Genomic DNA, 70,755 nt, shown 5'->3' with positions numbered 1-70,755 from the left:
TGCTGGTGTGTCTGATACTTGGTTTCTAGTCCCCAGATCAGGAGGGCAACTAGTATGCCCATACCCACCCCCATTATAGTTTTCTTCCCACATCCCACCCCTTTCCAGGTGAAGCGCTGCCGACCTCGGTCGGCGGGGTTTGCATAAGGGTCCCCTGGACAACGCCTAAGTTCCCGATGCATTTTCCAAATCAGTGCGAATTTCTCCCAGTGTTCTGGTTGGTACCGGTGCTGGGACACAGTGTGTCAGGTGGTGCCAAGGGGCGCCTGATTTGCCCTTGACCTGAACCGAGTGTGAAGTAACCTCCTTCACCTCGTACGGCCCAGTCCACCTGGGGTCAGTCCACTTGCGCTTGTGAACCTTGACCCTGACCCAATCACCTACTTGTATCTGCTTTCCAGCTGCCGCTGCTTCAGGTACTGCTAGAGTCCTCTCGATCTGCTTGGAGAGAGCTTCAGCAAGAGAAGTTAGGGCACTCATATAGTCAGACATTTCAATCTGCTGTACATCCAAAGGTGGCATATGACCTCCATCTCTGGGTGGACCTGGCATCGACCGGCCAGTCATGATCTCGTGTAGGGAGAGATGTGTTTCTCTCCCTTTTCCGGACCTCATGGCCATAAGGGCCAGGGGCAGGGCCTCAACCCATGTTAATTTGGAGCCCGCGCAAACTTTGGCAATCTTGGCCTTAAGAGTCTGATTCGCTCGTTCCACCAGGCACTGAGATTGCGGGTGATAGACTGACCCGAATCGGTGTGTGATTCCCAGAAATTGCTCTACCTGTGCGAGCATGGTGTTGCTAAAGTGTGATCCATTATCGGAGCGGATGCATCTCGGTACTCCGTAACGGGGAATCAGTTCTGTCTGCAGCCACTTTACAACTGTCTGTGCGTCTTCTCTCTTGGTGGGAATTGCTTCCACCCATCTTGAAAATCTGTCTACCATTACCAAGATGTACCTCTTTCCCTGCACTCTGTTCTCTGGTCATATCTGTATAATCTATGCTGATGTCTTGGAAACAGGCTGAGGGCACGGGATAAGATCCCATCGGTGTCTTGAATAGTTTTCTTGGGTTGTGATTGCCACAAATTTGACATTCATCGCAGAAGAGGAAAGATATCGCTTCCATGTGCGGATGCCACCATAGTTGTTTTAAATTTTCCAATGGCCGTTTCTTTCCCTCGTGTGTAGGTCCGTGGGCCCCTGGTAGGAGTGCTGCACACAGTTCTGCCGAGGCAACCACTCTGCCGTCGTGGGCTCTCCACAGACCTTCTTTGTCTTTTGAGGCTCCTTTTCGTGTCCATTCGGACCATTCATAAGGTCCTGCTTTCTTTTGATGATCTTTGATGTGCTCGATGGTGAGTTCAGGTGGGCCGGATGTTGGCTTCATAACCATTTGGCGAGGTGTGTAGCCTCCCGGTTTCTTGGCTGCTCTGTCTGCCGCGTCATTACCGGCGCTGATTCGTGATCTGATTGTGTCATGTCCTTTGCATTTCATGATGGCCACCCCCTTTGGTAGTTGGATTGCTTCTACCAGCCTTCTCATAGCTGCTTCGTGTTTTATGGGGTGGTCATTTGAAGTGGTGAAGTTGCGTCTTCGCTATACAGGGCCATCGATGTGGGCCGCTCCATGGGCGTAAGCCGAGTCTGTGAAGATATTTACAATTTTGTCCGTGCTCCACTTCAGAGCCTGGATCAGTGCTTCCACTTCCGCTAGTTGTGCCGAAGCGGGTTGTGGCAGTATCCCTGACTCCACTGTTTGGTGATAGCCTTCACTCTTCTGTTCCACCACTGCATAGGATGCAATGTTCCCTTCTTCTCCTTTGTAGCAGCAACCATCCGTGTACAGCCAGGCCTCAGCTGTGAGGTGGGGAGTGTTCTGGAGATCCGGTCTCAATTTGTTTTCTTGTACTGCAACTTCCTCGCACACGTGGTTGTCCATCCGTAAAGTTAGCAGTCATATTTCTTGTGGCTGGCACAAAGGTGATGTGTGGCATGGTGCAAGTGTGTTGAATCTTCGTTTTTCTTGCGGCACTGAACGTGAATTCTTTACTCATCAGGAATGCCGCCACGCCATGGTGCGTGTGTACTTCCAGTGGATGGCCCATGACAATATGAGAAGTCTTTTCAATCGCTTTTGCCACTGCTGCAACATATCTTGCGCATGTGGATTGACCGTTTTCCACAGCGTCAAGTTTTGATGAATGATACATCAGTTTCACCCCCCTTTTTCTGGAAGAGTACCGCATTGAGTAGGCTGTGTCTTTCAGAAACATCAAGGTGAAATGGTAGGGAGTAGTCTGGGGACATGAGTGCGGCGGCATGTGCAAGTGCTTGCTTCAAGCGGGTGAAGGCTGTTTCACCCTCTGCTGTCCATGTGAGGTTGGCAGTAAGATTTCTGGTGCCCACTTCCTTCAACATCTCTCTGAGAATGGTGGTGTGGTTGGTGTAGTCTGGGATATGGGCTCGTGAGTAGCCTGTTAAGCCCAGAAATGAGAGGAGAGCGGCAACAGTGAGCGGTTGGGGATGTTGCAGGATGGTGGCCCTGTGCGTGTGTGACAGGCCGATCCCGTCTGATGAAACATTGCGACCCAAAAACAACACTTGGCGTCTGGTGAACTGCACCTTTGAACGTTTGACCTTGTAGCCCTTTTCGGCCAATAGAGTGAGGAGTCGGACAGAGGAATCAAGACAGAGAGCTGCTGACGTTGCTGCCAGAAGCAGATCATCAACATATTGAATCAGAACCACGCCTTCTGGGAGGGAGAGGTCAGCAAGATGAAGGCGTAAGTGGTGGTTGAATAGACCTGGGGAGCACCTGTAGCCCTGGGGTAGGGAGGCATACGTATACTGCTGATCATTAAAGGTGAAGGCGAAGATAGGCTGAGAGTCTTTGTGCAGTGGGACACTGAAGAAAGCATTGGCCAGATCCACTACTGTGAAGTGGGTGGCCTCTCTCTGCTGTCTCAGGATCTTCTTCGTCTGTGGGGACTCTTGTCATAGCTCTTTCCAATGTTTTCACCCTCTCCATCATGCCTCTCATCGCTCGCTCTGTTGAGGTGGAGCTCGTGTCGATGGTGCACCCTTCATCCAGGGCCATCTGGAATGCTCCTGAGAGCACTCCTCCCTTTACTTTTCTGATCGGTGCTTGTATAAAAGGATTATTAGGGGAGTATGGGGGAGGAACCGGAGGAAGTGCTGGATACAGGCCAGTTGAGGGCGGCCGAGGCCAGAGATGCCTGGGCCGAGGCCAGAGATGCCTGGCCCGTTTCCTGTGCAGTCTTTTCCAGACCTACCGGGGCTTGAGTGGTAGGGGTGACGTCAAGGGGGGTAATGTCAAGTGACAGATGGGGCCTGGTTTTTTCTTTTCCGGTCGGCATGTCCACCTGCATCCGATCCGTCATGGCCATTCCTAGTGCCATCATTGCCACTCGCTGTTCCTCTTCTCTGTCTTTGCGGGCTTGATTCAGTGGGTTAGCGAACCCCCATCGCTTGGTTTGATTTGTCGTTTGATTTCTCACTGCAGTCTGTGCTTGAGCCACTTGTTTTGTCAAATCGTTGGTAAAGAGCCAGAGGTTGTTGACTGATGGAGGTAGTGAACTGGCCGCCTTCCACCATCCCTCCTCTTTCCATCGTTTCATGCAGTTATCCCAATGCATCTTGTCTCTTTTCCATGCAGTCTTGCCTCCAGTCTCTGTGACTGCTTTTTTGAATTCTGCACGCAGTTCTCCTGAATAGCCACCAGATGGAGCCACAGCTCCAGCCATGTCTTCTTGTGTTTTTTTTTTTTTTCAATTCAAATTTTTCTGGATGAAGTACTTCCGAATGTCCACCAGATGGAGCCAAAGCTCCTGTCAAATTTTCTTCTTGCAGTTCCTGAAGTGCCACCAGATGGAGCCAAGGCTTCTGCCAAATTTTTCTTCTGCCTGCAGTTCCTGAAGTGCCACCAGATGGAGCCAAAGCTTCTGCCAAATTTTCTTCTGCCCTGCCGACCTTGAACGAGACTCTAACTGTCCCTAGCTACAATCTTTCACACTCCCTACAGCTGCCCCTGGTCCTTATCTACAATTTTCACTCCCTTGTTCAGTGTCTCTGCCTGACTGTCTGCATGCTCTGTTTTCGCTTCTAAATTTTCTACGAACCCTAACCAACACAATTCCCAATAAATCTGTAATATGTCTAACACTACCAGTACAACTGACACGTATATTAGCGCAAATCAGAGCCGTTCTCTATCTTGTCCTCAGCTGTCTTTAGTCTAACCTCTAGTGTTTGTGTTTCTGTGGTGAGTGCAAGGCTTGTGTCTCATGCTTGTACTGCTCCACTGACCGTCAAAAACTGACAAGCACACGAACCTGGTGGAAACACTTCAACTCCAATTCTCAGCTGTCTCTAACACATGTACGCTTCACGCAATCACTCATCTATCATACCAAATTGAAACCATACACTGCCGTTTCTGCAACACAAACAAATCACGTATGGATCTGTTTTTATAGCGTTTGCACGAAACCGGTAAATAGCTGTCTCCCAGAGCACTTTACACCACACTCAATCAACCACACACTGCCGTGATTCTACAAATACTCGCACGCAAACCACGTCTGGAAGATCTGTTGATCTTATTGTTTTACAGAGTACGCCTTGTAGTAACTCGGTCCCGAAGGAAGTGGCGATATATCTTGTGCTACAATTGAATCGATGTCTTCCCAGAGCTCATCTATGCTGCACACAGACCCATACACTGCCACTTCTGAAATACTCGGACATCAGACCACGTATGGATCTTCGTTAGTGTCCGCTTCCACGAAGCTGGTCCCTTAAGGAAATGACGTTGTGCAGTCTCCTGTCACACTCCTTTTCACATCAGCGTATTTCAACAACAATTTCTATATACTTGATCCAAACTTTAGCTTGCTACGTCGCATAAATCAACAGTGTGGCCCGGGATTCAGTCTTTTCAGACCGTCATTGGTCAGCGAACCGAAGCTTTCGCCGCGGCTGTGTAACCTCCGAACAGTTATCGAAACTTACGCGGTGAACACAATGTCAGCCTATGCAATTTCACAATCGTCAGTTTCTGTGAGATCCACACACACACACATGTACATTCTATGCTAAAACCCTCACTGCTGTCATAACAATTCTGTCACAATGATACGTAGTTTATCTTTAGCAATTTAGTCAATGCAATTCATACTCACAACCCAGTACTCCTGATCAATTCAATTTAGTACCTATAGACAATCTGCAGAATTCATTTAAATAGGCTCTGCTTACCTTTTGATTGCAGCTGCTTTGATCAGTTTCCCGAGGTGGTAAGAATTGCTCCGGTCGGCAGCCGGAATCCCCAGCCTCTCGGGAAAACACCTGTTGTTTTGTCTGTGGACAGAAGAAAAAGTCTGTCACGAGATGTATCTCCTACTGATCATTAAAACCATTCTCTGCTCCATGTTGAGAATAAAACTCATGTTGAGGAGAAAACTCAGGTGAACAGACTTAGGTCGAGGCGTTTAGCTCAATTCAAGCAATAAGGTTTGTTTGTAACAGAAGTATTATGTCCAGCAGTTAAACGTGCATGGACCTAGAAAAGTTCACTCTGTAGGAGCGAATGAAAAGCTAAAAAAGGCGCTGAGACAGAGTGCGCATGCGGTGTATAGGTTCCCCTGATGGAGCCTATTGGTTAAGGCAAAGTCACAGGCGGAGCTGTGTTTAGCAGAACAGCAGCCTGGTTGGAGCGCTGGGCATCTCCACCCACACTGGCTCACGTCCGGATCCCGCCTTCTCTGGAATGTCAATGTGTATGCATATTGTTAACACTTAAGGTGCCGGAAAAGGGTGCAGTTCTAAGCTATTTCGAAGTCTCTGTGTTAATAGATAAAGAGAACTCTTCTCCTACTCTAAGATGGCAGTTTCCGCCCTAATCTGGTGGTTTAAGCAAGTGTTTCTTTCAGGTCCACTGTATCTGTTTCTATCGTGCGAACAGGCGACAGAATGCCCTGCTCGGAGTTTTTGACCTACTTACAGTGACCTCACAACTCCGCAATATAAGCTTACAAGTATAGCGCATATTATTTAACATTGAATGAATATATTTTTATTTACAGTATTGGGGCGATTCAAGAGAGGTGATGTTGGACATGAGATTAGAGGAACAAGAACTTGGGAACTGCATTGCCTGCTGTGTCGAATATCACCTGACACGACCCAAAAAGCCCAACACCGTCTGCAAGTTCTTCTTGTCTGTGGGCAAAGCCATCTCCAACATCTTCATATGTGGAAAGGAGGTTCGGGAAACAATCTCCATGGATAGAGCAGAAACATCACAGACAGACGGGGTGTGTTCAGCTGATGAACTTTATGAACCTTGGCCAGGTGCAACGGCACAGGAAGAACTAAAGAACGATGGTTCTGATTCAGCAACTGGCTCAGTACATCAGGACGAACTTTCTGAACCTTGGCCAGGTGCAACGGCACAGGAAGAAATAAAGCATCCTGTCTAGCTGCATCACTGTGTGGGGCGGTAGCTGCACCCAACACAGCAGAAAAGCACTACAACGCATTGTAAAGACAGCCGGAAAGATCATCGGTGCCCCACTCTCCTCGTTACAGGAAACATACACCACCCGCCTCACCCGGAAAGCCACTCAAATCGCAAGCGACACCAGTCACCCTGCACATAGTCTGTTCAGCCTCCTACCCTCTGGAAGAAGGTACAGGAGCCTCCGCTGCCGCACCACCAGACTAAAGAACAGCTTCACCCACCAAGCTGTCAGGACACTGAACTCTCTCCCCTCACTCCCCCCAATCATATCCTCCAGCCTGACGGGAAGCTGAAGCTGACCCCCCCCCCCCCCCCCCCAGTACAGAAGTACTGTAAATATGTATCCATATTTATATTATATTAATTGCCCACTTTTCACACACACACATACACACACATTATTATATTAATTGCCCATTTTTCCCATTATTATATCAATTGCCCCTACATTATTAATTATTATATTAATTGCCCACTTTTCCCGTTTTTATGTGTATTGAACGTTCCTATGTGTATTGAATGTTTTATTGTAGTATAGTATATGTTTTAACTAGGATATCTGTCTTTACCTAGCCTAGGAAGTGTTTTATGTGTCGTGCTTGCACTTTATGTTCCACCGTGGGAGAGTGGGAAACGTAATTTCGATTCCTTATATGTCCTGACATGCAAGAAATTGACAATAAAAGCTACTTTGACTTTGAGAACGCAGGTTCTGATTCAGCAACTGGCTCAGTACATCAGGACGAACTTTCTGAACCTTGGCCAGGTGCAACGGCACAGGAAGAACTAAAGAACGCAGATTCTGATTCAACAAATGAATCAGTATATGCGGACGAACTTTCTGAACCTTGGCCAGGTGCAACGGCACAGGAAGAACTAAAGAACGAAGATTAGTTCAGGTATTCGTGGAGGAGCTGGTTTCGCGGATATCAAAAAAAACAAATCTGAACTGGACCAAGTGAAGAGCCTGTAATTAATCTGGGCATCACTCCCCTTCACAGAGGTCCAACTTCCTTATTAGGACATCTGATAACTTCTACTGTGATCGTAGAAGTTTTAATATTATTAGAACATCTGATAACTTCTCCTGTGATCGTAGAAGTTTTATTATTATTAGGACATCTGATAACTTCTACTGTGATCGTAGAAGTTTTATTATTATTAGGACATCTGATAACTTCTACTGTGATAGTAGAATTTTTATTATTATTAGAACATCTGATAACTTCTCCTGTGATCGTAGAAGTTTTATTATTATTAGGACATCTGATAACTTCTACTGTGATCGTAGAAGTTTTATTATTATTAGGACATCTGATAACTTCTACTGTGATCGTAGAAGTTTTATTATTATTAGAACATCTGATAACTTCTCCTGTGATCGTAGAAGTTTTATTATTATTAGGACATCTGATAACTTCTACTGTGATCGTAGAATTTTTATTATTATTAGAACATCTGTTGACTTCTACTGTGATAGTAGATGTCCTGGCATCCCCAGGACATTTCCTTCTGGTCTCTCCCCCGCACATCCCTGTCTCTCTATTTAAACACACTTGTCACTTTTAACATTTCATACACTTCACTTGGTTTACAGTCCTGTTATCTGTTTTTGTGTGCACTTTATTCCATATCCTATATTCCATATCTTATTGTACATTTCAAATGTTTCTATTTCCTGCACTGTGCTGACTGTTTTTGATAGTTAAGTGTTATTTGATAGTTTTATGTTATTTTGACAGTTAAATGTTATTGTTGAATGTTATGCCTTCCGCCACGACAAATTCCTTGCAGGTGAAAACTTGCAAAATAAATGTGTGATTAAAAACACAAAACTTCAAAGCGCGCACGCACACACACGCGCACACACACACACACACACACACTGAATATATATTCAAAGTGTGTGTGTATGTATATATATATATATACACACACACACACACTTTGAATATATATATATATATATATATTCAAAGTGTGTGTGTGTATATATATATATATATATATATATATATATATATATACACACACACACTTTGAATATATATATATTCAAAGTGTGTGTGTGTATATATATATATATACACACACACTTTGAATATATATATATTCAAAGTGTGTGTGTGTATATATATATATACACACACACACTTTGAATATATATATATATATATTCAAAGTGTGTGTGTGTATATATATATATATATATATATATATATATGATAGGCTTGGTAGGGCCATCTTATCAATTTCAGCAAACATCCAAGTATGATTTAATGCAAAAAAATATAAGTGTCAAACATGCATTATTACTTGGCAGTTAAATATTTAACATGTATTCCAACACGAAAACAATCAGTAAATAACACTTATACAATATAATATAACATGTTCATTCATTGAGATGCCCCTATGGACCTTGTTATAGGAGGTAAAGATCAGGAGAAGTAAACATGAAGTGTAATTCTGAATACTGATGTTAAGGATCACCGTGTGTCTCACTTTACATGCATTTCCGGAACTCCCGTATAACCCCCAGTATATGCGCAAGTGCGTATGTGACAGGAGCTGCCATTTTTTCCGGGGGAGTGACCAGCTTATCCAGCTACCTTCACTGAGCCTGCGCTGGAGCAGGTTCAAGCTTTTGGATGCGTTGCCATGGTGATTTTGCCGAACTTGCATCGTGGAACCGAAAAGCCTGATCTACATCATCTTATCCTGAAAAGTATCCGGCTAACTAAGTTAGACACGTACGTGGAACGGGGCCCAGACGTCATTAATGAATGCTGACAGGTCTCCACCTCACAGAAACACTTGTTGTATTTGAGCATTCATAACTTTTTACATCCTACCAATGGTCTGAATCCAGTTGAAGACATTTAACCTGAAGCTAAACACACACAGTCTCTCCCAGCTGAAGGATACAAGCCACCGTCGTCTTCCTCCTCCTTCGTGCAGCGATCGTCACCTCGTCATCTCGAACCACCGGAGACAGCAGCTCACCCTGACCCCTGGAAGGAAAGACGAGTACGCAAATACACACGCAACACATACTACTTCTTACCACTGAAAGTATCATGTACCATTCTTCGTTTTATTCAATACCTTTCATTGCAGCACAAAAACTTGAATCAAATCCCTATATTTCATATTTTAATGTTCATTATATGATGAAACGTTATGGTAAAATAAACTTAATTTCTGAGTTTCTTCTAGATGGAAGACCGTAAAGGACTCGAGTGTTTTAGTCAAAGAACCCTTTATTGTGGCAGCGTTTACGTATTGAGCTTGAAGCAGAAGAAGTTCTTTGCTTGTAATGAAACGTAAGAAGTTCTGTTGATGTGAGACAAATGTTTCACCACTGAAACTGTACTTTTGTACGTTTCTAGCAGTCTCGTATGTGTTCGACCAGCTGGAAGACGTACTTTAGTAGAAGTAGTAGAGTAACTCTGTTACAAGTCAATTCTACTTCAGTGAAAAGTATCTAAGAATACCTATAGTCATTATGCAGAAAGGCTCATTTCTAAATCATAAACAATATCTTGATAGATTTTAAATATGAATGCAGTAATGTGTTCATCACTAACCGTGGAGCTACTTTTAAAGAATACTGCTGAGTATCTTAAACTATAATAATACATCATAATATATTTGTTAATTTGTATTTTTGAATGAATAATCTGTGTAACAAACTACGACATTTCCCTCTGAAGAGTAGTGGAGTAACGTTAGAAGTATACAGTAGCAGAAAATGGAAGTACAAGTACCTCAAATTGTATTGTACAATAGTAAATGCACTTAAGTACTAATACATAACGTAACTAACTAGTTAACTAACTATTCATTAACAGCTGAAAGCACTCCCTGATAGACAGTAATACCAACTGTACTAACGACAATAAACAGCTGTTTGTTGATAGTTCATTCAGCGGTGATAATTTAAACTTTGTGTAATCAATAACAGATCATACATATATATTATCTCCAATAACTGACCGAGAACCACGTGTTTAGCGATGGTTAAAACATGTCAATAGTACACAAACCAGCATTTATCCTGATTAGCATCAGCATGGATTATGAACGGTTTAGTTAGCCACCAGCTAACACAGTAAAATAGCCGCAATAGCAGGCTAAATAACAAGCTAACGGTTCGACGGGAATAATTAAAAATATAACAACATGTGTATAAGATGATTCATGTTCAAAACCCAGTGAAATGTAATTTACCAGTCCATGATAGTGGGCTACAAATTCCCGCTTCACGAGGATTGACAGGCTTCTTCTTCGTGATAATTGATTCTTCTTCGTCTTCTTCGTCTTCTTCTTCTTCTTCTTCTTCTTCTTCTTCTTCTTCTTCTTCTTCTTCTTCTTCGTCGTCTTCTTCTTCTTCTTCTTTTGCTTTCTCGGTAGATTGGATGCCGTGAGACACTATGCTGCCCCTATAGTTCAGTGCTTATATACTGCATTCCCACTGATGTAAACATGTAGAAATATTGTAAAAATTTAAAACAAAACTTCAGTAAAAGGATTTAAGCATAATCAGGAAAATTACACGTTTTATTTTAAACGTTTTTTTTTTTTTTTACACGTTTTGTACGCAAACAACGGACGTGCATCACGTGTCGTTCACGTGATGTCACAAAGGCTTGAAATAGAACGATGCGCTGCGTCCGTTGTTTGCGTTCTGTCTCGGGATTGTGTTATGTCACGTGATCGCCTTTGATGTCGCTGAGTCCGCTGTTTGCGTTATAGAACCTCTGTGCGTCACCTCTGTGTTCTAGAACCTCTGTGTGTCATCTGTGACGTCACGTGATCGCCGTTGATGTCTTTCACAGACACTTGTCATAGTACCCCAGTGCCTGAGTTTAGAGTGATAATCACAGACCTTTACCTGAGATCCTTACAGAGAGTTAGACTACAATGACATTAGCAATGGATAAACAGAAACCTCATCATTTGAATGATGAACTGATAATCATGTTGTTGTGAAAAAATGTGATGTTGTTGTCTTTCACACTTAGAGCAGGTTTAAGAATGAAACAGAAGCTCTCAGAGGCGTATAGTTAAATCAAAGCAATAGATTTATTTATCAACAGAGTCATTCAGCCCAGCTATCAAAAACAAGCTTGGGTGCTAATGGATGAACTTCGCAGAGATTCACCATGAGACACGCTTAAACACATCAGCGTGAAACGTAATATAGGGGTTCCACCCCTTGCTACACATTGGCCAAAGTCAAAGATGCAGGCGTGGCACGTTTGTACGTTATGGCGCCTGGATGGAGGCCGTGGATGTCCATCCACCTTGGCCCCTCCCAGTAGGCGTTGGTTTCCATCAGTGTGAGTGAGGAGTTCCATGCGAGAGGTCCTAAGAAGGAGTGTGTGAAGAAGCCGGGCTCAGCTGGGGCGGTGGCCCTCGCTTGAATCTCACTATCTATTGTGTCTTTCTTATCTTCTCTAAGGATGGCGTCCTGTTCCTTGTGTCGCAGTTAAATAAGTAACCTTTCACCTGCTTCTCTCTGGCCTTGCTGTGTTGTGAGCACTGTATAAGTGGTTAATAGAGCTGCATAAGCTAATGGTTATTTAAAACTACCAATATGCTAGTGATTAATTAAACTGTATATAAGTCAATTGCTACTTAAAGCTGCATATAAGCTAGCTGTTAATTAAACTGTATATAAGCTAGTTGCAAAGCTGCATATAAACTAGCTGCTGATTAAGCTGTATATAAGCTAATTGCTGATTAAAGCTGTATATAAGCTAATTTTCTCAACAAATCCCTCTCTTGACGTCTGAAGGACGTCACTTTCTTTACTTTCCTGCCCTGTTCTCACGCTGGTGTCTTCCTCTGCCTCTCCTGACCCTACCAGGCTGTTCTGCTCTTCCCCTACTGGGTAAGCTCCATAAGGAGGGGGTGGTAATGGTTCCTTGGAGAGGGCAGTGGTGATAGGACGGCCAACCAAAGAACGAATACAGGGTATTATACAACATCCACATGAGACCAGTATTGCAATGAACACACCCACTGACACTGCTATTGACAAGATCAGGTGCTTCCATTTTCCAAACATGTTTTCCATCCAATCTCCAAATGGATTGTTTACACCTGATGCTTCCTGCATTTCTTTTGACAGTGCCTTCAGACTATTCAGTGCTTTTGTGACTGAACCGTCCGGCGCAGTATTGTTGGGGATGTTAGTGCAACACAGATCTCCAAACATTGAGCAAAAGCTCCAAAGCCATTTTGTTTTGCATAGAAATCAAAGAAGTTAGGGCCAGCTGCTCAGCCAGACCCTCTATTGCATCCCTAGTATGATTAGCCAAACGAAGAACATTGTAATGCACATAATTGATACGATCAACATTTTTATTCACAGTTATCCATGGAATAATACTTGCGATACTCTCAAAACCTACTGCAATTTGATATACCAATTTGCATTGATTAGGCACTCCTCTGGTTCACTCTGATTGTATCTATGTAGGTTGGACCTTTGTCCAGACTGAACTCAGCTGCTCTTTTTGCTAAGATATGTCTGCGTCTGTGTTGGGTCAGGTTTTGTACTTTAAATATGGATGCCAGAGTAGTGCAATTTGGTGGAGTAGCCATTTTAGTCATATTTGTCATGCATGCGTATCCTGTTGGGTCAGATTCAGGATATAGTGGTGCTGGTTCGGTGAACCTAGCTGGTCTAGCTGCAGCACAAGCTATACAGCCACCCATTTTTTTTATTAGCATTATCAACAATTCAATTTAACCAAACATTGTCGTTTCCATGTCCTGTAGCTAATTGTATCACCTGTTGGTGGTTGCTGAAAAGTCAAATTACAAATTACAAAACAAATTATGCATTTTGCGTCAGATTACCTCGGACCTCTGCTAGAGGTCTGGACGGCTCAGATGCTGGGGCACAGTGTGACAGGTGGTGCCAAGGTGCTCCTGCTTTACCTATGACTTGGACCGAGTGTGAAGTAACCTCCTTCACTTCGTACGGCCCTGTCCACCTGGGGTCAGTCCACTTTTCTTATGAACTTTGACCCTGACCCAGTCACCCTCTCGGATGAGATTTTTACCTTTTCCTGGTCAGCTGCACTGGTTCGCTGGACCTGTTTGGAGAGAGCCTCCGTGAGAATGATTAATGCAGTCACATATGCCTTCATTTCAACTTGCTGCACATCTAAGTATATGTACATCTATGTATCTATGTATATCTATGTATATGACTACCGTCTCTTGGAGGACCAGGCATTTGCCTCCCTGTCATTAACTCATGTGGTGAAAGATGCGTCTTATTTCCTTTTGCGCTCCTCACTGCCATTAGAGCTAATGGTAAAATTTCAACCCATGTCAGCTTTGATGCTACACATGTTTTCGCTATTTTCGATTTTAGCGTCTGATTGCCCTCTCTACCAGTCCTTGTGACTGTGAATGATACACTGATCCATATCTACTTCCTGCAAATGCTTATTACTGAAATGTGAACCATTATCGGAGTATCAGCTCTGTCTGCAGCCACCTCATTACTGTCTGTGCGTCTTTTTTTTTTTTAGTTGGGATTGCCTCCACCCACTTTGAGAATCTGTCCACCATTACCAAGATGAGTAAAGTCCATGCTGATGTCTTGGAAGCAGGCTGATGGTACAGGATAAGAGCCCATAGGTGTTTTGTACGGTTTCTTCACATTGTGATCCCCACAGGTGGTGCATTCGTCGCAGAAGAGGCACAGTGCTTGCATTCTTTGCAATGTTCCTTTCTTTCCTTCGTGCGTGCCTCTGATATCAGTGAGACACACAATTCTGCTGGTGCTACCACTCTGCCATCATGAGATCTACAAAGTCCACTTTCTCCTGTTGTTGCTCCTCTTCTTTACCATTCGGACCATTCGTATGGTCCAGCCTTCTTCTGTATCTCAATCAGTGTTTCTTCAGTGATTTCTGGTTCTTGTATGGCTGTTTTCAGAACCATCTGTTTTGGTCTGTATCCTCCTGTTTCTTTAGCAGCTTCATCTGCCATGTCGTTTCCCGCAGTTATTCTGGTTCTTGCTGTAGTGATGACGCCATATTGATTCCTCCTGTTTCATAGACAATATGTGCTCTTGTGCATTCTTTTTGAATTTTCGATTTTCTTGCAGCTCCGAATGTGAATTTCTTTGCTTAGGAGGATTCTTTGATGCAGCTCCTTCTCCCCCTTTTTTCTGATACAAAACTGCATTAACATCCCTCTTTTTGTTCAGAAACCTCTAGGTGCAAAGGGAGTTAATAGTCAATTCTTGAAGTGCCGATGCATGTGACAGAGTCTATGTGAGAATGGTGAACACATCTTCTGTTTCTTGTGTTCAAAGTAAAGGGGCTGAGGTGTTTCATGATGGAGGATGCTTTGTCTGTGGGCTGTGGGCTGTGGGTTGTAACTGGATATGACGCAGGTATTGTGGCTAATAGTTGCAGCAGTGTCTCTGTTGTTGCCAGGTATGTGAAAGATATTGCTGTTCAGCGTGATTCTGGCTTCTTGGATGCTGATTGCCTGTCTCTCTCTGATAGTTTCCTCTTCTTCCATGTGGTGAGCCTTGTTGTTGTTGACCACGCGTGCGACAGTTACGTGAATAGTGACCAGGTTTTCCACAGTTGTAGCAGTAGAAAGTTCTTCCGTGCTGTTTATTTTTGTCTTTAGCAGGCTTAGGAGCCACGTCAAGCTTTGCCAGCTGTATTGACACTTTTAGTGCTTCGAGCTCCATATCTGTTCTTTCCACAGCAGCTCTGTATTCATCATAAGTGTGTTCTTCGCTTATTTGTTGCAGCTTCTCTTCAGTGAGAGGACAGTTCAGCAGTTCTCCATCCCAAATGTCTTTATCTTTCCATCTCTTTATCATTCTTTTGTACGCTTGTTGTTCCACCGGCCAATGTTTGATTCTTCCATTCATCCTGCTCTGATCCTGGACATCATTCTCCAAGTTGCACAGACAAGATGAGTATTTCGCAGCCATGACGTCTCTCTCTGCAATAATCAATAAAAAGTCTGAAATCAGTATTCCCAAATGTCCACACGATGGAGCCAAAGCTCCTATCCACTGTTCCTGTTGCAGTTCTTGGAGTGGCCACAGTTTTTTCTTCCCAGGTTGTGAAGTGCCAGCAGAGGGAGCCAAACCTCCTCTCATGCCTTCAATTGACATGTTTGCTCTCTGAATTCACACTGGCCCTCGTTCACAACCTTGCCTTCTCTGGAATGTGTGTGTGTGAAATGATGATCTATTTTATTATTAACACTTAGGGTGATGAAGACGAAAACAGTAATGTTCTAAACATATTTCGAAGTCTCTGTGTGGATAGATAAGCAGAACACTCTGTTCCTGCGTTAAGATGGCAGTTTTCTGCCCTAATCTGATGGGTTTAGCAAGCGTTACTTTCAGGGTTACTGTTATCTGTTCCTGTCGTACGAAAGGATGACGGAGTGCTCCTCTCGGCGTTTTAAACCTTCATACAGTGACCTCACAACTCCGCAATATAGCTTTACAAGTATAACGTGTATTATTTAACAGTGTATGAATATATTTTATTTATAACTCTCCCTATATACCCCTGCTAGGTGTGAAATGCTATGTTTTAATTACACATGCAATGGATGTAACTTAATGTTTTATAAGGCCTCTAGTGTGCACCAAGCCCCCACCTTTTTAATTGTCTTCTCTCTGTCCTTTCTTATCAGGAAAGCTTTTTCCTCCCTTATTTTCCCACCAGCGTTTGTCTGACTAAATGAATGGATGCTTTGTTACAGCATTTAACCTTGTACATTCCTAATTTTTAGCGACTGTCTGGCTGGAAGAATAGAAGCTGTGTATCGGCTTTAAAACTATTTTTTATTTTTATTGCATGAGTGACTGCTGTGTTTCCGCATTACACTTTGCTAACAGTTCCTGGGGAACCCAATTTTCCAATAAATTTAACTACGCCAGTAAAACTGACACTTATATTAACCCTCAGCTGTCTCTCAGCATATTCTAGTGATTTATGTGTGTGTGTGAGTGCAACGACTGTGTCTAATGTGTGTTTTTTCTGCTCTAGACACCAAACTTTGAAACAACGCACGAACATTCAGCCACAAATCAACTCGGCTTCAGCTCTCAGCTCTCAGCTCTCTCTCTCTCATATTTACGCTACAAACATTCACTTTCATTCAAACAAAATTGCAACACACTGCCATTTTTGAAATGCGCAGAGATCACCAATACGGTAAAGGAATATCTTTAGAAATACAGTCAAACAAATAAACAAAAGTTAAAACGTACGCCTCAGCATTAGCTCTCTGTAGGCAACTAATAAACACAGTTAAAACATGCTCTTGTGTCTCTGAAGGCAAAGCATAAACACAAGCTCAAAACGTACACTGCCATTCTCTGAAGTAAAATCATAAACACAAATTAAAACAGGCACTGCCATTTTCTGAAGTTAAATAAGTCACAAGCGCGCTGTCTTCAAAGGAGATGGACAGCTCTTTTTCTCAAACTAAGCAAACTGCTTCTCAGCAAACAAACACAGTACGGTCTAGAAGGAAATTAATATCTTTACAAATGCAGTGAAACAATGAACACACATTAGAACATACACGGCTGTCTCTTTAAATATAAATCAGTCAGAAGCGCAGAAAACAGCTCTTTTTCTTTTAGACACACTATTTTATATTCCAACAGCAATTTCTTTTTCTCAACCTCATCAAACAGACTGTGTACCGCTGACCTCTCGACCACGATACAAATGAAAAACAAATGCTTTTTAGCAAACAATCAGTCAAAGTATAAAGGATTCTTTCCCTCTCTTGCACACAAAAGAAAACAGCGCTATTTTACAATATCTGCTTTGGCTGGGCCGCGATCACGGCTCTTCCGCGTGGAAGTCCGCGGTGCTACCAACCACACCACCAACACAATACATCAAACAATACAATTTAATACACTTTTAAGTAACCTAGGACTCTGCGGGTCCTTTTCGCTTTAGGTTACTTTATTACACAACGTCCATTATCAACGACACATCAATTAACGTAAATTTTGTGCTCTCGCCCAGAAACTCCGTCGAGGATTCTCTAAGCAGAGATATCATGGTTTTCCACTAAGCGCCGCACACAAATCTAGATCCGGAGATTTGATGATCTCAATAAGGTAATTTTCTCTTGGTCCGCTATCAATGATACATCGGCTAACTTAAAACTTGTGCTCCCATGCAGAAACTTTATAAGAGTTACTCTAAGCAGAGTTAACTTGGTTTTTACACCACACGTAACACACTCGATGTCTTGATACGAATATTTCACGGTCAATTCTCTCAATACAATTTACCAATGACATCAATAACATATACATATATCCCCGTCATATTATACAATTTCTTCGTCATTCACACATATGTACAAGCACGCATATGTACAAAAAAACCCCAAATGCTGGGCTGAACAACCCTGCTGCTGTGTTTTTAATCTTTACAATACTTTTATGACTACGCAATACTTACAGTTCGGACAGTCGGATCTAATTTAGTTCATGTCTATAATACAATATGCAGACTTCAGTTAAATAGGCGTCTGCTCACCTTGAGATGTGCCGGCACAATCAGACTGTCTCCCGAACTGCAAGCTCGCTCCGATGGCAATTATCGGTTCCCAGCCTCAGGGGGAGAGATGCGCCGTTATCTGGAATCACAAATAGAGAGGTCTGTTAACATTCCAACCCGAAGCTCTGTATCATATAAATCACGTCGGGGTCACCAAATTGTTGTGAAAAAATGTGATGTTGTTGTCTTTCACACTTAGAGCAGGTTTAAGAATGAAACAGAAGCTCTCAGAGGCGTATAGTTAAATCAAAGCAATAGATTTATTTATCAACAGAGTCATTCAGCCCAGCTATCAAAAACAAGCTTGGGTGCTAATGGATGAACTTCGCAGAGATTCACCATGAGACACGCTTAAACACATCAGCGTGAAACGTAATATAGGGGTTCCACCCCTTGCTACACATTGGCCAAAGTCAAAGATGCAGGCGTGGCACGTTTGTACGTTATGGCGCCTGGATGGAGGCCGTGGATGTCCATCCACCTTGGCCCCTCCCAGTAGGCGTTGGTTTCCATCAGTGTGAGTGAGGAGTTCCATGCGAGAGGTCCTAAGAAGGAGTGTGTGAAGAAGCCGGGCTCAGCTGGGGCGGTGGCCCTCGCTTGAATCTCACTATCTATTGTGTCTTTCTTATCTTCTCTAAGGATGGCGTCCTGTTCCTTGTGTCGCAGTTAAATAAGTAACCTTTCACCTGCTTCTCTCTGGCCTTGCTGTGTTGTGAGCACTGTATAAGTGGTTAATAGAGCTGCATAAGCTAATGGTTATTTAAAACTACCAATATGCTAGTGATTAATTAAACTGTATATAAGTCAATTGCTACTTAAAGCTGCATATAAGCTAGCTGTTAATTAAACTGTATATAAGCTAGTTGCAAAGCTGCATATAAACTAGCTGCTGATTAAGCTGTATATAAGCTAATTGCTGATTAAAGCTGTATATAAGCTAATTTTCTCAACAATGTCCCTGACACAACCCAAAAAGCTGGATAGAGCAGAAACATCACAGACAGAGGGGGTGTGTTCAGCTGATGAACTTTCTGAACCTTGGCCAGGTGCAACAGCACAGGAAGAACTAAAGAAAAGGTCAGTTCAGGTATTCGTGGAGGCGCTGGTTTCGCGGATATTCAAGAAAACAAAACTGACCTGGAACACTGAAGACCACGAGGCCATCACTATGCGTCTGTTTGACAGAACGTGGATCGAAGTCCAAGATATCGATTTTGATCCAACAACATTAAAAAATCTTGACAAGGCCATTTTCAAGAAACTTTCTTGGTATTGGGGCGATTCAAGAGCGGTGATGTTGGACATGAGATTAGAGGAACAAGAACTTGGGGACTGCATTGCCTTCTGTGTCAAATATCACCTGACACGACCCAAAAAGCCCAACACCGTCTGCAAGTTCTTCTCGTTTGTGGGCAAAGCCATCTCCAACATCTTTATATGTGGAAAGAAGGTTCGGGAAACAATCTCCATGGATAGAGCAGAAACATCACAGACAGACGGGGTGTGCTCAGCTGATGAACTTTCTGAACCTGGGCCAGATGCAACGGCACAGGAAGAACTGAAGAACGCAGATTCTGATTCAACAAATGAATCAGCATATGAGGACGAACTTTCTGAACCTTGGCCAGATGCAACAGCACAGGAAGAAATAAAGAATGAAGGTTCTGATTCAGCAACTGGCTCAGTACATCAGGACGAACTTTCTGAACCTTGGCCAGGTGCAACAGCACAGGAAGAACTGAAGAACGCAGATTCTGATTTAACAGCCGCCTCAGTATATTGGGACGCACTTACTCCACCTTGGCCAGGTGCAACGGCACAGGAAGAACCAAAGAACGCAGATTCTGATTCAATAAATGAATCAGAATATTATGACGCACTTTCTGAACCTTGGACAGGTCACAGGAAGAACTAAAGAACGCAGATTAGTTCAGGTATTCGTGGAGGAGCTGGTTTCGCGGATATCAAAAAAAACAAATCTGAACTGGACCAAGTGAAGAGCCTGTAATTAATCTGGGCATCACTCCTTCACAGAGGTCTAACTTCCTTATTAGGACATCTGATAACTTCTACTGTGATAGTAGAAGTTTTATTATTATTAGGACATCTGATAACTTCTACTGTGATAGAAGAAGTTTTATTATTATTAGGACATCTGATAACTTCTACTGTGATAGAAGAAGTTTTATTATTATTAGGACATCTGATAACTTCTACTGTGATAGTAGAAGTTTTATTATTATTAGAACATCTGATAACTTCTACTGTGATAGAAGAAGTTTTATTATTATTAGAACATCTGATAACTTCTACTGTGATAGAAGAAGTTTTATTATTATTAGAACATCTGATAACTTCTACTGTGATAGAAGAAGTTTTATTATTATTAGAACATCTGATAACTTCTACTGTGATAGTAGAAGTTTTATTATTATTAGAACATCTGATAACTTCTACTGTGATAGAAGAAGTTTTATTATTATTAGAACATCTGATAACTTCTACTGTGATAGAAGAAGTTTTATTATTATTAGAACATCTGATAACTTCTACTGTGATCGTAGAAGTTTTATTATTATTAGGACATCTGATAACTTCTACTGTGATAGTAGAAGTTTTATTATTATTAGGACATGTGAACTTCTACTGTGATAGTAGAAGTTTTATTATTATTAGGACATGTGAACTTCTACTGTGATAGTAGAAGTTTTATTATTATTAGGACATGTGAACTTCTACTGTGATAGAAGTTAACAGATGTTCTAATAATCTGATGACTTCTACTGTGACAGTAGAAGTTTTATTATTATTAGAACATCTGATAACTTCTACTGTGATAGAAGTTTTATTATTATTAGGACATGTGAACGTCTGCTGTGATAGTAGAAGTTTTATTATTATTAGGACATGTGAACTTCTACTGTGATAGAAGTTTTATTATTATTAGGACATGTGAACTTCTACTGTGATAGAAGTTTTATTATTATTAGGACATGTGAACTTCTACTGTGATAGAAGTTTTATTATTATTAGGACATGTGAACTTCTGCTGTGATAGTAGAAGTTTTATTATTATTAGGACATGTGAACTTCTACTGTGATAGAAGTTTTATTATTATTAGGACATGTGAACTTCTACTGTGATAGAAGTTTTATTATTATTAGGACATGTGAACTTCTACTGTGATAGAAGTTTTATTATTATTAGGACATGTGAACTTCTACTGTGATAGAAGTTTTATTATTATTAGGACATGTGAACTTCTACTGTGATAGAAGTTTTATTATTATTAGGACATGTGAACTTCTACTGTGATAGAAGTTTTATTATTATTAGGACATGTGAACTTCTACTGTGATAGAAGTTTTATTATTATTAGGACATGTGAACTTCTACTGTGATAGAAGTTTTATTATTATTAGGACATGTGAACTTCTACTGTGATAGAAGTTTTATTATTATTAGGACATGTGAACTTCTACTGTGATAGAAGTTTTATTATTATTAGGACATGTGAACTTCTACTGTGATAGAAGTTTTATTATTATTAGGACATGTGAACTTCTACTGTGATAGAAGTTTTATTATTATTAGGACATGTGAACTTCTACTGTGATAGAAGTTTTATTATTATTAGGACATGTGAACTTCTACTGTGATAGTAGAAGTTTTATTATTATTAGGACATCTGATCACTTCTACTGTGATAGAAGTTGACAGATGTCCTCATAATAATACCTTAATATGAATAAATTTGCAGTAATAGTAATATTTCCATTGTTTTTATTTATTACACGCCATATCATAAGATACATCCATGTTTAATATATATACACTTCATGTAGTGTGTGCCTATTACAATTACATGATATACATTACCTTATTATATTGTGTATATTGTATTCATTCAAGGTACTGTAATTGCTCTTTTAATGTATTGTCATAGCAGAAGCCAGCATGTAACTCAGGTAATTTGAAAACAGGGATTTTAAAAGTGATCAATAATGCTTTTCCTGCTGTGAAAAGCCTAAATGTTAAGACTCAAAATATGTAATTTCTTCTCGAAATATTGTGATGGTTTCCCCCCTAACAATTCTGACTTCATTCACAAAATGACTTTTTTTCCTTGACAAATATACTCTTAAAATCTAACTTCTTACTGTAATATTTATGACTTAACTCTCGTCATTTTTCAGTAGCCCGAATACCGTGGCATTACATTAAAGGCTCTCTGTGCTCTTATCATGAACCCATGTCCATTTATCATCCGTAAACAACTCTGTAGTCCTCACAATTTAATTAGATGGAAGCCACAAAACACCAACAACATTGAACTGTTTGCTCTGGCGTTTAGATCATTCACAGCTCTATAGCACCAGAATCATTAAGACCTTCAAATTCAATTTACACAAAACCATTGCAGGAAAACACAGGCTTTTATTGAGGGAAAAAGATCAACAAAAAACAACAGTGATTCAAACACTGCTCAGTGTGTGTGTGTACACGGCTGTAACTCGTAGCCCAGCGGGTCGAGTCCTCGGTCCAGAAGAGAGAGCGACGACTCCCTCAACTTCTGGAGAAACCTCCTCAGCTCCTCTTTGGAGAAAACCTGAATTTGTGGGCAGAAACATGAACTCACTGTTCCCATAACTCAACGTACAGGGCCGATCAAATCTCTCCAGCTACCTGGTAGAGGCGGTGCTGGTCCGATGAGATGATGTCAGCGAGGCGCAGCGCCTCCTGGTCTCTGGAGGAGTTCTGCAGAACGCTGAGCAGCAGGAAGTTGAGGCGAGGGAGACACAGAGAGCGCAGCGCCGCCATCTGGTGGCTGCGCTCGGAATCCGGCTCAGAGTCCTGAAAAACACAAAACAAACAATTTACGAACCAAACAAACGTGCAAACAATCGCAACTTATTGCTTCTATAAGTCAATTAGACAAAATAAATCCCATGATTTCAGATGTTATTAAGGCCTATTAAGAGGTGATTTTAACATTTCCTGCCCCGCTAATCGAGTTTAACCGCGTCTAGATTGCATATGTGCATCCTTTTGCGACTGCAGCTTTATATTGAATGCATAGATACAGAGAACTCTCCGCCATGAAGGGAACAAGCGATATTCCCAAAATGGCAAACTATTCCTTGAAATTTTAGACCCAGGAACTGTGGAACCAGAGGCGCTAAACCAGGAACATAAAGGGCCTTTTTAAGCAGCTGTCGATATCGTACAGAAACTAAATTTAGTTTCTGGTTCCTTTGGTTGAAACACAGGTTTAGTTTCTGGTTCCCTGAGAGAGAACGTTTGGTTCTCACGCGTGGCGTCGTAAACACTTACCTGTCTGTTGTCGATCATCCAGCCTCCGTCTACGAACAGCAGCACGTTGTAGATTCTTTCTTTCACATCTTCAGTTAAAACGTCCAGACGGCACGACCAGGCAGACAGAGCGGCCTAACGCACACATAAGAAGTAGTTTTACAGTGTGTGTGAGCGTGTGTGTGCGTGTGTGTGTGTGTGTGCGTGCGTGCGTGCGCTTGTGTGTGTACCTGGTACTCCTTCTCTCTCATCTCATTGGCTACTCTCTCTGTGAATTTGGCCTCGGAGGCCGGCACTGGCTTCTGGGGGGCCGAGCTGCTGTGGCTGAACCAGTCAGTGAACGCCTCGTGGGCTTCCTGTAAAATAATTACAAAATAAAAATAAAGACACATCCAGATGAATAAACCTCATTGATGAGAAACAGGTGACAGACCAGGTAGGCTCTGATACACAGGTGTTCTCTGATGGCGTTCTCGTCCTCAGCAGGTAGAGCCGTGGTCTGACCGACCCCCGACCACTGGCAGTAAATCTCCCTCATAGAATCCTCCGGAACTTTAGAGAAGACCACCTTGGCTGCGTCATGTTTCTGCAGGGCTGAGAGAGAGACGGTCAGATAGAAGCGATGCACCGCGGTCCTCTGACACGAGGCCATGCACCGCGGTCCTCTGACACGAGGCCATGCACCGCGGTCCTCTGACACGAGGCCATGCACCGCGGTCCTCTGACACGAGGCCATGCACCGCGGTCCTCTGACACGAGGCCATGCACCGCGGTCCTCTGACACGAGGCCATGCACCGCGGTCCTCTGACACGAGGCCATGCACCGCGGTCCTCTGACACGAGGCCATGCACCGCGGTCCTCTGAAGCCATGCACCGCGGTCCTCTGACACGAGGCCATGCACCGCGGTCCTCTGAAGCCATGCACCGCGGTCCTCTGACACGAAGCCATGCACCGCGGTCCTCTGAAGCCATGCACCGCGGTACTCTGACACGAGGCCATGCACCGCGGTCCTCTGACACGAAGCCATGCACCGCGGTCCTCTGAAGCCATGCACCGCGGTCCTCTGACACGAGGCCATGCACCGCGGTCCTCTGAAGCCATGCACCGCGGTCCTCTGAAGCCATGCACCGCGGTCCTCGGACACGGAGGCAGTCGAGATGAATAAATGAATAAGAATTACCCAGAAACTTCCTCATGATGGCATTGGACTGTTTCAGGGACTCTGCTCGATGGGCGGGGTCAAACAGCAGCCAATCGATGACATCGATCTTTCTTAGGTCCTCCTATCAGAGCACAGCATCACAGTAACTTCCACACTTCCACATTTGCAACAAACTATGTACATTGAACAGTTTATCAGTTAAATCTTGTCTCAATCATGCATTTCAAGGCTGTTTTTCAAAATACTCGTCTGAAAATACTTTGCATACGTCTAGGGCTTTTATTGTGAAAAGTAGGAACACTATAGTTTGGTTATCAGTCTGTACCTTTGTGGTTCCCATCTCCAGCGTCTGGTTGTGGTGTGTAAACTCAGTTTCATTTGTCTCTCTCACAGTCTCCACTACCAGCTTGGTTATCGCAGCAACATCCAGACCTACACAGACAGCAGGTTTAGTATTCACTCATCAAACCGCCGTCAGTTGTGTTTTTGGGTTGTTTTCCGCGTCTCACCGGCGTCGCTGGCGAGCTGCAGGCAGCGGGGACGCATCTCCGGCTGGCTGACCGTCTCCAGGAAAGCGGCGTACTGGACGGTGGCGAGCTCGGCGGGCAGCTGGCTCACGTAGCTCGCCACCAGATCGGTCTGTCGATCCCGGATCAGGAGGGAGACGTACGCCTTCAGGACATCCACACACACCTCCTCCTTACAGAGAGACAAACAGGTCAGTCTGAACTGTTCCTGAAGCCAAATAAACCTCAGTTGTTGATTTTTACCTTCAGGGCCAAACCCAGAGAGCGGTAAAACAGCAGCAGGTGAGTCATGAAACGCAACAGGTGGGAGGGGAGGGGCTTAGAGGCTGTGAGCCAATCAGAAAACTCCTCCAACAGACCTGGGAGAGAGGGGGCGAGAGAGAGAGAGAGAGAGAGAGAGAGAGAGAGAGAGAGAGAGAGAGAGAGAGAGAGAGAGAGAGAGAGAGAGAGAGAGAGAGAGAGAGAGAGAGAGAGAGAGAGAGAGAGAGAGAGAGAGAGAGAGAGAGAGAGAGAGAGAGAGAGAGAAGTATTCATGGGAAGTTGATTCTGAATAATAATATTATTATTTTCCTTCTTGTTTGTCACAAATTGAATTCCTCTTCAGAGGTCAGAGGTGTCTTACCGTCCAGGTCTCCGAGGATCACAAACTTCTGGATGACGTGGTAATGCTCGTTAGTCTCCTCAAACACCCTCTAAACACACACAGAAAGAAGCTGGTTTAATGTGTGCGTGTTCAGTCATGTGACTCAACAATCACATTCAGTTTGTGTGAGTTTTACCTTCAACTCCGAGGCTTGAAGTTCCTCAAACACCTTTTCCATCGTCCAACTGAAGAGAGAGAAATGACGTTATCCTCACTACTGCTACTGCGTTTACGCGCGTGTGTGTGTGTGTGTGTGTGTGTGTGTATATGTGTGTGTGTGTGTCGTACTTGGCCTCCAGGTATTCCCGCGGCAGGGTCTCCACTTCCTGGTGGGCCATACCCGACGACATCAGATCCTTTTCAACCAGCGAGTCCACCATCACTCTGAAGTGAGCCCACACACAGTCCTCCCATGACTCACACACTGCCAGGATCTATTAAAGTCAAATATAGGAACATTAAATACTGAGCTCTTCAACAGAGGCCACTGCTTGCGGTTAGTAACATATTAATATATATTTATGTTAACAAACACACAAACTCATATCGTTACCGGTTTGAGGTTTCCACTGAGAGCGGCGTAGATGGCTCTCTCGTATCTGTTTAACTGCTCCTAAAAACAGACAAACACACAGAACGTTCATGTTTCGTTCTATTGTTTTATGTTCACATGTCAGCACGATGAACAAGTAAAGCAACAAAGTCTATTCGTTGTGTGTTGTACCTCCTCAGCCATCCTCCAGCAGCAGACCTTCCAGATTCCTCTCTGAGGGTTTCCTTCCACCGCCTGCAGCTCTGCACTCGCTGCAGAGAGACGAGACTCTGGGTCGGTCACGGGTTTGTGAGCAACATCATAACGTGTGTGTGAGTGTATCTCTGTTTATCACACAGGTGGTATCAGGGTTTGGAGATTACCTGAGGTCCTGTTGGGGTCGTGGTAGAGTTTCCAGCCTTCCAGAGTTGCTGCTCTCCAGGCCTGACCACAGCGCTTACACAGCCTCTGAGCCTACACACACACACACACACACACACACACACACACAAAACATGTCTCTTTAAATACAGTATGAATCAATGTGTCCCAGCTAGAACATACGATATTTAGATTCTCAAAAACAAAACTATAAATCCTTCTGAACTTCAACATACACTCCTTTATTACTGTCTGTCTCTCCACCTCCCCGTCTGTCTCTCCACCTCCCCGTCTGTCTCTCCACCTCCCCGTCTGTCTCTCCACCTCCCCGTCTGTCTCTCCACCTCCCCGTCTGTCTCTCCACCTCCCCGTCTGTCTCTCCACCTCCCCGTCTGTCTCTCCACCTCCCCGTCTGTCTCTCCACCTCCCCGTCTGTCTCTCCACCTCCCCGTCTGTCTCTCCACCTCCCCACCTCCCCGTCTGTCTCTCCACCTCCCCGTCTGTCTCTCCACCTCCCCGTCTGTCTCTCCACCTCCCCGTCTGTCTCTCCACCTCCCCGTCTGTCTCTCCACCTCCCCGTCTGTCTCTCCACCTCCCCGTCTGTCTCTCCACCTCCCCGTCTGTCTCTCCACCGCCCGTCTGTCTCTCCACCTCCCCGTCTGTCTCTCTGTGTCTCTACCTCTTCGGTCATCCCGGCTCTGATCAGGGTGAACAGGTTCTTCAGCAGTCGGGCGTCGTCCTCTCTGTCCAGGTTCGCCAGAGGACGCTGCTGCCGGAGAGGAGCGTCTGGGTCCTGAACACACACACACACACACACACACACTCTCTGTGAATTCAGACAGACTAGGGACGAGGATGTGTTGGTGTCGTCATGTTAACAGGCCTCACCAGCTCAGTGACCAGAGGGATGGTGAAGGAAGCGCCGCTCTTCCTCCTCAGCTTCAGAGCATGAAGGGTGTTCTCCCTGAAACACACACACACACACACACACACACTTTAGCTAACGATCTTAAAACACACGACTGTAGACGAGATATTCAAAAACTCACCAGCAGACGTTTTTGGCGTAGTATTCTATATTATCAGAGAAATCTCCAATCTGATCCTTAGCGATGCTCTCCAGCCAATCAACGACCAGCTGCAGCACAAGACAAACATTTAATCAGCAGATCCAGAAGGCCTGTGTTCATTTCATCTGATGTTTACAAGTGTGTGTGTGTGTGTGTGTGTGTGTGTGCGTGTGCGTGTGTGCGCGTTACCTGACTCTGACGTATGACGGCATCCCGCTGAAAGAGCTGCTCCACCACGACCTTCTCACTCTCACTGGGAACCTTCACACACAAACACAACTTCACCTTCACAGCGTCCGATTCATGCTTCTGACTCGTGTATTCAGGAGAAGGCCTGAAAGCTGGTTAGTGTGTGTGTGTGTGTGTTTGTCCAACAAATAATCAGTTTTTGCAGCTTTCAGGGTGCGTGTGTGTGTGTGTGTGTCCCTGCGTCACTCACCACCATGTCTGTCATGATGTCATCTCCCAGCGCCAACTGGACCCGGTCCCTGTAGAGACAGACAGGTGATCAATCAGAGGTAAAGAGGACAGACGGACGGACAGACAGGTGCAGGTACGATGAGGTGTGTACCTGTACAGCGAGGTGATGAGTCTCCAGGAGCAGTTCTCCTGCTGCAGCAGCCAGCGGACTCCTGCTGTCTTACTGTCCCGTCCCGCTCTGAGGACCACGGACTGCAGCACGTCCACCTGCAGGTGAGTGATCGAAGCGAGCATTTCATCAGAATCTATGAGCTTTAGGAGGTTCATTTAGGACATTTGGAGAGAGCCAGGGCTAGCTGTTTCCCTCTACTTTCAGTCTTTATGCTAAGCTAAGCTAACCACGTCTTAAAGGAATTGTTCGACATTTTGGAGAATATACTTATTTGCTTTCTTACTGAGAGAGTCTGATTAGGACATTGACAGCATTCTCATGTGTATGTGTGCTAAATATGAAGCTACAGCCAGCGGCCGGTTAGCGTAGCTTAGCACAAAGACTGGAAACGGAGGGAAACAGCTAGCCTGTGCAAAGTTAACACAGACACACACAGCTTACCTTGTCCTGTAAGAGCAGCTGGTAATCCTCAAGCAGCTCAAAGACCGCAGTGGAAGAGTTTTTCAGGAAGGATGTGAGGAATTCTGGGAAAAGACTGGCAGCCGCTGAAAAAGAGATATATATAGATATAGATATAGATAGATAGATAGATAGATAGATAGATTTAACAGGAGTGCTTGTAAACTTGCAGAGCGGGATTTGAGGAGCGTTCGTTTCACTCACCGGCCTCGCCGGGGTCATCCTCCTTCAGCAGGGCGGAGCTAAGGTTGGTGATGTCGTCTGTGAAGAAGCTGGTGTTCTCCAGCCCCGAAACGGGGGAGATGTACATGCTGTTGGTCCAGTCACTGTCATCCAAATTCTAGACACAGAGACGGCGTTTTAGAGCAAATCCTGGAGGTTTTATCACACGACTGAGAGATGTGTTGCTCTGTAAGAGTCAGACTCACTCAAGAACGACTCGTGGCAGTTATATAGCGATATGTCAGTTATGCAAACGATCAAATCCCATTCATGCAAACGTCCTCGTGAACAGATTGCAAAATGAAATGAGCAATTTTCGACATGTTTGTCCAGAAAGTTTGTACACAGCAAGATAAGAAAACTGTAAATGTTCCAGCATGATGTCCAATGACCGTGTGTGTGTGTGTGTGTGTGTCTCACCATACTGCTGAGGGCGTTTCTGGGTGTGTATCGAGGCGTTCGGCCTCCTGGAGCCAAAATGGAGGAAACATCTGGAACTCTGGGAGTTACTGAGAGAAACAAAAGACATGAGGCGAGAGAGGGGAGTTAGTAAAATATGGAGATGTTTGATGTTAGAAGATCAACAATAATCAGCTGTGGGTGTGTGTGTCGTACCAGCCTGTCTGAACAGAGGAGTGTTCCTCAGCAGGGAGCGTGCTGGTGTTATGGTGGACAGGACGGGGCTGCTGGGCGACGGGACTGAGACCAGCAGTCAGGAAAACAACAACAACACTGGCAGCTCTGGGCCCCGTTCCACGTAAGTGCTTCAGCAAAGTCGATCAAATGTCCTATGAGCCAGAAAGAGCCTCTTTTTACTCCGCTGACGAGCAGGAGATGATCATGAACGCATATGAGGATTTCAAGACCGTAATCACGGCAAAATCTAACACCGCCACCGCTGCGAGGGCGAGACAGGAAGCACGGCAAAACATCACAGACAAGTTAAATGCGTCAGTGTTGGGAAAATGTATCAGCTAATTTTAATGCCTCATCACCCCAACCAATCACATGACATGTCTTTAATGTGCTGCTGGCAGTAGACTTCATGATGCATCATCCAGTGAGATCTACAGCGACAATAATGATCTCAACTCTTTCAGAATAAGTAGAGAAAAACAAGCCCAACGAGGATCTGATACTCATTAATATGAGGATATATGTACTGTATGCCCTTATGTATCATGTAGCCTACTATATCTATGTATATATATATTACATATATACATATATATGTGTGTGTATATACATGTATGTGTAGATTACCATATAGAACTAGTTTGAATATGTGTGAGAGAGAATCTGTTTATGGGCGGATCAGTATGTGTATTATTCATAATCAGACATTCAATCAATTGCAGCAGTGAAAAGAAATAGTGTGTGATTCTCTCTATTCTTATCATGAGTCCACCTTCATCATGTTCTACAGTAATGATGTGCTGTGTACTAATAACAGTCATATCATTATGAGTGCTTTAACCTCATGTATGCAACCAGCCATCAAGAGGACATGAGAGCAAGTACACACTAAGCACACACACAATTCAGAATGCTGAGTCAGCACAATATGTGCCATAATGTAATGAACACATCCATAAGTTTATTAAGCGCCAAATGAACTGTACGAACAGCACGGCATGCAGCGGCTTTCCCCATGTTCTCCGCATCGCAGACACTGTACTAAAATGTAGCACTCGCAGAACAGCACAAGGCTGCATCCAGTCTGAGACAGTCAGTGCTCGGCTGGGCGTGTGGTGTTCAATGTCTGCTCCAGAAGCTCTGTAAATAAATGATTCCTTGTGGGCAGAATGGATAGCGCTCGTATAGGAAGTCATCATGATGTGATGACGGATCTTGGCGATGTGGAAGAAGTCTCTCCCTATAAAACGCTCATCTAACTAATATCCTCCTTCATCAGTGGATCTCTGAGGAAGGAGCTGCACATTAATGCAACAGAGGCTTCTTAGTTTGCTCCGCTGGTTTTAAGGATCACCGTGTGTCTCACTTTACATGCATTTCCGGAACTCCCGTATAACCCCCAGTATATGCGCAAGTCCGTATGTGACAGGAGCTGCCATGTTTTCCGGGGGAGTGACCAGCTTATCCAGCTACCTTCACTGAGCCTGCGCTGGAGCAGGTTCAAGCTTTTGGATGCGTTGCCATGGTGATTTTGCCGAACTTGCTTCGTGGAACCGAAAAGCCTGATCTACATCATCTTATCCTGAAAAGTATCCGGCTAACTCAGTTAGACACGTACGTGGAACGGGGCCCAGACGTCATTAATGAATGCTGACAGGTCTCCACCTCACAGAAACACTTGTTGTATTTGAGCATTCATAACTTTTTACATCCTACCAATGGTCTGAATCCAGTTGAAGACATTTAACCTGAAGCTAAACACACACAGTCTCTCCCAGCTGAAGGATACAAGCCACCGTCGTCTTCCTCCTCCTTCGTGCAGCGATCGTCACCTCGTCATCTCGAACCACCGGAGACAGCAGCTCACCCTGACCCCTGGAAGGAAAGACGAGTACGCAAATACACACGCAACACATACTACTTCTTACCACTGAAAGTATCATGTACCATTCTTCGTTTTATTCAATACCTTTCATTGCAGCACAAAAACTTGAATCAAATCCCTATATTTCATATTTTAATGTTCATTATATGATGAAACGTTATGGTAAAATAAACTTAATTTCTGAGTTTCTTCTAGATGGAAGACCGTAAAGGACTCGAGTGTTTTAGTCAAAGAACCCTTTATTGTGGCAGCGTTTACGTATTGAGCTTGAAGCAGAAGAAGTTCTTTGCTTGTAATGAAACGTAAGAAGTTCTGTTGATGTGAGACAAATGTTTCACCACTGAAACTGTACTTTTGTACGTTTCTAGCAGTCTCGTATGTGTTCGACCAGCTGGAAGACGTACTTTAGTAGAAGTAGTAGAGTAACTCTGTTACAAGTCAATTCTACTTCAGTGAAAAGTATCTAAGAATACCTATAGTCATTATGCAGAAAGGCTCATTTCTAAATCATAAACAATATCTTGATAGATTTTAAATATGAATGCAGTAATGTGTTCATCACTAACCGTGGAGCTACTTTTAAAGAATACTGCTGAGTATCTTAAACTATAATAATACATCATAATATATTTGTTAATTTGTATTTTTGAATGAATAATCTGTGTAACAAACTACGACATTTCCCTCTGAAGAGTAGTGGAGTAACGTTAGAAGTATACAGTAGCAGAAAATGGAAGTACAAGTACCTCAAATTGTATTGTACAATAGTAAATGCACTTAAGTACTAATACATAACGTAACTAACTAGTTAACTAACTATTCATTAACAGCTGAAAGCACTCCCTGATAGACAGTAATACCAACTGTACTAACGACAATAAACAGCTGTTTGTTGATAGTTCATTCAGCGGTGATAATTTAAACTTTGTGTAATCAATAACAGATCATACATATATATTATCTCCAATAACTGACCGAGAACCACGTGTTTAGCGATGGTTAAAACATGTCAATAGTACACAAACCAGCATTTATCCTGATTAGCATCAGCATGGATTATGAACGGTTTAGTTAGCCACCAGCTAACACAGTAAAATAGCCGCAATAGCAGGCTAAATAACAAGCTAACGGTTCGACGGGAATAATTAAAAATATAACAACATGTGTATAAGATGATTCATGTTCAAAACCCAGTGAAATGTAATTTACCAGTCCATGATAGTGGGCTACAAATTCCCGCTTCACGAGGATTGACAGGCTTCTTCTTCGTGATAATTGATTCTTCTTCGTCTTCTTCGTCTTCTTCTTCTTCTTCTTCTTCTTCTTCTTCTTCTTCTTCTTCTTTTGCTTTCTCGGTAGATTGGATGCCGTGAGACACTATGCTGCCCCTATAGTTCAGTGCTTATATACTGCATTCCCACTGATGTAAACATGTAGAAATATTGTAAAAATTTAAAACAAAACTTCAGTAAAAGGATTTAAGCATAATCAGGAAAATTACACGTTTTATTTTAAACGTTTTTTTTTTTTTTTACACGTTTTGTACGCAAACAACGGACGTGCATCACGTGTCGTTCACGTGATGTCACAAAGGCTTGAAATAGAACGATGCGCTGCGTCCGTTGTTTGCGTTCTGTCTCGGGATTGTGTTATGTCACGTGATCGCCTTTGATGTCGCTGAGTCCGCTGTTTGCGTTATAGAACCTCTGTGCGTCACCTCTGTGTTCTAGAACCTCTGTGTGTCATCTGTGACGTCACGTGATCGCCGTTGATGTCTTTCACAGACACTTGTCATAGTACCCCAGTGCCTGAGTTTAGAGTGATAATCACAGACCTTTACCTGAGATCCTTACAGAGAGTTAGACTACAATGACATTAGCAATGGATAAACAGAAACCTCATCATTTGAATGATGAACTGATAATCATGTCCCTGACACAACCCAAAAAGCTGGATAGAGCAGAAACATCACAGACAGAGGGGGTGTGTTCAGCTGATGAACTTTCTGAACCTTGGCCAGGTGCAACAGCACAGGAAGAACTAAAGAAAAGGTCAGTTCAGGTATTCGTGGAGGCTCTGGTTTCGCGGATATTCAAGAAAACAAAACTGACCTGGAACACTGCAGACCACGAGGCCATCACTATGCGTCTGTTTGACAGAACGTGGATCGAAGTCCAAGATATCGATTTTGATCCAACAACATTAAAAAATCTTGACAAGGCCATTTTCAAGAAACTTTCTTGGTATTGGGGCGATTCAAGAGCGGTGATGTTGGACATGAGATTAGAGGAACAAGAACTTGGGGACTGCATTGCCTTCTGTGTCAAATATCACCTGACACGACCCAAAAAGCCCAACACCGTCTGCAAGTTCTTCTCGTCTGTGGGCAAAGCCATCTCCAACATCTTTATATGTGGAAAGAAGGTTCGGGAAACAATCTCCATGGATAGAGCAGAAACATCACAGACAGACGGGGTGTGCTCAGCTGATGAACTTTCTGAACCTGGGCCAGATGCAACAGCACAGGAAGAACTGAAGAACGCAGATTCTGATTCAACAAATGAATCAGCATATGAGGACGAACTTTCTGAACCTTGGCCAGATGCAACAGCACAGGAAGAAATAAAGAATGAAGGTTCTGATTCAGCAACTGGCTCAGTACATCAGGACGAACTTTCTGAACCTTGGCCAGGTGCAACAGCACAGGAAGAACTGAAGAACGCAGATTCTGATTTAACAGCCGCCTCAGTATATTGGGACGCACTTACTCCACCTTGGCCAGGTGCAACGGCACAGGAAGAACCAAAGAACGCAGATTCTGATTCAATAAATGAATCAGAATATTATGACGCACTTTCTGAACCTTGGACAGGTCACAGGAAGAACTAAAGAACGCAGATTAGTTCAGGTATTCGTGGAGGAGCTGGTTTCGCGGATATCAAAAAAAACAAATCTGAACTGGACCAAGTGAAGAGCCTGTAATTAATCTGGGCATCACTCCTTCACAGAGGTCTAACTTCCTTATTAGGACATCTGATAACTTCTACTGTGATAGAAGAAGTTTTATTATTATTAGGACATCTGATAACTTCTACTGTGATAGTAGAAGTTTTATTATTATTAGGACATCTGATAACTTCTACTGTGATAGAAGAAGTTTTATTATTATTAGAACATCTGATAACTTCTACTGTGATAGTAGAAGTTTTATTATTATTAGAACATCTGATAACTTCTACTGTGATAGTAGAAGTTTTATTATTATTAGGACATGTGAACTTCTACTGTGATAGTAGAAGTTTTATTATTATTAGGACATGTGAACTTCTACTGTGATAGTAGAAGTTTTATTATTATTAGGACATGTGAACTTCTACTGTGATAGTAGAAGTTTTATTATTATTAGGACATGTGAACTTCTACTGTGATAGAAGTTAACAGATGTTCTAATAATCTGATGACTTCTACTGTGACAGTAGAAGTTTTATTATTATTAGAACATCTGATAACTTCTACTGTGATAGAAGTTTTATTATTATTAGGACATGTGAACGTCTGCTGTGATAGTAGAAGTTTTATTATTATTAGGACATGTGAACTTCTACTGTGATAGAAGTTTTATTATTATTAGGACATGTGAACTTCTACTGTGATAGAAGTTTTATTATTATTAGGACATGTGAACTTCTACTGTGATAGAAGTTTTATTATTATTAGGACATGTGAACTTCTGCTGTGATAGTAGAAGTTTTATTATTATTAGGACATGTGAACTTCTACTGTGATAGAAGTTTTATTATTATTAGGACATGTGAACTTCTACTGTGATAGAAGTTTTATTATTATTAGGACATGTGAACTTCTGCTGTGATAGTAGAAGTTTTATTATTATTAGGACATGTGAACTTCTACTGTGATAGAAGTTTTATTATTATGAGGACATGTGAACTTCTACTGTGATAGAAGTTTTATTATTATTAGGACATGTGAACTTCTACTGTGATAGAAGTTTTATTATTATTAGGACATGTGAACTTCTACTGTGATAGAAGTTTTATTATTATTAGGACATGTGAACTTCTACTGTGATAGAAGTTTTATTATTATTAGGACATGTGAACTTCTACTGTGATAGAAGTTTTATTATTATTAGGACATGTGAACTTCTACTGTGATAGAAGTTTTATTATTATTAGGACATGTGAACTTCTACTGTGATAGTAGAAGTTTTATTATTATTAGGACATGTGAACTTCTACTGTGATAGAAGTTAACAGATGTTCTAATAATCTGATGACTTCTACTGTGACAGTAGAAGTTTTATTATTATTAGAACATCTGATAACTTCTACTGTGATAGAAGTTTTATTATTATTAGGACATGTGAACGTCTGCTGTGATAGTAGAAGTTTTATTATTATTAGGACATGTGAACTTCTACTGTGATAGAAGTTTTATTATTATTAGGACATGTGAACTTCTACTGTGATAGAAGTTTTATTATTATTAGGACATGTGAACTTCTACTGTGATAGAAGTTTTATTATTATTAGGACATGTGAACTTCTGCTGTGATAGTAGAAGTTTTATTATTATTAGGACATGTGAACTTCTACTGTGATAGAAGTTTTATTATTATTAGGACATGTGAACTTCTACTGTGATAGAAGTTTTATTATTATTAGGACATGTGAACTTCTACTGTGATAGAAGTTTTATTATTATTAGGACATGTGAACTTCTACTGTGATAGAAGTTTTATTATTATTAGGACATGTGAACTTCTACTGTGATAGAAGTTTTATTATTATTAGGACATGTGAACTTCTACTGTGATAGAAGTTTTATTATTATTAGGACATGTGAACTTCTACTGTGATAGAAGTTTTATTATTATTAGGACATGTGAACTTCTACTGTGATAGAAGTTTTATTATTATTAGGACATGTGAACTTCTACTGTGATAGTAGAAGTTTTATTATTATTAGGACATCTGATCACTTCTACTGTGATAGAAGTTGACAGATGTCCTCATAATAATACCTTAATATGAATAAATTTGCAGTAATAGTAATATTTCCATTGTTTTTATTTATTACACGCCATATCATAAGATACATCCATGTTTAATATATATACACTTCATGTAGTGTGTGCCTATTACAATTACATGATATACATTACCTTATTATATCGTGTATATTGTATTCATTCGAGGTACTGTAATTGCTCTTTTAATGTATTGTCATAGCAGAAGCCAGCATGTAACTCAGGTAATTTGAAAACAGGGATTTTAAAAGTGATCAATAATGCTTTTCCTGCTGTGAAAAGCCTAAATGTTAAGACTCAAAATATGTAATTTCTTCTCGAAATATTGTGATGGTTTCCCCCCTAACAATTCTGACTTCATTCACAAAATGACTTTTTTTCCTTGACAAATATACTCTTAAAATCTAACTTCTTACTGTAATATTTATGACTTAACTCTCGTCATTTTTCAGTAGCCCGAATACCGTGGCATTACATTAAAGGCTCTCTGTGCTCTTATCATGAACCCATGTCCATTTATCATCCGTAAACAACTCTGTAGTCCTCACAATTTAATTAGATGGAAGCCACAAAACACCAACAACATTGAACTGTTTGCTCTGGCGTTTAGATCATTCACAGCTCTATAGCACCAGAATCATTAAGACCTTCAAATTCAATTTACACAAAACCATTGCAGGAAAACACAGGCTTTTATTGAGGGAAAAAGATCAACAAAAAACAACAGTGATTCAAACACTGCTCAGTGTGTGTGTGTACACGGCTGTAACTCGTAGCCCAGCGGGTCGAGTCCTCGGTCCAGAAGAGAGAGCGACGACTCCCTCAACTTCTGGAGAAACCTCCTCAGCTCCTCTTTGGAGAAAACCTGAATTTGTGGGCAGAAACATGAACTCACTGTTCCCATAACTCAACGTACAGGGCCGATCAAATCTCTCCAGCTACCTGGTAGAGGCGGTGCTGGTCCGATGAGATGATGTCAGCGAGGCGCAGCGCCTCCTGGTCTCTGGAGGAGTTCTGCAGAACGCTGAGCAGCAGGAAGTTGAGGCGAGGGAGACACAGAGAGCGCAGCGCCGCCATCTGGTGGCTGCGCTCGGAATCCGGCTCAGAGTCCTGAAAAACACAAAACAAACAATTTACGAACCAAACAAACGTGCAAACAATCGCAACTTATTGCTTCTATAAGTCAATTAGACAAAATAAATCCCATGATTTCAGATGTTATTAAGGCCTATTAAGAGGTGATTTTAACATTTCCTGCCCCGCTAATCGAGTTTAACCGCGTCTAGATTGCATATGTGCATCCTTTTGCGACTGCAGCTTTATATTGAATGCATAGATACAGAGAACTCTCCGCCATGAAGGGAACAAGCGATATTCCCAAAATGGCAAACTATTCCTTGAAATTTTAGACCCAGGAACTGTGGAACCAGAGGCGCTAAACCAGGAACATAAAGGGCCTTTTTAAGCAGCTGACGATATCGTACAGAAACTAAATTTAGTTTCTGGTTCCTTTGGTTGAAACACAGGTTTAGTTTCTGGTTCCCTGAGAGAGAACGTTTGGTTCTCACGCGTGGCGTCGTAAACACTTACCTGTCTGTTGTCGATCATCCAGCCTCCGTCTACGAACAGCAGCACGTTGTAGATTCTTTCTTTCACATCTTCAGTTAAAACGTCCAGACGGCACGACCAGGCAGACAGAGCGGCCTAACGCACACATAAGAAGTAGTTTTACAGTGTGTGTGAGCGTGTGTGAGCGTGTGTGTGCGTGTGTGTGTGTGTGTGTGTGTGTGTGTGCGTGCGTGCGCTTGTGTGTGTACCTGGTACTCCTTCTCTCTCATCTCATTGGCTACTCTCTCTGTGAATTTGGCCTCGGAGGCCGGCACTGGCTTCTGGGGGGCCGAGCTGCTGTGGCTGAACCAGTCAGTGAACGCCTCGTGGGCTTCCTGTAAAATAATTACAAAATAAAAATAAAGACACATCCAGATGAATAAACCTCATTGATGAGAAACAGGTGACAGACCAGGTAGGCTCTGATACACAGGTGTTCTCTGATGGCGTTCTCGTCCTCAGCAGGTAGAGCCGTGGTCTGACCGACCCCCGACCACTGGCAGTAAATCTCCCTCATAGAATCCTCCGGAACTTTAGAGAAGACCACCTTGGCTGCGTCATGTTTCTGCAGGGCTGAGAGAGAGACGGTCAGATAGAAGCGATGCACCGCGGCCCTCTGACACGAAGCCATGCACCGCGGTCCTCTGACACGAAGCCATGCACCGCGGTCCTCTGACACGAGGCCATGCACCGCGGTCCTCTGACACGAGGCCATGCACCGCGGTCCTCTGACACGAGGCCATGCACCGCGGTCCTCTGACACGAGGCCATGCACCGCGGTCCTCTGACACGAGGCCATGCACCGCGGTCCTCTGAAGCCATGCACCGCGGTCCTCTGACACGAGGCCATGCACCGCGGTCCTCTGACACGAGGCCATGCACCGCGGTCCTCTGAAGCCATGCACCGCGGTCCTCTGACACGAGGCCATGCACCGCGGTCCTCTGACACGAAGCCATGCACCGCGGTCCTCTGAAGCCATGCACCGCGGTACTCTGACACGAGGCCATGCACCGCGGTCCTCTGACACGAAGCCATGCACCGCGGTCCTCTGAAGCCATGCACCGCGGTCCTCTGACACGAAGCCATGCACCGCGGTCCTCTGACACGAGGCCATGCACCGCGGTCCTCTGACACGAGGCCATGCACCGCGGTCCTCTGAAGCCATGCACCGCGGTCCTCTGACACGAGGCCATGCACCGCGGTCCTCTGACACGAAGCCATGCACCGCGGTCCTCTGAAGCCATGCACCGCGGTCCTCTGACACGAGGCCATGCACCGCGGTCCTCTGACACGAGGCCATGCACCGCGGTCCTCTGACACGAAGCCATGCACCGCGGTCCTCTGAAGCCATGCACCGCGGTACTCTGACACGAGGCCATGCACCGCGGTCCTCTGACACGAAGCCATGCACCGCGGTCCTCTGACACGAGGCCATGCACCGCGGTCCTCTGACACGAGGCCATGCACCGCGGTCCTCTGACACGAGGCCATGCACCGCGGTCCTCTGACACGAGGCCATGCACCGTGGTCCTCTGACACGAGGCCATGCACCGTGGTCCTCTGACACGAGGCCATGCACCGCGGTCCTCTGACACGAGGCCATGCACCGTGGTCCTCTGAAGCCATGCACCGCGGTCCTCTGACACGAGGCCATGCACCGCGGTCCTCTGACACGAGGCCATGCACCGTGGTCCTCTGAAGCCATGCACCGCGGTCCTCTGACACGAGGCCATGCACCGCGGTCCTCTGACACGAGGCCATGCACCGCGGTCCTCTGACACGAGGCCATGCACCGCGGTCCTCTGAAGCCATGCACCGCGGTCCTCGGACACGGAGGCAGTCGAGATGAATAAATGAATAAGAATTACCCAGAAACTTCCTCATGATGGCATTGGACTGTTTCAGGGACTCGGCTCGATGGGCGGGGTCAAACAGCAGCCAATCGATGACATCGATCTTTCTTAGGTCCTCCTATCAGAGCACAGCATCACAGTAACTTCCACATTTGCAACAAACTATGTACATTGAACAGTTTATCAGTTAAATCTTGTCTCAATCATGCATTTCAAGGCTGTTTTTCAAAATACTCGTCTGAAAATACTTTGCATACGTCTAGGGCTTTTATTGTGAAAAGTAGGAACACTATAGTTTGGTTATCAGTCTGTACCTTTGTGGTTCCCATCTCCAGCGTCTGGTTGTGGTGTGTAAACTCAGTTTCATTTGTCTCTCTCACAGTCTCCACTACCAGCTTGGTTATCGCAGCAACATCCAGACCTACACAGACAGCAGGTTTAGTATTCACTCATCAAACCGCCGTCAGTTGTGTTTTTGGGTTGTTTTCCGCGTCTCACCGGCGTCGCTGGCGAGCTGCAGGCAGCGGGGACGCATCTCCTGCTGGCTGACCGTCTCCAGGAAAGCGGCGTACTGGACGGTGGCGAGCTCGGCGGGCAGCTGGCTCACGTAGCTCGCCACCAGATCGGTCTGTCGATCCCGGATCAGGAGGGAGACGTACGCCTTCAGGACATCCACACACACCTCCTCCTTACAGAGAGACAAACAGGTCAGTCTGAACTGTTCCTGAAGCCAAATAAACCTCAGTTGTTGATTTTTACCTTCAGGGCCAAACCCAGAGAGCGGTAAAACAGCAGCAGGTGAGTCATGAAACGCAACAGGTGGGAGGGGAGGGGCTTAGAGGCTGTGAGCCAATCAGAAAACTCCTCCAACAGACCTGGGAGGAGAGAGAGAGAGAGAGAGAGAGAGAGAGAGAGAGAGAGAGAGAGAGAGAGAGAGAGAGAGAGAGAGAGAGAGAGAGAGAGAGAGAGAGAGAGAGAGAGAGAGAGAGAGAGAGAGAGAGAGAGAGAGAGAGAGAGAGAGAGAGAGAGAGAGAGAGAGAGAGAGAGAGAGAGAGAGAGAGAGAGAGAGGTATTCATGGGAAGTTGATTCTGAATAATAATATTATTATTTTCCTTCTTGTTTGTCACAAATTGAATTCCTCTTCAGAGGTCAGAGGTGTCTTACCGTCCAGGTCTCCGAGGATCACAAACTTCTGGATGACGTGGTAATGCTCGTTAGTCTCCTCAAACACCCTCTAAACACACACAGAAAGAAGCTGGTTTAATGTGTGCGTGTTCAGTCATGTGACTCAACAATCACATTCAGTTTGTGTGAGTTTTACCTTCAACTCCGAGGCTTGAAGTTCCTCAAACACCTTTTCCATCGTCCAACTGAAGAGAGAGAAATGACGTTATCCTCACTACTGCTACTGCGTTTACGCGTGTGTGTGTGCGTGTGTGTGTGTGTGTGTGTGTGTGTGTGTGTGTCGTACTTGGCCTCCAGGTATTCCCGCGGCAGGGTCTCCACTTCCTGGTGGGCCATACCCGACGACATCAGATCCTTTTCAACCAGCGAGTCCACCATCACTCTGAAGTGAGCCCACACACAGTCCTCCCATGACTCACACACTGCCAGGATCTATTAAAGTCAAATATAGGAACATTAAATACTGAGCTCTTCAACAGAGGCCACTGCTTGCGGTTAGTAACATATTAATATATATTTATGTTAACAAACACACAAACTCATATCGTTACCGGTTTGAGGTTTCCACTGAGAGCGGCGTAGATGGCTCTCTCGTATCTGTTTAACTGCTCCTAAAAACAGACAAACACACAGAAAGTTCATGTTTCGTTCTATTGTTTTATGTTCACATGTCAGCACGATGAACAAGTAAAGCAACAAAGTCTATTCGTTGTGTGTTGTACCTCCTCAGCCATCCTCCAGCAGCAGACCTTCCAGATTCCTCTCTGAGGGTTTCCTTCCACCGCCTGCAGCTCTGCACTCGCTGCAGAGAGACGAGACTCTGGGTCGGTCACGGGTTTGTGAGCAACATCATAACGTGTGTGTGAGTGTATCTCTGTTTATCACACAGGTGGTATCAGGGTTTGGAGATTACCTGAGGTCCTGTTGGGGTCGTGGTAGAGTTTCCAGCCTTCCAGAGTTGCTGCTCTCCAGGCCTGACCACAGCGCTTACAAAGCCTCTGAGCCTACACACACACACACACACACACACACACACACACACACACACACACACACACACACACACACACACACACACACACACACACACACACACACACACACACACACACACACACACACACACACACACACACACACACACACACACACACACGTCTCTTTAAATACAGTATGAATCAATGTGTCCCAGCTAGAACATACGATATTTAGATTCTCAAAAACAAAACTATAAATCCTTCTGAACTTCAACATACACTCCTTTATTACCGTCTGTCTCTCCACCTCCCCGTCTGTCTCTCCACCTCCCCGTCTGTCTCTCCACCTCCCCGTCTGTCTCTCCACCTCCCCGTCTGTCTCTCCACCTCCCCGTCTGTCTCTCCACCTCCCCGTCTGTCTCTCCACCTCCCCGTCTGTCTCTCCACCTCCCCGTCTGTCTCTCCACCTCCCCGTCTGTCTCTCCACCTCCCCGTCTGTCTCTCCACCGCCCCGTCTGTCTCTCCACCTCCCCGTCTGTCTCTCCACCTCCCCGTCTGTCTCTCCACCTCCCCGTCTGTCTCTCCACCTCCCCGTCTGTCTCTCCACCTCCCCGTCTGTCTCTCCACCGCCCCGTCTGTCTCTCCACCTCCCCGTCTGTCTCTCCACCTCCCCGTCTGTCTCTCCACCTCCCCGTCTGTCTCTCCACCTCCCCGTCTGTCTCTCCACCTCCCCGGCTGTCTCTCCACCGCCCCGTCTGTCTCTCCACCTCCCCGTCTGTCTCTCCACCTCCCCGTCTGTCTCTCTGTGTCTCTACCTCTTCGGTCATCCCGGCTCTGATCAGGGTGAACAGGTTCTTCAGCAGTCGGGCGTCGTCCTCTCTGTCCAGGTTCGCCAGAGGACGCTGCTGCCGGAGAGGAGCGTCTGGGTCCTGACACACACACACACACACACACACACTCTCTGTGAATTCAGACAGACTAGGGACGAGGATGTGTTGGTGTCGTCATGTTAACAGGCCTCACCAGCTCAGTGACCAGAGGGATGGTGAAGGAAGCGCCGCTCTTCCTCCTCAGCTTCAGAGCATGAAGGGTGTTCTCCCTGAAACACACACACACACACACTTTAGCTAACGATCTTAAAACACACGACTGTAGACGAGATATTCAAAAACTCACCAGCAGACGTTTTTGGCGTAGTATTCTATATTATCAGAGAAATCTCCAATCTGATCCTTAGCGATGCTCTCCAGCCAATCAACGACCAGCTGCAGCACAAGACAAACATTTAATCAGCAGATCCAGAAGGCCTGTGTTCATTTCATCTGATGTTTACAAGTGTGTGTGTGTGTGTGTGTGTGTGTGCGTGCGTGTGCGTGTTACCTGACTCTGACGTATGACGGCATCCCGCTGAAAGAGCTGCTCCACCACGACCTTCTCACTCTCACTGGGAACCTTCACACACAAACACAACTTCACCTTCACAGCGTCCGATTCATGCTTCTGACTCGTGTATTCAGGAGAAGGCCTGAAAGCTGGTTAGTGTGTGTGTGTGTGTGTTTGTCCAACAAATCTGTTTTTGCAGCTTTCAGGGTGCGTGTGTGTGTGTGTGTCCCTGCGTCACTCACCACCATGTCTGTCATGATGTCATCTCCCAGCGCCAACTGGACCCGGTCCCTGTAGAGACAGACAGGTGATCAATCAGAGGTAAAGAGGACAGACGGACGGACAGACAGGTGCAGGTACGATGAGGTGTGTACCTGTACAGCGAGGTGATGAGTCTCCAGGAGCAGTTCTCCTGCTGCAGCAGCCAGCGGACTCCTGCTGTCTTACTGTCCCGTCCCGCTCTGAGGACCACGGACTGCAGCACGTCCACCTGCAGGTGAGTGATCGAAGCGAGCATTTCATCAGAATCTATGAGCTTTAGGAGGTTCATTTAGGACATTTGGAGAGAGCCAGGGCTAGCTGTTTCCCTCTACTTTCAGTCTTTATGCTAAGCTAAGCTAACCACGTCTTAAAGGAATTGTTCGACATTTTGGAGAATATACTTATTTGCTTTCTTACTGAGAGAGTCTGATTAGGACATTGACAGCATTCTCATGTGTATGTGTGCTAAATATGAAGCTACAGCCAGCGGCCGGTTAGCGTAGCTTAGCACAAAGACTGGAAACGGAGGGAAACAGCTAGCCTGTGCAAAGTTAACACAGACACACACAGCTTACCTTGTCCTGTAAGAGCAGCTGGTAATCCTCAAGCAGCTCAAAGACCGCAGTGGAAGAGTTTTTCAGGAAGGATGTGAGGAATTCTGGGAAAAGACTGGCAGCCGCTGAAAAAGAGATATATCTATATATATATATATATATATATATATATAGATAGATAGATAGATAGATAGATAGATAGATTTAACAGGAGTGCTTATAAACTTGCAGAGCGGGATTTGAGGAGCGTTCGTTTCACTCACCGGCCTCGCCGGGGTCATCCTCCTTCAGCAGGGCGGAGCTAAGGTTGGTGATGTCGTCTGTGAAGAAGCTGGTGTTCTCCAGCCCCGAAACGGGGGAGATGTACATGCTGTTGGTCCAGTCACTGTCATCCAAATTCTAGACACAGAGACGGCGTTTTAGAGCAAATCCTGGAGGTTTTATCACACGACTGAGAGATGTGTTGCTCTGTAAGAGTCAGACTCACTCAAGAACGACTCGTGGCAGTTATATAGCGATATGTCAGTTATGCAAACGATCAAATCCCATTCATGCAAACGTCCTCGTGAACAGATTGCAAAATGAAATGAGCAATTTTCGACATGTTTGTCCAGAAAGTTTGTACACAGCAAGATAAGAAAACTGTAAATGTTCCAGCATGATGTCCAATGACCGTGTGTGTGTGTGTGTGTGTGTCTCACCATACTGCTGAGGGCGTTTCTGGGTGTGTATCGAGGCGTTCGGCCTCCTGGAGCCAAAATGGAGGAAACATCTGGAACTCTGGGAGTTACTGAGAGAAACAAAAGACATGAGGCGAGAGAGGGGAGTTAGTAAAATATGGAGATGTTTGATGTTAGAAGATCAACAATAATCAGCTGTGGGTGTGTGTGTCGTACCAGCCTGTCTGAACAGAGGAGTGTTCCTCAGCAGGGAGCGTGCTGGTGTTACGGTGGACAGGACGGGGCTGCTGGGCGACGGGACTGAGACCAGCAGTCAGGAAAACAACAACAACACTGGCAGCTCTGGGCCCCGTTCCACGTAAGTGCTTCAGCAAAGTCGATCAAATGTCCTATGAGCCAGAAAGAGCCTCTTTTTACTCCGCTGACGAGCAGGAGATGATCATGAACGCATATGAGGATTTCAAGACCGTAATCACGGCAAAATCTAACACCGCCACCGCTGCGAGGGCGAGACAGGAAGCACGGCAAAACATCACAGACAAGTTAAATGCGTCAGTGTTGGGAAAATGTATCAGCTAATTTTAATGCCTCATCACCCCAACCAATCACATGACATGTCTTTAATGTGCTGCTGGCAGTAGACTTCATGATGCATCATCCAGTGAGATCTATAGCGACAATAATGATCTCAACTCTTTCAGAATAAGTAGAGAAAAACAAGCCCAACGAGGATCTGATACTCATTAATATGAGGATATATGTACTGTATGCCCTTATGTATCATGTAGCCTACTATATCTATGTATATATATATTACATATATACATATATATGTGTGTGTATATACATGTATGTGTAGATTACCATATAGAACTAGTTTGAATATGTGTGAGAGAGAATCTGTTTATGGGCGGATCAGTATGTGTATTATTCATAATCAGACATTCAATCAATTGCAGCAATGAAAAGAAATAGTGTGTGATTCTCTCTATTCTTATCATGAGTCCACCTTCATCATGTTCTACAGTAATGATGTGCTGTGTACTAATAACACAGTCATATCATTATGAGTGCTTTAACCTCATGTATGCAACCAGCCATCAAGAGGACATGAGAGCAAGTACACACTAAGCACACACACAATTCAGAATGCTGAGTCAGCACAATATGTGCCATAATGTAATGAACACATCCATAAGTTTATTAAGCGCCAAATGAACTTTACGAACAGCACGGCATGCAGCGGCTTTCCCCATGTTCTCCGCATCGCAGACACTGTACTAAAATGTAGCACTCGCAGAACAGCACAAGGCTGCATCCAGTCTGAGACAGTCAGTGCTCGGCTGGGCGTGTGGTGTTCAATGTCTGCTCCAGAAGCTCTGTAAATAAATGATTCCTTGTGGGCAGAATGGATAGTGCTCGTATAGGAAGTCATCATGATGTGATGACGGATCTTGGCGATGTGGAAGAAGTCTCTCCCTATAAAACGCTCATCTAACTAATATCCTCCTTCATCAGTGGATCTCTGAGGAAGGGAGCTGCACATTAATGCAACAGAGGCTTCTTAGTTTGCTCCGCTGGTTTTAAGGATCACCGTGTGTCTCACTTTACATGCATTTCCGGAACTCCCGTATAACCCCCAGTATATGCGCAAGTCCGTATGTGACAGGAGCTGCCATGTTTTCCGGGGGAGTGACCAGCTTATCCAGCTACCTTCACTGAGCCTGCGCTGGAGCAGGTTCAAGCTTTTGGATGCGTTGCCATGGTGATTTTGCCGAACTTGCTTCGTGGAACCGAAAAGCCTGATCTACATCATCTTATCCTGAAAAGTATCCGGCTAACTAAGTTAGACACGTACGTGGAACGGGGCCCAGACGTCATTAATGAATGCTGACAGGTCTCCACCTCACAGAAACACTTGTTGTATTTGAGCATTCATAACTTTTTACATCCTACCAATGGTCTGAATCCAGTTGAAGACATTTAACCTGAAGCTAAACACACACAGTCTCTCCCAGCTGAAGGATACAAGCCACCGTCGTCTTCCTCCTCCTTCGTGCAGCGATCGTCACCTCGTCATCTCGAACCACCGGAGACAGCAGCTCACCCTGACCCCTGGAAGGAAAGACGAGTACGCAAATACACACGCAACACATACTACTTCTTACCACTGAAAGTATCATGTACCATTCTTCGTTTTATTCAATACCTTTCATTGCAGCACAAAAACTTGAATCAAATCCCTATATTTCATATTTTAATGTTCATTATATGATGAAACGTTATGGTAAAATAAACTTAATTTCTGAGTTTCTTCTAGATGGAAGACCGTAAAGGACTCGAGTGTTTTAGTCAAAGAACCCTTTATTGTGGCAGCGTTTACGTATTGAGCTTGAAGCAGAAGAAGTTCTTTGCTTGTAATGAAACGTAAGAAGTTCTGTTGATGTGAGACAAATGTTTCACCACTGAAACTGTACTTTTGTACGTTTCTAGCAGTCTCGTATGTGTTCGACCAGCTGGAAGACGTACTTTAGTAGAAGTAGTAGAGTAACTCTGTTACAAGTCAATTCTACTTCAGTGAAAAGTATCTAAGAATACCTATAGTCATTATGCAGAAAGGCTCATTTCTAAATCATAAACAATATCTTGATAGATTTTAAATATGAATGCAGTAATGTGTTCATCACTAACCGTGGAGCTACTTTTAAAGAATACTGCTGAGTATCTTAAACTATAATAATACATCATAATATATTTGTTAATTTGTATTTTTGAATGAATAATCTGTGTAACAAACTACGACATTTCCCTCTGAAGAGTAGTGGAGTAACGTTAGAAGTATACAGTAGCAGAAAATGGAAGTACAAGTACCTCAAATTGTATTGTACAATAGTAAATGCACTTAAGTACTAATACATAACGTAACTAACTAGTTAACTAACTATTCATTAACAGCTGAAAGCACTCCCTGATAGACAGTAATACCAACTGTACTAACGACAATAAACAGCTGTTTGTTGATAGTTCATTCAGCGGTGATAATTTAAACTTTGTGTAATCAATAACAGATCATACATATATATTATCTCCAATAACTGACCGATAACCACGTGTTTAGCGATGGTTAAAACATGTCAATAGTACACAAACCAGCATTTATCCTGATTAGCATCAGCATGGATTATGAACGGTTTAGTTAGCCACCAGCTAACACAGTAAAATAGCCGCAATAGCAGGCTAAATAACAAGCTAACGGTTCGACGGGAATAATTAAAAATATAACAACATGTGTATAAGATGATTCATGTTCAAAACCCAGTGAAATGTAATTTACCAGTCCATGATAGTGGGCTACAAATTCCCGCTTCACGAGGATTGACAGGCTTCTTCTTCGTGATAATTGATTCTTCTTCGTCTTCTTCTTTTGCTTTCTCGGTAGATTGGATGCCGTGAGACACTATGCTGCCCCTATAGTTCAGTGCTTATATACTGCATTCCCACTGATGTAAACATGTAGAAATATTGTAAAAATTTAAAACAAAACTTCAGTAAAAGGATTTAAGCATAATCAGGAAAATTACACGTTTTATTTTAAACGTTTTTTTTTTTTTTTTACACGTTTTGTACGCAAACAACGGACGTGCATCACGTGTCGTTCACGTGATGTCACAAAGGCTTGAAATAGAACGATGCGCTGCGTCCGTTGTTTGCGTTCTGTCTCGGGATTGTGTTATGTCACGTGATCGCCTTTGATGTCGCTGAGTCCGCTGTTTGCGTTATAGAACCTCTGTGCGTCACCTCTGTGTTCTAGAACCTCTGTGTGTCATCTGTGACGTCACGTGATCGCCGTTGATGTCTTTCACAGACACTTGTCATAGTACCCCAGTGCCTGAGTTTAGAGTGATAATCACAGACCTTTACCTGAGATCCTTACAGAGAGTTAGACTACAATGACATTAGCAATGGATAAACAGAAACCTCATCATTTGAATGATGAACTGATAATCATGTCCCTGACACAACCCAAAAAGCTGGATAGAGCAGAAACATCACAGACAGAGGGGGTGTGTTCAGCTGATGAACTTTCTGAACCTTGGCCAGGTGCAACAGCACAGGAAGAACTAAAGAAAAGGTCAGTTCAGGTATTCGTGGAGGCTCTGGTTTCGCGGATATTCAAGAAAACAAAACTGACCTGGAACACTGAAGACCACGAGGCCATCACTATGCGTCTGTTTGACAGAACGTGGATCGAAGTCCAAGATATCGATTTTGATCCAACAACATTAAAAAATCTTGACAAGGCCATTTTCAAGAAACTTTCTTGGTATTGGGGCGATTCAAGAGCGGTGATGTTGGACATGAGATTAGAGGAACAAGAACTTGGGGACTGCATTGCCTTCTGTGTCAAATATCACCTGACACGACCCAAAAAGCCCAACACCGTCTGCAAGTTCTTCTCGTCTGTGGGCAAAGCCATCTCCAACATCTTTATATGTGGAAAGAAGGTTCGGGAAACAATCTCCATGGATAGAGCAGAAACATCACAGACAGACGGGGTGTGCTCAGCTGATGAACTTTCTGAACCTTGGCCAGATGCAACGGCACAGGAAGAACTGAAGAACGCAGATTCTGATTCAACAAATGAATCAGTATATGAGGACGAACTTTCTGAACCTTGGCCAGATGCAACAGCACAGGAAGAACTAAAGAATGAAGGTTCTGATTCAGCAACTGGCTCAGTACATCAGGACGAACTTTCTGAACCTTGGCCAGGTGCAACGGCACAGGAAGAAATAAAGAACGCAGGTTCTGATTTAACAGCCGCCTCAGTATATTGGGACGCACTTACTCCACCTTGGCCAGGTGCAACGGCACAGGAAGAACCAAAGAACGCAGATTCTGATTCAATAAATGAATCAGAATATTATGACGCACTTTCTGAACCTTGGACAGGTCACAGGAAGAACTAAAGAACGCAGATTAGTTCAGGTATTCGTGGAGGAGCTGGTTTCGCGGATATAAAAAAAAACAAATCTGAACTGGACCAAGTGAAGAGCCTGTAATTAATCTGGGCATCACTCCTTCACAGAGGTCCAACTTCCTTATTAGGACATCTGATAACTTCTACTGTGATAGTAGAAGTTTTATTATTATTAGGACATCTGATAACTTCTACTGTGATAGTAGAAGTTTTATTATTATTAGGACATCTGATAACTTCTACTGTGATAGAAGAAGTTTTATTATTATTAGGACATCTGATAACTTCTACTGTGATAGAAGAAGTTTTATTATTATTAGAACATCTGATAACTTCTACTGTGATAGAAGAAGTTTTATTATTATTAGAACATCTGATAACTTCTACTGTGATAGTAGAAGTTTTATTATTATTAGGACATCTGATAACTTCTACTGTGATAGAAGAAGTTTTATTATTATTAGAACATCTGATAACTTCTACTGTGATAGAAGAAGTTTTATTATTATTAGGACATCTGATAACTTCTACTGTGATAGAAGAAGTTTTATTATTATTAGAACATCTGATAACTTCTACTGTGATAGTAGAAGTTTTATTATTATTAGGACATGTGAACTTCTACTGTGATAGAAGTTAACAGATGTTCTAATAATCTGATGACTTCTACTGTGATAGTATAAGTTTTATTATTATTAGAACATCTGATAACTTCTACTGTGATAGAAGTTTTATTATTATTAGGACATGTGAACGTCTGCTGTGATAGTAGAAGTTTTATTATTATTAGGACATGTGAACTTCTACTGTGATAGAAGTTTTATTATTATTAGGACATGTGAACTTCTACTGTGATAGAAGTTTTATTATTATTAGGACATGTGAACTTCTGCTGTGATAGTAGAAGTTTTATTATTATTAGGACATGTGAACTTCTACTGTGATAGAAGTTTTATTATTATTAGGACATGTGAACTTCTACTGTGATAGAAGTTTTATTATTATTAGGACATGTGAACTTCTACTGTGATAGTAGAAGTTTTATTATTATTAGGACATCTGATCACTTCTACTGTGATAGAAGTTGACAGATGTCCTCATAATAATACCTTAATATGAATAAATTTGCAGTAATAGTAATATTTCCATTGTTTTTATTTATTACACGCCATATCATAAGATACATCCATGTTTAATATGTATACACTTCATGTAGTGTGTGCCTATTACAATTACATGATATACATTACCTTATTATATCGTGTATATTGTATTCATTCGAGGTACTGTAATTGCTCTTTTAATGTATTGTCATAGCAGAAGCCAGCATGTAACTCAGGTAATTTGAAAACAGGGATTTTAAAAGTGATCAATAATGCTTTTCCTGCTTCTTACTGTAATATTTATGACTTAACTCTCGTCATTTTTCAGTAGCCCGAATACCGTGGCATTACATTAAAGGCTCTCTGTGCTCTTATCATGAACCCATGTCCATTTATCATCCGTAAACAACTCTGTAGTCCTCACAATTTAATTAGATGGAAGCCACAAAACACCAACAACATTGAACTGTTTGCTCTGGCGTTTAGATCATTCACAGCTCTATAGCACCAGAATCATTAAGACCTTCAAATTCAATTTACACAAAACCATTGCAGGAAAACACAGGCTTTTATTGAGGGAAAAAGATCAACAAAAAACAACAGTGATTCAAACACTGCTCAGTGTGTGTGTGTACACAGCTGTAACTCGTAGCCCAGCGGGTCGAGTCCTCGGTCCAGAAGAGAGAGCGACGACTCCCTCAACTTCTGGAGAAACCTCCTCAGCTCCTCTTTGGAGAAAACCTGAATTTGTGGGCAGAAACATGAACTCACTGTTCCCATAACTCAACGTACAGGGCCGATCAAATCTCTCCAGCTACCTGGTAGAGGCGGTGCTGGTCCGATGAGATGATGTCAGCGAGGCGCAGCGCCTCCTGGTCTCTGGAGGAGTTCTGCAGAACGCTGAGCAGCAGGAAGTTGAGGCGAGGGAGACACAGAGAGCGCAGCGCCGCCATCTGGTGGCTGCGCTCGGAATCCGGCTCAGAGTCCTGAAAAACACAAAACAAACAATTTACGAACCAAACAAACGTGCAAACAATCGCAACTTATTGCTTCTATAAGTCAATTAGACAAAATAAATCCCATGATTTCAGATGTTATTAAGGCCTATTAAGAGGTGATTTTAACATTTCCTGCCCCGCTAATCGAGTTTAACCGCGTCTAGATTGCATATGTGCATCCTTTTGCGACTGCAGCTTTATATTGAATGCATAGATACAGAGAACTCTCCGCCATGAAGGGAACAAGCGATATTCCCAAAATGGCAAACTATTCCTTGAAATTTTAGACCCAGGAACTGTGGAACCAGAGGCGCTAAACCAGGAACATAAAGGGCCTTTTTAAGCAGCTGTCGATATCGTACAGAAACTAAATTTAGTTTCTGGTTCCTTTGGTTGAAACACAGGTTTAGTTTCTGGTTCCCTGAGAGAGAACGTTTGGTTCTCACGCGTGGCGTCGTAAACACTTACCTGTCTGTTGTCGATCATCCAGCCTCCGTCTACGAACAGCAGCACGTTGTAGATTCTTTCTTTCACATCTTCAGTTAAAACGTCCAGACGGCACGACCAGGCAGACAGAGCGGCCTAACGCACACATAAGAAGTAGTTTTACAGTGTGTGTGAGCGTGTGTGAGCGTGTGTGAGCGTGTGTGTGCGTGTGTGTGTGTGTGTGCGTGCGTGCGTGCGCTTGTGTGTGTACCTGGTACTCCTTCTCTCTCATCTCATTGGCTACTCTCTCTGTGAATTTGGCCTCGGAGGCCGGCACTGGCTTCTGGGGGGCCGAGCTGCTGTGGCTGAACCAGTCAGTGAACGCCTCGTGGGCTTCCTGTAAAATAATTACAAAATAAAAATAAAGACACATCCAGATGAATAAACCTCATTGATGAGAAACAGGTGACAGACCAGGTAGGCTCTGATACACAGGTGTTCTCTGATGGCGTTCTCGTCCTCAGCAGGTAGAGCCGTGGTCTGACCGACCCCCGACCACTGGCAGTAAATCTCCCTCATAGAATCCTCCGGAACTTTAGAGAAGACCACCTTGGCTGCGTCATGTTTCTGCAGGGCTGAGAGAGAGACGGTCAGATAGAAGCGATGCACCGCGGTCCTCTGACACGAGGCCATGCACCGCGGTCCTCTGACACGAGGCCATGCACCGCGGTCCTCTGACACGAGGCCATGCACCGCGGTCCTCTGACACGAGGCCATGCACCGCGGTCCTCTGACACGAGGCCATGCACCGCGGTCCTCTGAAGCCATGCACCGCGGTCCTCTGAAGCCATGCACCGCGGTCCTCTGACACGAGGCCATGCACCGCGGTCCTCTGACACGAGGCCATGCACCGCGGTCCTCTGAAGCCATGCACCGCGGTCCTCGGACACGGAGGCAGTCGAGATGAATAAATGAATAAGAATTACCCAGAAACTTCCTCATGATGGCATTGGACTGTTTCAGGGACTCTGCTCGATGGGCGGGGTCAAACAGCAGCCAATCGATGACATCGATCTTTCTTAGGTCCTCCTATCAGAGCACAGCATCACAGTAACTTCCACACTTCCACATTTGCAACAAACTATGTACATTGAACAGTTTATCAGTTAAATCTTGTCTCAATCATGCATTTCAAGGCTGTTTTTCAAAATACTCGTCTGAAAATACTTTGCATACGTCTAGGGCTTTTATTGTGAAAAGTAGGAACACTATAGTTTGGTTATCAGTCTGTACCTTTGTGGTTCCCATCTCCAGCGTCTGGTTGTGGTGTGTAAACTCAGTTTCATTTGTCTCTCTCACAGTCTCCACTACCAGCTTGGTTATCGCAGCAACATCCAGACCTACACAGACAGCAGGTTTAGTATTCACTCATCAAACCGCCGTCAGTTGTGTTTTTGGGTTGTTTTCCGCGTCTCACCGGCGTCGCTGGCGAGCTGCAGGCAGCGGGGACGCATCTCCGGCTGGCTGACCGTCTCCAGGAAAGCGGCGTACTGGACGGTGGCGAGCTCGGCGGGCAGCTGGCTCACGTAGCTCGCCACCAGATCGGTCTGTCGATCCCGGATCAGGAGGGAGACGTACGCCTTCAGGACATCCACACACACCTCCTCCTTACAGAGAGACAAACAGGTCAGTCTGAACTGTTCCTGAAGCCAAATAAACCTCACTTGTTGATTTTTACCTTCAGGGCCAAACCCAGAGAGCGGTAAAACAGCAGCAGGTGAGTCATGAAACGCAACAGGTGGGAGGGGAGGGGCTTAGAGGCTGTGAGCCAATCAGAAAACTCCTCCAACAGACCTGGGAGAGAGGGGGCGAGAGAGAGAGAGAGAGAGAGAGAGAGAGAGAGAAGAATTCATGGGATTCTGGTTGATTCTGAATAATATTATTATTTTCCTTCTTGTTTGTCACAAATTTAATTCCTCTTCAGAGGTCAGAGGTGTCTTACCGTCCAGGTCTCCGAGGATCACAAACTTCTGGATGACGTGGTAATGCTCGTTAGTCTCCTCAAACACCCTCTAAACACACACAGAAAGAAGCTGGTTTAATGTGTGCGTGTTCAGTCATGTGACTCAACAATCACATTCAGTTTGTGTGAGTTTTACCTTCAACTCCGAGGCTTGAAGTTCCTCAAACACCTTTTCCATCGTCCAACTGAAGAGAGAGAAATGACGTTATCCTCACTACTGCTACTGCGTTTACGCGTGTGTGTGTGCGCGTGTGTGTGTGTGTGTGTGTGTCGTACTTGGCCTCCAGGTATTCCCGCGGCAGGGTCTCCACTTCCTGGTGGGCCATACCCGACGACATCAGATCCTTTTCAACCAGCGAGTCCACCATCACTCTGAAGTGAGCCCACACACAGTCCTCCCATGACTCACACACTGCCAGGATCTATTAAAGTCAAATATAGGAACATTAAATACTGAGCTCTTCAACAGAGGCCACTGCTTGCGGTTAGTAACATATTAATATATATTTATGTTAACAAACACACAAACTCATATCGTTACCGGTTTGAGGTTTCCACTGAGAGCGGCGTAGATGGCTCTCTCGTATCTGTTTAACTGCTCCTAAAAACAGACAAACACACAGAAAGTTCATGTTTCGTTCTATTGTTTTATGTTCACATGTCAGCACGATGAACAAGTAAAGCAACAAAGTCTATTCGTTGTGTGTTGTACCTCCTCAGCCATCCTCCAGCAGCAGACCTTCCAGATTCCTCTCTGAGGGTTTCCTTCCACCGCCTGCAGCTCTGCACTCGCTGCAGAGAGACGAGACTCTGGGTCGGTCACGGGTTTGTGAGCAACATCATAACGTGTGTGTGAGTGTATCTCTGTTTATCACACAGGTGGTATCAGGGTTTGGAGATTACCTGAGGTCCTGTTGGGGTCGTGGTAGAGTTTCCAGCCTTCCAGAGTTGCTGCTCTCCAGGCCTGACCACAGCGCTTACACAGCCTCTGAGCCTACACACACACACACACACACACACACACACACACACACACACACACACACACACACACACACACACACACACACACACACACACACACACACACACACACACACACACACACACACACACACACCTCTTTAAATACAGTATGAATCAATGTGTCCCAGCTAGAACATACGATATTTAGATTCTCAAAAACAAAACTATAAATCCTTCTGAACTTCAACATACACTCCTTTATTACCGTCTGTCTCTCCACCTCCCCGTCTGTCTCTCCACTTCCCCGTCTGTCTCTCCACCTCCCCGTCTGTCTCTCCACCTCCCCGTCTGTCTCTCCACCTCCCCGTCTGTCTCTCCACCGCCCCGTCTGTCTCTCCACCTCCCCGTCTGTCTCTCCACCTCCCCGTCTGTCTCTCCACCGCCCCGTCTGTCTCTCCACCTCCCCGTCTGTCTCTCCACCTCCCCGTCTGTCTCTCCACCTCCCCGTCTGTCTCTCCACCGCCCCGTCTGTCTCTCCACCTCCCCGTCTGTCTCTCCACCTCCCCGTCTGTCTCTCCACCGCCCCGTCTGTCTCTCCACCTCCCCGTCTGTCTCTCCACCTCCCCGTCTGTCTCTCCACCTCCCCGTCTGTCTCTCCACCTCCCCGTCTGTCTCTCCACCTCCCCGTCTGTCTCTCCACCTCCCCGTCTGTCTCTCCACCTCCCCGTCTGTCTCTCCACCTCCCCGTCTGTCTCTCCACCTCCCCGTCTGTCTCTCCACCGCCCCGTCTGTCTCTCCACCTCCCCGTCTGTCTCTCCACCGCCCCGTCTGTCTCTCCACCTCCCCGTCTGTCTCTACACCTCCCCGTCTGTCTCTCCACCTCCCCGTCTGTCTCTCCACCGCCCGTCTGTCTCTCCACCTCCCCGTCTGTCTCTCCACCTCCCCGTCTGTCTCTCCACCTCCCCGTCTGTCTCTCCACCTCCCCGTCTGTCTCTCCACCTCCCCGTCTGTCTCTCCACCTCCCCGTCTGTCTCTCCACCTCCCCGTCTGTCTCTCCACCTCCCCGTCTGTCTCTCCACCTCCCCGTCTGTCTCTCCACCTCCCCGTCTGTCTCTCCACCTCCCCGTCTGTCTCTCCACCGCCCCGTCTGTCTCTCCACCTCCCCGTCTGTCTCTCCACCTCCCCGTCTGTCTCTCCACCTCCCCGTCTGTCTCTCCACCTCCCCGGCTGTCTCTCCACCGCCCCGTCTGTCTCTCCACCTCCCCGTCTGTCTCTCCACCTCCCCGTCTGTCTCTCTGTGTCTCTACCTCTTCGGTCATCCCGGCTCTGATCAGGGTGAACAGGTTCTTCAGCAGTCGGGCGTCGTCCTCTCTGTCCAGGTTCGCCAGAGGACGCTGCTGCCGGAGAGGAGCGTCTGGGTCCTGAACACACACACACACACACACACACACACACACACACACACACACACACACACTCTCTGTGAATTCAGACAGACTAGGGACGAGGATGTGTTGGTGTCGTCATGTTAACAGGCCTCACCAGCTCAGTGACCAGAGGGATGGTGAAGGAAGCGCCGCTCTTCCTCCTCAGCTTCAGAGCATGAAGGGTGTTCTCCCTGAAACACACACACACACACACTTTAGCTCACGATCTTAAAACACACGACTGTAGACGAGATATTCAAAAACTCACCAGCAGACGTTTTTGGCGTAGTATTCTATATTATCAGAGAAATCTCCAATCTGATCCTTAGCGATGCTCTCCAGCCAATCAACGACCAGCTGCAGCACAAGACAAACATTTAATCAGCAGATCCAGAAGGCCTGTGTTCATTTCATCTGATGTTTACAAGTGTGTGTGTGTGTGTGTGTGTGTGCGTGTGCGCGTTACCTGACTCTGACGTATGACGGCATCCCGCTGAAAGAGCTGCTCCACCACGACCTTCTCACTCTCACTGGGAACCTTCACACACAAACACAACTTCACCTTCACAGCGTCCGATTCATGCTTCTGACTCGTGTATTCAGGAGAAGGCCTGAAAGCTGGTTAGTGTGTGTGTGTGTGTGTTTGTCCAACAAATAATCTGTTTTTGCAGCTTTCAGGGTGCGTGTGTGTGTGTGTGTGTCCCTGCGTCACTCACCACCATGTCTGTCATGATGTCATCTCCCAGCGCCAACTGGACCCGGTCCCTGTAGAGACAGACAGGTGATCAATCAGAGGTAAAGAGGACAGACGGACGGACAGACAGGTGCAGGTACGATGAGGTGTGTACCTGTACAGCGAGGTGATGAGTCTCCAGGAGCAGTTCTCCTGCTGCAGCAGCCAGCGGACTCCTGCTGTCTTACTGTCCCGTCCCGCTCTGAGGACCACGGACTGCAGCACGTCCACCTGCAGGTGAGTGATCGAAGCGAGCATTTCATCAGAATCTATGAGCTTTAGGAGGTTCATTTAGGACATTTGGAGAGAGCCAGGGCTAGCTGTTTCCCTCTACTTTCAGTCTTTATGCTAAGCTAAGCTAACCACGTCTTAAAGGAATTGTTCGACATTTTGGAGAATATACTTATTTGCTTTCTTACTGAGAGAGTCTGATTAGGACATTGACAGCATTCTCATGTGTATGTGTGCTAAATATGAAGCTACAGCCAGCGGCCGGTTAGCGTAGCTTAGCACAAAGACTGGAAACGGAGGGAAACAGCTAGCCTGTGCAAAGTTAACACAGACACACACAGCTTACCTTGTCCTGTAAGAGCAGCTGGTAATCCTCAAGCAGCTCAAAGACCGCAGTGGAAGAGTTTTTCAGGAAGGATGTGAGGAATTCTGGGAAAAGACTGGCAGCCGCTGAAAAAGAGATATATATATATATAGATATAGATAGATAGATAGATAGATAGATAGATAGATCGATTTATTTAACAGGAGTGCTTGTAAACTTGCAGAGCGGGATTTGAGGAGCGTTCGTTTCACTCACCGGCCTCGCCGGGGTCATCCTCCTTCAGCAGGGCGGAGCTAAGGTTGGTGATGTCGTCTGTGAAGAAGCTGGTGTTCTCCAGCCCCGAAACGGGGGAGATGTACATGCTGTTGGTCCAGTCACTGTCATCCAAATTCTAGACACAGAGACGGCGTTTTAGAGCAAATCCTGGAGGTTTTATCACACGACTGAGAGATGTGTTGCTCTGTAAGAGTCAGACTCACTCAAGAACGACTCGTGGCAGTTATATAGCGATATGTCAGTTATGCAAACGATCAAATCCCATTCATGCAAACGTCCTCGTGAACAGATTGCAAAATGAAATGAGCAATTTTCGACATGTTTGTCCAGAAAGTTTGTACACAGCAAGATAAGAAAACTGTAAATGTTCCAGCATGATGTCCAATGACCGTGTGTGTGTGTGTGTGTGTCTCACCATACTGCTGAGGGCGTTTCTGGGTGTGTATCGAGGCGTTCGGCCTCCTGGAGCCAAAATGGAGGAAACATCTGGAACTCTGGGAGTTACTGAGAGAAAAAAAAGACATGAGGCGAGAGAGGGGAGTTAGTAAAATATGGAGATGTTTGATGTTAGAAGATCAACAATAATCAGCCGTGGGTGTGTGTGTCGTACCAGCCTGTCTGAACAGAGGAGTGTTCCTCAGCAGGGAGCGTGCTGGTGTTACGGTGGACAGGACGGGGCTGCTGGGCGACGGGACTGAGACCAGCAGTCAGGAAAACAACAACAACACTGGCAGCTCTGGGCCCCGTTCCACGTAAGTGCTTCAGCAAAGTCGATCAAATGTCCTATGAGCCAGAAAGAGCCTCTTTTTACTCCGCTGACGAGCAGGAGATGATCATGAACGCATATGAGGATTTCAAGACCGTAATCACGGCAAAATCTAACACCGCCACCGCTGCGAGGGCGAGACAGGAAGCACGGCAAAACATCACAGACAAGTTAAATGCGTCAGTGTTGGGAAAATGTATCAGCTAATTTTAATGCCTCATCACCCCAACCAATCACATGACATGTCTTTAATGTGCTGCTGGCAGTAGACTTCATGATGCATCATCCAGTGAGATCTACAGCGACAATAATGATCTCAACTCTTTCAGAATAAGTAGAGAAAAACAAGCCCAACGAGGATCTGATACTCATTAATATGAGGATATATGTACTGTATGCCCTTATGTATCATGTAGCCTACTATATCTATGTATATATATATTACATATATACATGTGTGTATATACATGTATGTGTAGATTACCATATAGAACTAGTTTGAATATGTGTGAGAGAGAATCTGTTTATGGGCGGATCAGTATGTGTATTATTCATAATCAGACATTCAATCAATTGCAGCAATGAAAAGAAATAGTGTGTGATTCTCTCTATTCTTATCATGAGTCCACCTTCATCATGTTCTACAGTAATGATGTGCTGTGTACTAATAACAGTCATATCATTATGAGTGCTTTAACCTCATGTATGCAACCAGCCATCAAGAGGACATGAGAGCAAGTACACACTAAGCACACACACAATTCAGAATGCTGAGTCAGCACAATATGTGCCATAATGTAATGAACACATCCATAAGTTTATTAAGCGCCAAATGAACTGTACGAACAGCACGGCATGCAGCGGCTTTCCCCATGTTCTCCGCATCGCAGACACTGTACTAAAATGTAGCACTCGCAGAACAGCACAAGGCTGCATCCAGTCTGAGACAGTCAGTGCTCGGCTGGGCGTGTGGTGTTCAATGTCTGCTCCAGAAGCTCTGTAAATAAATGATTCCTTGTGGGCAGAATGGATAGCGCTCGTATAGGAAGTCATCATGATGTGATGACGGATCTTGGCGATGTGGAAGAAGTCTCTCCCTATAAAACGCTCATCTAACTAATATCCTCCTTCATCAGTGGATCTCTGAGGAAGGGAGCTGCACATTAATGCAACAGAGGCTTCTTAGTTTGCTCCGCTGGTTTTAAGGATCACCGTGTGTCTCACTTTACATGCATTTCCGGAACTCCCGTATAACCCCCAGTATATGCGCAAGTCCGTATGTGACGGGAGCTGCCATGTTTTCCGGGGGAGTGACCAGCTTATCCAGCTACCTTCACTGAGCCTGCGCTGGAGCAGGTTCAAGCTTTTGGATGCGTTGCCATGGTGATTTTGCCGAACTTGCTTCGTGGAACCGAAAAGCCTGATCTACATCATCTTATCCTGAAAAGTATCCGGCTAACTAAGTTAGACACGTACGTGGAACGGGGCCCAGACGTCATTAATGAATGCTGACAGGTCTCCACCTCACAGAAACACTTGTTGTATTTGAGCATTCATAACTTTTTACATCCTACCAATGGTCTGAATCCAGTTGAAGACATTTAACCTGAAGCTAAACACACACAGTCTCTCCCAGCTGAAGGATACAAGCCACCGTCGTCTTCCTCCTCCTTCGTGCAGCGATCGTCACCTCGTCATCTCGAACCACCGGAGACAGCAGCTCACCCTGACCCCTGGAAGGAAAGACGAGTACGCAAATACACACGCAACACATACTACTTCTTACCACTGAAAGTATCATGTACCATTCTTCGTTTTATTCAATACCTTTCATTGCAGCACAAAAACTTGAATCAAATCCCTATATTTCATATTTTAATGTTCATTATATGATGAAACGTTATGGTAAAATAAACTTAATTTCTGAGTTTCTTCTAGATGGAAGACCGTAAAGGACTCGAGTGTTTTAGTCAAAGAACCCTTTATTGTGGCAGCGTTTACGTATTGAGCTTGAAGCAGAAGAAGTTCTTTGCTTGTAATGAAACGTAAGCAGTTCTGTTGATGTGAGACAAATGTTTCACCACTGAAACTGTACTTTTGTACGTTTCTAGCAGTCTCGTATGTGTTCGACCAGCTGGAAGACGTACTTTAGTAGAAGTAGTAGAGTAACTCTGTTACAAGTCAATTCTACTTCAGTGAAAAGTATCTAAGAATACCTATAGTCATTATGCAGAAAGGCTAATTTCTAAATCATAAACAATATCTTGATAGATTTTAAATATGAATGCAGTAATGTGTTCATCACTAACCGTGGAGCTACTTTTAAAGAATACTGCTGAGTATCTTAAACTATAATAATACATCATAATATATTTGTTAATTTGTATTTTTGAATGAATAATCTGTGTAACAAACTACGACATTTCCCTCTGAAGAGTAGTGGAGTAACGTTAGAAGTATACAGTAGCAGAAAATGGAAGTACAAGTACCTCAAATTGTATTGTACAATAGTAAATGCACTTAAGTACTAATACATAACGTAACTAACTAGTTAACTAACTATTCATTAACAGCTGAAAGCACTCCCTGATAGACAGTAATACCAACTGTACTAACGACAATAAACAGCTGTTTGTTGATAGTTCATTCAGCGGTGATAATTTAAACTTTGTGTAATCAATAACAGATCATACATATATATTATCTCCAATAACTGACCGAGAACCACGTGTTTAGCGATGGTTAAAACATGTCAATAGTACACAAACCAGCATTTATCCTGATTAGCATCAGCATGGATTATGAACGGTTTAGTTAGCCACCAGCTAACACAGTAAAGTAGCCGCAATAGCAGGCTAAATAACAAGCTAACGGTTCGACGGGAATAATTAAAAATATAACAACATGTGTATAAGATGATTCATGTTCAAAACCCAGTGAAATGTAATTTACCAGTCCATGATAGTGGGCTACAAATTCCCGCTTCACGAGGATTGACAGGCTTCTTCTTCGTGATAATTGATTCTTCTTCGTCTTCTTCGTCTTCTTCTTCTTCTTCTTCTTCTTCGTCGTCTTCTTCTTCTTCTTCTTTTGCTTTCTCGGTAGATTGGATGCCGTGAGACACTATGCTGCCCCTATAGTTCAGTGCTTATATACTGCATTCCCACTGATGTAAACATGTAGAAATATTGTAAAAATTTAAAACAAAACTTCAGTAAAAGGATTTAAGCATAATCAGGAAAATTACACGTTTTATTTTAAACGTTTTTTTTTTTTTTACACGTTTTGTACGCAAACAACGGACGTGCATCACGTGTCGTTCACGTGATGTCACAAAGGCTTGAAATAGAACGATGCGCTGCGTCCGTTGTTTGCGTTCTGTCTCGGGATTGTGTTATGTCACGTGATCGCCTTTGATGTCGCTGAGTCCGCTGTTTGCGTTATAGAACCTCTGTGCGTCACCTCTGTGTTCTAGAACCTCTGTGTGTCATCTGTGACGTCACGTGATCGCCGTTGATGTCTTTCACAGACACTTGTCATAGTACCCCAGTGCCTGAGTTTAGAGTGATAATCACAGACCTTTACCTGAGATCCTTACAGAGAGTTAGACTACAATGACATTAGCAATGGATAAACAGAAACCTCATCATTTGAATGATGAACTGATAATCATGTCCCTGACACAACCCAAAAAGCTGGATAGAGCAGAAACATCACAGACAGAGGGGGTGTGTTCAGCTGATGAACTTTCTGAACCTTGGCCAGGTGCAACAGCACAGGAAGAACTAAAGAAAAGGTCAGTTCAGGTATTCGTGGAGGCGCTGGTTTCGCGGATATTCAAGAAAACAAAACTGACCTGGAACACTGAAGACCACGAGGCCATCACTATGCGTCTGTTTGACAGAACGTGGATCGAAGTCCAAGATATCGATTTTGATCCAACAACATTAAAAAATCTTGACAAAGCCATTTTCAAGAAACTTTCTTGGTATTGGGGCGATTCAAGAGCGGTGATGTTGGACATGAGATTAGAGGAACAAGAACTTGGGGACTGCATTGCCTTCTGTGTCAAATATCACCTGACACGACCCAAAAAGCCCAACACCGTCTGCAAGTTCTTCTCGTCTGTGGGCAAAGCCATCTCCAACATCTTTATATGTGGAAAGAAGGTTCGGGAAACAATCTCCATGGATAGAGCAGAAACATCACAGACAGACGGGGTGTGCTCAGCTGATGAACTTTCTGAACCTTGGCCAGATGCAACGGCACAGGAAGAACTGAAGAACGCAGATTCTGATTCAACAAATGAATCAGCATATGAGGACAAACTTTCTGAACCTTGGCCAGATGCAACAGCACAGGAAGAAATAAAGAATGAAGGTTCTGATTCAGCAACTGGCTCAGTACATCAGGACGAACTTTCTGAACCTTGGCCAGGTGCAACGGCACAGGAAGAACTGAAGAACGCAGATTCTGATTTAACAGCCGCCTCAGTATATTGGGACGCACTTACTCCACCTTGGCCAGGTGCAACGGCACAGGAAGAACCAAAGAACGCAGATTCTGATTCAATAAATGAATCAGAATATTATGACGCACTTTCTGAACCTTGGACAGGTCACAGGAAGAACTAAAGAACGCAGATTAGTTCAGGTATTCGTGGAGGAGCTGGTTTCGCGGATATCAAAAAAAACAAATCTGAACTGGACCAAGTGAAGAGCCTGTAATTAATCTGGGCATCACTCCTTCACAGAGGTCTAACTTCCTTATTAGGACATCTGATAACTTCTACTGTGATAGTAGAAGTTTTATTATTATTAGGACATCTGATAACTTCTACTGTGATAGAAGAAGTTTTATTATTATTAGGACATCTGATAACTTCTACTGTGATAGTAGAAGTTTTATTATTATTAGAAGATCTGATAACTTCTACTGTGATAGAAGAAGTTTTATTATTATTAGAACATCTGATAACTTCTACTGTGATAGTAGAAGTTTTATTATTATTAGGACATCTGATAACTTCTACTGTGATAGAAGAAGTTTTATTATTATTAGAACATCTGATAACTTCTACTGTGATAGTAGAAGTTTTATTATTATTAGGACATGTGAACTTCTACTGTGATAGAAGTTAACAGATGTTCTAATAATCTGATGACTTCTACTGTGATAGTAGAAGTTTTATTATTATTAGAACATCTGATAACTTCTACTGTGAAGTCAAACTAAAGAAATAATTAATGAACTCATGTTGCAAACCGGAAAGGAACCTTTCGGCAGTCCGAGTTGCCGCACGGACTATAAATGAGGTGGCACACAACATCAATAAGGAAGGAAGGAAGTGAAGCGAAGCCGCAAACTGAAGCAATGCTTAGCGCAAAAACATCCAACCCCGTGCAAACAGATCTACAAACGCCAGAGAGGCAGCCGGTAAGACACCAAGCCCATCAGGAGACCCAGCGGACAATTGAAAGTAAATGGTTGTGCAGGCGATAGCCGCTAGTGTTAGCCACGGGGCCGAACCGGCAGTGCGGTCGTTAACCCTAGAAATGCCAGTGTGTGTCATGTTTGATTCTCATTCATAATTTAATGATGTCATGATTGTTTAGTGAGCTTATATGTAGCAGAGAAATTAGTTAAAATGATTATGATATTATATTATTGTGGTGGCATTATTTAAATTAAGTAAATGTAAAATATTTAAAATCTGAAGTTAACTTAATGAAATCCCTAAATGCATTAATAATAACAGTTGGGGAATTTATGTCGCACTTTGTTTAATTTAAGAGGGAAAAGGAAATAATTGTTAAAAATGTATATTTTCCAGAACATTGTAAAAACAACCCTTTTCTTGTTTATTGGTTCAAAAGGTTTTTCACCTACCTGCTTGTTTGCAAACTACTTGCTTACTTGCAAAGTACCGACTTACCTGAAACCTTGAAATCACAAAATAAAAGAAGATAAGAGGAAAAGAAAAGTGTGGTTATTGAGTGAAGTCCAGCAACTCTGGGTAGATGTCCAACTCCTTCAAGTGGAGATTGCACAAAGAAGGGGAGAACTTGACAGTGAAAAACCGCCAGTACCCTAAAGCTGGCCAGGAAAAAGTACAGGAGCTTAAAGCTGGAACAGCAGGAGCAAAAAACCTGGAATCCTGGAAAGGAAAAAGAGTGGAGGATAAAGCACCATAAGCAACAGTAAAGGCGCCATTGGAAACTCCACTTGTCAAATTCACAATTAAAGAACCTTAAAAATAAAAGTAAACATGGCTAATCAAGAAGCTGGAAAATCAGTTGAACAATTGAAACTTGAAAGAACTACAGCCAAAAGAGTGTTTTCCCGTCTGGTCAACAGTATAACCCGGTCACATACGGACATGTCTGAAGAAGAGCTCAGAGACAGTTTCAACAAACTCAAGGCACTAGGAGAGAACGTCATGGAGGCAAATGATGAGCTGGAAGCTGGCTTTATTGCAGATCTCGAAGCAGAGCTGGAAACGGATGAAGTCATGTTAACGGAGCAGGAAAAAGCCGACCTGGAAAAAACTACAAATGAGTGCCAAGAGAAGCTGAAGGAGGTCAAGAGGTTGCTCCAGAAGACTCTTTGGGTCAATTTTGGAAGTAGGGAAATGTCTATAGCACTACAAGCAGCAGAGGCAGCATGCGAACGCGTCGCTGCTGTGCAACCAAACATTAACCAGGAAGCGTATCAATTCATGCTGGACCAACTGAAAGGGTTGGTAGGAACAGCAAAGGACACGCATGGCCGATGGAAGCAGTGGGCCCCACCAGAGGCTCAGGGGGAGCTTCAGAGGCATGTGAGAGAGCTCGAACTTCACGTCCCCTTGATGGTCTCCAGAAAGGCTGACTTCATACAAGCAACCATAAAGGAGGATACTGATAGACAAGCCCAGGTGAGAGCTACATCTAATTATCGGATACCAACCATCAAGCTAAAGCCAACAGCCCTCCCCAAGTTTGGTGGCATCAAACGTGATTTTCACAGGTGGAAGAAGGACTGGGAAGCGCTGCAGAGTCAGGGAGAGCCAACAGGCTCAAAAGAAGTGAAAAAGGTCCAGCTACTAGACAGCCTGGAGGATAAGATCACACGAGACCTTCGGCTCACGGCTTACAACACATCTGATGACATCTTCCGTGTGCTAGAGAACCGCTACGGCAACCAAACATCCATTGCCATAGAAATAGTGGAGGAGATACAGAAGATGCCAGCTGTCAAAAGTCACCAGCCACGGAAAATCGTCGACTTAATTAAAACTGTGGAAAAAGCACTTCAAGATTTGAGTGACCTTGGAGACACAGGTGCTATAAAAAATCCCCTTGTGACTAAGTCCATTGAAAGTAAACTCCCGGAGACACTCAAGAAGGAATGGCTTGTGTATGCAGCTGACAAGAGGAATGATGTGACTTCAAGAGGTCGGTTCGACGGTCTCTTGGCATTCCTCAAAGACCAGGAGAGCATATATGAACAGCTTGAGCAACTGATGGAGGAAGAGCCAAGCAAGAGAGAAACCAAGGTGGAGCCAAGATATGCCAGAACCAAGTCAACCAAATCAAGCAACGACCAGGAAGGGTGTGTGGTCTGCAGTGATGTAAAACACAAGTGGAAGATCTATTTTTGCAGACAGTTCCGAGCGCTGAAACTAGCAGAGAAGAGAGCTGCAGTAAAAAGGTTGGGAGCATGTAAAAGATGTTTGGAGGTTCATGGCGATGGCTCACAGTGCAAACCTGGATTCCTGTGCAGAAACCAGGACTGCAAGGATGCAGATACTCCTGAGCATCACTTCTATCTGTGCCCCAACGCTGAGGCAAAGAAAAGCAGCGATGGTCAGAAGAGAAGCAGCGATGGTCAGAAGAGGAGCAGGTTCGGTCCGGAAGGGGATAAAGGCAGGAGGAAGTACACAGAGGAGCAGGAGGGCTTCTTCGGGAAACTCTCACCTGAATTGGCAAACCAATGCCGAAATGTGTTTTCCAATACTGCATCCAGGGCTTTCAATACTGTCAAAGACCAACCAAGCCTTTTAGGGGAAAGCGGACTTCAAGAGCTGCCAGTACTGATGATGCTTGTCGAGGTCACAGCAAACGCTGGGCAGAAAATTGGAACATTAATCGATTTGGCTTCTGACACCAATTACATAACCCACAAGACTGCAAGCAGGCTAAACCTCAGAAATGAAGAAGTCGCACTTGTCGTCCATGGAGTTGGGGGCATGGAGGTTCGTGTAGAGACGAAACGATACCTCCTCAGGATCAGAGTGAAGACACCAAAAGGCACTCTCAGAGCCCACCAATTGGTGTGTTATGGACTGGACAGCATTGCAGAGATACACAAACATGTGGAACCAAAGGAGCTCCAGAGATTCTTCCCAGATACACCGCTGGATGAACTCCGGAGACCTAAAGAAATAAGTCTGCTCATTAGCCACAAAGAAGGTCAACTAGCGCCACAGAGGATCAGAGCTGTTGGAGACCTTGTGCTGTGGGACGGTCCACTGGGGAAAACAGTGGGAGGAACGCATCCTGAACTCTTTGAAGAACTCACCGTGTCAGCTCACATGTCGAAGACACACTTTGCGAGGTCGATGAGAGCAGCGGCTGCAAGATATGAGGAACAACTCACCAGCATGGTCCCAGAGGGTCCGCTGGCAAATAATCAAGGCACCATCCAGCTCTGTGAATCAAGCACTTCAGCCATCAACCAGGACTTTTTAAAGTGGTGGAGATGGGACAGCATCGGCGCAGGATGTGAGCCAAAGTGTGGAGGCTGCCGCTGTGGGAACTGTCAGCCGGGTGGCAAGGAAATGACTCTTGCCGAGGAGCGAGAACTCCAAGTGGTGAAAGAGGGTCTCACCTACGTCACAGGAGACGCCCACAGCAAAGAACCACACTGGCATACCAGATATCCATGGGTAGGGAACCCAGACTCCCTGCCGAACAATAAAAGGACTGTGGAGGCCACATTCCTCAGGACGGAAAAGCAACTGGCCAAAGAACCTGAATGGAAAGTTGCCTATACTGCTCAAGTCCATGACATGATAGATCGGAAAGCTGCAACCAAGTTATCCAGAGACACAGTGATCAACTGGCATGGGCCAGTATGGTATGTGAGTCACCTCATTGCTCCAAACCCCCACTCTGTCACAACCCCTGTGAGACTTGTTTGGAACAGTAGTCAAAAGTTCAGAGGTGTGAGCCTGAACGACCTACTGATGAAAGGCCCGGATGTCCTCAACCAGATTCGTGCAGTGCTCCTGAGATTCAGGGGTGGAGTGCATGCTGCTCTGGGGGACATAAAGAAGATGTATAACTCAGTCTGGCTGGAAGAAAAGGAGATGCACCTGCATAGATTCCTTTGGCGTGATTCAGAGGACGAAGAGCTGGGGGAATATGCAATCACCAGGGTAAACATCGGTGACAAGCCAGCAGGATGCATCGCACAGCTTGCAATGCGTGAAACTGCCAACCTCCCACCTTTCACTCACCTCAAAGAGGAACGGCAGGTTATTCAAGAAGACAGCTACGTTGATGACATTCTCACGTCCCACAATGACTTAGACCAGCTGAAAACCATCACGGCGAATGTGCAACAGATTCTGAAAGCTGGCGGGTTCGAGCTCAAACCTTGGGTTTATTCTGAGCAAAGTGGGAGGAAAGAGTGCAGTGACAAGCTGGAAAAGGCTGCGGAAAAGACCATGGTCTTACCAAACCAGATGCGAGACGAGGATAATAAAGCACTCGGCCTTGGCTACATGGTAGAAGAGGACAAACTCCATGTCATGGTGGGAATAAACTTCTCAAAGAGAAAGAAAAAGATGAGACTCAGCCAAAACCTTCTGCAGGAGCAGATAAGAGCCCAAACACCCAACCCCCTGACTCGGCGAGCACTGCTGAGCCAAGTGTCAGGGCTGTATGATCCAGTCGGCCTGGTAACTCCCATCAAGCAGAAGGGAGCTATCCTGGTACGTAGGGCATTCCAGGAAGCAAAGGGTGGAAGTGCACCTGTAAAGGACTCATGGGATACTGCGCTCTCAGATGCACTCAGGGAGGACGCAATAAAGCTCTTTGAGGAGTACGGCCAACTTGCCAAAGTCAAGTTCACCAGAGCACTGACTCCCCCAAGCTTTACTGATGGTCCCCTGGCGATCACATTCTCTGACGGTAGCGAGCATACTTATGGAGCAGTGATGTACCTCCGATGGAGTTCAGACCAGGGCCCGGTCATCCGGCTGGTGGAGTCCAAAGCAAAACTTACTCCTTTGGATCAAGGAGGGGATGCTGTCAAAGCAGAAATGTGTGGAGCAGTGTTTGCCTCACGGCTGAAAAAGTACTTTGAACTGCACAGCCGAATCCAGATTCAGAGGTGGTACCATTTTGTTGATAGCCAGACCATCCTTGGTGCAATACAACGGGAAAGCTATGGCTATCAAACATTCTTCGCAAATAGGATCGGGGGGATTCAAAGCAACACAAGGGTCCAGGATTGGTGGTGGATTCCTGGCCCACAAAACATTGCCGACATTATAACAAGGGGAGCCAGCCATCAAGATCTCGATGAGGACTCAGAGTGGCAAAAAGGTCCAAAGTTTCTAAGCTTGCCAGTGGAGGAGTGGCCAATCACATCAGCCAAAGAACTCGCAGCCACTGCCAGGGAGAACGTCACAAAACTTCAAAAAAAGGCATATGCTGCTGCACTGACCAGAGCTCAGGCTAAGAAGCAGCAAGTGGAACACAAACTGAAACAGGAGGCACAAACAGAGCAACGGAGGCTACCTGCAGGGTCTGCAATCCAAACGCTGGTGGATGTCAGGAGATACAGCACTCTGAGCCGTCTGGTAAAGACAGTTGCATGGATCTGGAGAGCAGCTAAACAGTTTGGCAAAGGAAGCCAAGCTGTGGAGAGTCCAAAGTGGGAGGCAATCTCCTCCACAGGAGTCATCTCTGTAAGGGAACGAGAGGATGCCCTGAGAGACATTTTTCTTGCAGCGCAAGAAAACACAACCTTCCCTGGCACTACGTTAGACAGGCTTGTGGTCCACAAAGACAAAGACACTGGGCTACTGGTCTGTGGAGGCCGAATACAAAGCTTCAAGGAAGCTCAAGTTAGGATCCCCCTCTTACCCTATGACGCCTGGGTGTCCAAGCTGATAGCTCGAGAGGCCCACAATGAAGGTCATGAGGGAGTAGCTGGAACCCTCCTAAAAATGAGGAGGAAGGCATGGGTCATTAAAGGGAGGAGGATCGCACAAAAAGTTGTTGATGGTTGCATGGTCTGCAGGAGAGGAAAAGCAAAGACGTGTCAACAAGTAATGGCTGACTTGCCGCCAGAAAGGACTGAACCTGCTGCGCCATTTGAGT

General features: G+C 44.5%; 3 protein-coding genes across 6 annotated transcripts; all 3 read right to left on the bottom strand.

The window, feature by feature from the left end:
- Positions 1-22,565: 22,565 nt before the first annotated feature.
- On the bottom strand, positions 22,566-32,909 carry LOC306795917 (nuclear pore complex protein Nup107-like). Of its 3 annotated transcripts, XM_079294626.1 has the most exons (27): positions 32,782-32,909; positions 31,477-31,562; positions 29,667-29,750; positions 29,472-29,560; positions 29,034-29,169; positions 28,812-28,915; positions 28,350-28,465; positions 28,218-28,266; positions 27,968-28,039; positions 27,758-27,846; positions 27,597-27,672; positions 27,388-27,501; positions 26,711-26,801; positions 26,520-26,599; positions 26,349-26,408; positions 26,084-26,229; positions 25,932-25,980; positions 25,775-25,844; positions 25,396-25,511; positions 25,135-25,324; positions 24,951-25,057; positions 24,644-24,746; positions 23,895-24,055; positions 23,692-23,817; positions 23,483-23,596; positions 22,835-23,002; positions 22,566-22,757 (listed from the first exon to the last, which is right to left on the bottom strand). In XM_079294626.1, the coding sequence occupies exons 1-27, from the start codon at positions 32,787-32,789 to the stop codon at positions 22,635-22,637; spliced, it is 2,727 nt and encodes a 908-aa protein (XP_079150752.1). In that variant the 5' UTR covers positions 32,790-32,909; the 3' UTR covers positions 22,566-22,634. The 3 variants fall into 3 exon arrangements, with proteins under 3 accessions (XP_079150752.1, XP_079150751.1, XP_079150750.1); XM_079294625.1 differs by lacking the exon at positions 32,782-32,909 and having other exon boundaries at positions 26,711-26,795; positions 31,477-32,743; XM_079294624.1 differs by lacking the exon at positions 32,782-32,909 and having other exon boundaries at positions 31,477-32,742.
- A 4,386-nt stretch (positions 32,910-37,295) lies between these two features.
- On the bottom strand, positions 37,296-48,549 carry LOC306795827 (nuclear pore complex protein Nup107-like). Of its 2 annotated transcripts, XM_079294481.1 has the most exons (27): positions 48,460-48,549; positions 47,155-47,240; positions 45,342-45,425; positions 45,147-45,235; positions 44,709-44,844; positions 44,467-44,570; positions 44,005-44,120; positions 43,873-43,921; positions 43,628-43,699; positions 43,424-43,512; positions 43,271-43,346; positions 43,063-43,176; positions 42,184-42,274; positions 41,993-42,072; positions 41,822-41,881; positions 41,557-41,702; positions 41,407-41,455; positions 41,250-41,319; positions 40,844-40,959; positions 40,583-40,772; positions 40,399-40,505; positions 40,100-40,202; positions 38,643-38,803; positions 38,440-38,565; positions 38,213-38,326; positions 37,565-37,732; positions 37,296-37,487 (listed from the first exon to the last, which is right to left on the bottom strand). In XM_079294481.1, exons 1-27 carry the CDS (start codon positions 48,465-48,467, stop codon positions 37,365-37,367), a joined length of 2,727 nt encoding a protein of 908 aa, XP_079150607.1. In that variant the 5' UTR covers positions 48,468-48,549; the 3' UTR covers positions 37,296-37,364. The 2 variants fall into 2 exon arrangements, with proteins under 2 accessions (XP_079150607.1, XP_079150606.1); XM_079294480.1 differs by lacking the exon at positions 48,460-48,549 and having other exon boundaries at positions 47,155-48,390.
- Positions 48,550-51,767: 3,218 nt separating this feature from the next.
- LOC306795932 (nuclear pore complex protein Nup107-like) lies at positions 51,768-61,623 on the bottom strand. Its single transcript, XM_079294658.1, has 26 exons — positions 61,028-61,623; positions 59,225-59,308; positions 59,030-59,118; positions 58,594-58,729; positions 58,360-58,463; positions 57,898-58,013; positions 57,766-57,814; positions 57,516-57,587; positions 57,318-57,406; positions 57,165-57,240; positions 56,930-57,043; positions 55,560-55,650; positions 55,369-55,448; positions 55,198-55,257; positions 54,933-55,078; positions 54,793-54,841; positions 54,636-54,705; positions 54,372-54,487; positions 54,111-54,300; positions 53,927-54,033; positions 53,620-53,722; positions 53,108-53,268; positions 52,905-53,030; positions 52,676-52,789; positions 52,028-52,195; positions 51,768-51,950 (listed from the first exon to the last, which is right to left on the bottom strand). Exons 1-26 carry the CDS (start codon positions 61,179-61,181, stop codon positions 51,828-51,830), a joined length of 2,787 nt encoding a protein of 928 aa, XP_079150784.1. The 5' UTR covers positions 61,182-61,623; the 3' UTR covers positions 51,768-51,827.
- Between the last annotated feature and the right edge of the window lie 9,132 nt (positions 61,624-70,755).

Source organism: Melanostigma gelatinosum (genome assembly GCF_949748355.1).
Source record: "Melanostigma gelatinosum genome assembly, chromosome: 22".
Lineage (NCBI taxonomy): Eukaryota > Metazoa > Chordata > Actinopteri > Perciformes > Zoarcidae > Melanostigma > Melanostigma gelatinosum.
Note: the sequence above shows the minus strand (reverse complement) of the source record. Positions and strands in the feature narration are given on the sequence as shown.

Excerpts from the sequence above, each read along its gene's own strand:
- LOC306795917 (XM_079294624.1), bottom strand. The coding sequence starts at position 31,630 with ATGATACTTTCAGTGGTAAGAAGTAGTATGTGTTGCGTGTGTATTTGC. Across the intron at positions 27,847-27,967 it reads CCGTCATACGTCAGAGTCAG|CTGGTCGTTGATTGGCTGGA; the intron begins GTAACGCGCACA and ends CTTGTGCTGCAG. Across the intron at positions 23,818-23,894 it reads TGTGTATCAGAGCCTACCTG|GAAGCCCACGAGGCGTTCAC; the intron begins GTCTGTCACCTG and ends ATTATTTTACAG.
- LOC306795827 (XM_079294480.1), bottom strand. The coding sequence starts at position 47,308 with ATGATACTTTCAGTGGTAAGAAGTAGTATGTGTTGCGTGTGTATTTGC. Across the intron at positions 44,121-44,466 it reads AGCTGCTCTTACAGGACAAG|GTGGACGTGCTGCAGTCCGT; the intron begins GTAAGCTGTGTG and ends ACTCACCTGCAG. Across the intron at positions 41,456-41,556 it reads CGGGAATACCTGGAGGCCAA|TTGGACGATGGAAAAGGTGT; the intron begins GTACGACACACA and ends CTCTCTCTTCAG.
- LOC306795932 (XM_079294658.1), bottom strand. The coding sequence starts at position 61,181 with ATGATACTTTCAGTGGTAAGAAGTAGTATGTGTTGCGTGTGTATTTGC. Across the intron at positions 54,488-54,635 it reads GATCCTCGGAGACCTGGACG|GTCTGTTGGAGGAGTTTTCT; the intron begins GTAAGACACCTC and ends CCTCTCTCCCAG. Across the intron at positions 52,790-52,904 it reads TGAGAGAGAAGGAGTACCAG|GCCGCTCTGTCTGCCTGGTC; the intron begins GTACACACACAA and ends TGTGTGCGTTAG.